The sequence below is a fragment of the Mercenaria mercenaria genome, chromosome 1 (assembly GCF_021730395.1).
Source record: "Mercenaria mercenaria strain notata chromosome 1, MADL_Memer_1, whole genome shotgun sequence".
Lineage (NCBI taxonomy): Eukaryota > Metazoa > Mollusca > Bivalvia > Venerida > Veneridae > Mercenaria > Mercenaria mercenaria.
In genome coordinates this window covers 1,246,604-1,307,627 of record NC_069361.1, presented here as the reverse complement: position 1 = coordinate 1,307,627, position 61,024 = coordinate 1,246,604, and the positions used below count along the sequence as shown (strand labels likewise).

Genomic DNA, 61,024 nt, shown 5'->3' with positions numbered 1-61,024 from the left:
TCTCGTATACGACCCGTCTGATTAGCATTTCCCCGTGCGTCACGTGCCCTCGTTCTCTCCAATATACGTTCCCACTTCTTCTAGTTAAGGTCTTAGGATATAGTGACCCCCAAGATACTTTGCATCAGGAACTGTTTCCAGGACTTGGCCATGGAGTATATACTTTGATCTGAAAGGGGTTTTTGACCTTGTTATGTTCAAAACTGTGCATTTTGAGGGATTAAACTCCATGTACCCCTTACTTTCCCATAACTGTAACCTATTCAAGTCTTGCTGGAGGATGTTTTCTTGGGCAGAAACTGAAACTGAAACTGAATAATTTGATTAAACGCCTATTTTTATACAATGATATATTCAATGCCGTTGTACATAATAATAATAATAATAATAATAGTTATTATAACAATATTAATAATGACAATAATAATAATAACAGCCTTATTGTAATAAACAGTCATGACCGCACCCTTCCCCTTGAGGTCATTTTACCCCCATTGCCAATACCAGTGCTTAAAGCATCTGGTACGCACAGACGAGCTGCATATAGAGGTTTAAACCCCCCGGTTAATGGTGCCATCATATACTATTTAAGAAAGAAATACTACACACTACCCTACCTATAGAGCCTTACCAACAAGTGCGTTTATTAAACAAACCTTGGAGATATAAATGTTGGAATATAAAACCTTTTAAAAAAATTTAAGAACTATCACCTGCTGTTTTTGCATGATAAACAGCTATCAAAAATTTTAAACAATGCCGCAAAATCTCTGAAATACAGTGTCTTAAGATTTCTTTTGAATTTGTCAAAAGTGATTTACTTTTGCGTAGTTCTAACGGCAGTCCATTCCAAAGTTTTGGAAAACTTCTATCATTGAATGTTTTGCACTTGTTGTATGGAACAACATAACGACAATCAGAATTTTCAGACGATCTCAAACCTTGTCTACTAGGAATATACTCTGTAAGCAATTCTGTTAAGTACAGAGGTGCTCTGCCAGTGTGACAGCTATACATGAAAGAAAGTATCTTGAACTCAATTCTTGCTTTCACCGGCAACCAATGTAAGTGGTACAATGCTTGTTTAGAACTGTCAAATTTCCTCCTGTTAAGTTTTGCGCACATGTTTTGAATACGTTGCATCTTACGTACCTCACAGTTAGCTACACCATATAGTATGACATTGTAATAATCCAGATGTGAAATAACTAGAGACAAAACTAAAATTTTAGTGGCTGCTTTTGTTCGGATGTTCTTAATTCGTAGGTAATTCAACCTGGCTGTACGACAATTGCGATTTACATGATCTTTAAAGTTCAAGGTTTCGTCAAGAAATGCACCGAGATATCTAATTGTACTTTCACGTTTGACACCATCACCAGCAATGTTAATGGAATTTGTAAAACATTTGTTCAATTGAGGTCTGCTACCAAACATAATAAATTCAGTTTTTGGAAGTGTTCATTTTCAGTTTGTTTCTGTTCATCCAGTCATTGATTATAACTGCGCACCTTCAAGGTCTCCGATTGCTTGTGATTCTACGGAAACAGATGTAGGACGAAAGCTTTTATTTACTATATGATCATCATCAAAACCGTAGACTGATATGGATTTTGGAATGACATCAAAAAGAGTTCCAGCATAGGCGAGATACAGCAGAACTATTTACAGTTAAATAGACAGCAGTGTCATTGGCGAATAATCGGACCTGTGAAATCAGATTTTCAGGCAGATCATTTATATAGAGTAAGAACAGAAGAGGGCCTAGGACGGAGCCCTGTGGGACTCCGGACGTTACTGGAACTTCATCTGATGCTTCACCATTCTCAAGGACGGATTGGCGCCTGCCAATCAAGAAAGACATGATCCATAGCAACGTTGTGCCCTGAACAAGAGGTTACATGGCAGCAAAAAGGTATTTTATGTGATTCTTGCGCATGATGGTTTCATATTGATCGCCAGGGTATCGGAAACTCGACATATGATAAACTATCAGACTCACAGTTTAGTTGGTATTGCCAGCTCTGTGGGAGCAGTAGTTATTCCTCATCTTTAGTCGAATCTTTAGACTCCCTAAGTGACACCAACATTTATAACCATCTCACTTGCAACAGCTCTAAAATCCAATCAAACTATAGCGACAGTGTCCATAAGATCTATATACGGCACCCTAAATTATAAACATCTAACTCCCCAGGCAACATCCACTCCCTACTCCAAATCCCCAAAAAACAAAAACAAAAAACAAAAACTCAAAAGTGACGAACGTACCACTGTTTTAAACATCAACTGCAGATCAGTCAAAAACAAAATCCCTGACCTACATCAAGTAATTGAGCAAACCAAACCAGACATCATCTGCTGCACAGAAACTTGGCTTAAACCTGAAATCAATACCTCAAAAAATTTTCTACCCAGTTTAAATTATAATGTATATAGGGATGATCGGACCCATAGCCGTTGGGTGGGGGCGGAGTGCTGATAGCCATCTAAAAAACTTGCATAGTCAGGAACAACCAGATCTGAAAACTGATTGCAATCTATGTTGGGCAGGAATTACCATCCAAGGAGTACGTTCCATTTTTGTTGGATCATACTATAAGCCCCATGAGGATAATGCAGAATCCCTACATCAGCTCTGGTCATCCATGAACCTCATTCCTAAAAAACAGCACTGTATGGTTACTGGGTGATTTTAACATGCCTGACATCGATTGGGATAATGAAAGTGTAAAATCAGACTGCAAACATAAGGAGCTATATACCAACTTTCTAGAACACATGGTTAATATGAATTTAGAACAAGTGGTAAACATACCAACCAGAAATCAAAATGTGTCAGATCTATTTTTTTACAAATATGCCATCAACAATTCAAAATGTTAAAACGCTACCAAGTTTGGCAAATTCAGATCATGATATTGTTTTTCAAGAAATCCAGTTGAACAGAGGTCGTCCCTTCCAAACTAAAAGGAAAAATTTCTGCTATAAGAAAGCAAACTGGTCAAAACTAAAACAAGAACTGAGAAAGTTTAGTAAAGATTTCAAGTCTGACCATTATCCAGATCATGACTAGGCCTGGAATGTATTCAAAGTCAAATTAAATTGCCCGTGCTCAGAAAACATCCCAGTTAAATGCACTAAAGCCAGACAAGACCTCCGCTGGATTACCCCGCAAATTACAAGTATCACAAGACGACGAGACAAACTGTATTCCAAAATAAAAAAAACAGAAGTAAAAATGACTCCGGGTTACTCTCCAAATTTAAGTCTATTAAAGCTACCATCCAAAAACAAATTCGCAGTTCTTACTGGTTATACGTGGAACCTAACATTTTTAAGGAGACTCAGAGCCAGGCCGAAATGAGAAAGTTTATAGCTTTGTCAAACACAATAAAACTGAACACTGTGGAGTTTCACTCCTGAAGTCTGGTGGAATAATCTTCATAGATCCCATTGGCAAGTCAAATATACTAAACATTCAATTCAAATCTGTATTCTCCAGCGCCCAAACACTCAGCTTGAAACATACTTTTTCAAGTCTGCTAAAAAAAAAACAAAGAAAAATATCAAACAGGGAATGCCACGCACCAAAAACGCAGCCTCCCCAAAACGAACCCCCAGCACGCAGACGCGCGCACCACACACACATACACACACACATGCACACACACACACACACCCAAAGCCAACACATAAGGACAAAACGAACAACACACACGCACACAAAGCCAACACATAAGACGAAACGAACAAACAAAGGAACACAGTGGGGCACCGCCTTGGAACGGTCAGTGGCAAAAACACCACTGGGGAGCTTAAACCCATCAGAAAACCACACGCCCCTGTAAATATTACAGTTGAAGGTATTGATAAGTTGCTGTGTGGTCTTTCCCCTAATAAAGCAAGTGACCCTGACCAGATCTCACCCCGCATCCTAAAAGAACTGCACTCAGAAGTAGCACCCATCCTGTGTGAAATCTTCTGGTTCTCTCTTCATACAGGTATGGTCCCTCATGACTGGAAACAAGCTACAATTGCTCCAGTGTTTAAGAAAGGCCCTAAATCCAAACCCAGCAATTACAGGCCAAATTTACTCACCCGGATTGTTTCCAAACTCGATGAACTATCTTGATGAACATAGTATTCTTAGCCCCCTCCAACATGGTTTTAGGTCAAAGCGAAGCTGTGAGACCCAACTGGTCAGTTTTACACAAGAAGTTTTTGATAATCTTGAGAAAAGTCAACAGACAGATGTAATTGTAATGGATTTCTCAAAAGCCTTTGATAAAGTATACCATCACAAGTTCATCCACAAACTTTGTAAATTTGGTGTAAATTCAGAAACTCTAAATTGGATCAAGTCGTTTTTGCAAAACCGTTCGCATAGAGTGGCAGTAGATGGTCACCTATGTGATGAGCTTACTGTATTATCGGGTGTCCCACAGGGCTCTGGTATTGGTCCTTGCCTTTTCTTTGCATATATTAATGACTTTTTGGGGGTTCGTTTTGAGGAGGCTACGCTTTTGGTGCGTGGCATTCCACGTTTGATATTTTTCTTTGTTTTTTTTGCCTGAATACATCAAAAGTAAGGCCCAACTATTTTCAGACGACACCATAATCTACTTAACAATTAGCTCCGAAACAGACGTAACACAAATGATAAACTATCTCTACTGGAAAACTCTAGAACATCGAAGGGCCAATAACTCTCTCATATTCCTTTATAAAACTCAACACCAGCTTGTTTATGTTGACCATGATCACCCCATACCCACTAGAAATTGCAACTTCTTCATACCCCAGTCTCGAACTCAGTATCACCTGAACTCCTTTTTTCCTAGAACTATACGTTACTGGAACAGTCTAGCTAGTCATATTCAGTCCAGTCCCAGCCTCAATATCTTTACCCAGAGGCTAGTGACGGTCAATCCTTAGCTCATAACTTACTATTTTTATTTTAAACCTTTGCATCCTATTTTTACCCGACTGTAAAAAAGATTTGTATCTTTGCATCTTCGCCTATAAAAGTCCTAGAGAATAGACTCGGCATCTGTTTACCAAACGCTTAGAATGTAGGCTAGGCATCCAGTCCCAAACGGCTGAACACTGCCTTCAAAATGAGGTGTTTCCTTTAATTAAGCATACAATAAACACTATTATTGCAATCTTATAAAACTTAACTAAACTGAGGGGCCTCTGTGGCCGAGTGGTTAAGGTCGCTGACTTCAAATCATTTGCCCCTCACCGATGTGGGTTCGAGCCTCACTCTTCATGTGAGGAAGCCATCCAGTAGTTCCAGCTGGCTTACGGAAGGTCGGTGATTCTACCCAGATGTCCGCTCATGATGAAATAATGCACGAATGGGCACATGGGGTCTTCCTCCACCATCAAAGCTGGAAAGTCGCCATATGACCTATAATTGTGTTGGTGCGACGTTAAACCCAACAAAAAAAATAAATAATAACTAAACTGAAATTTCCATTCTTTGTAAGAGGGCCATTTCAGTAGTGCCCTTTCTCAATAGCATTGCGTTTTCCTTTACTCATCTGCGTTCCAGAATCCCTGTGTAACATTCTATCGAAATAGGTATATTTCTATTGCATGCTACATAAAAATAGCAGCATAAGAATTTTATGTCTGAAAAAGAGACATTAAGAAGCAAAAAGGAGTAAATGCAGAGTGTTGTATTTTTTGCAGTGTAGCTTTCTTATGTAAAGAACAAAACCCCTTTTTCTTTTTTCTATAGTAACGATTAGTCCTTTTTGGGAATATAAGTCTCTGAAAATCTAATATTAATTTAGTGGTATTTAACCTCTGCCGAAAAAAAAAATAACTCCATGATTTTGCGATAAAAATAAAACAAGTGTATCCAAATTATGCATGCGTCTGCTCATCCCGATTAATTACATGCTGTTTCCGGTAAGAAGATTTTTGTGTTTCTGTGTTAATTTTGCCATTTTCTTATTTTGTTGCTTTTTATTTTGTTGTTTTCAGATGCTGCTAATAGGTCTTAGCTTAATATACTCAAAATCCCTTACATCTACATCTATGCGGTACATCGTCTCAGTCACTCTTGATCAAAGGGAAGTATACTGGGTATACCAATTACCGGGATATACATATTACCGTGAATGTCCTGTTTTGATACTTAACATGAAAATTGCTTTACAATTTTTCTTTCATTATTCATGCTCAATGTGCTTAGATTTTTAGCAAAACTATTTTTGAAAATTGGAGTGTCTTTCTTTTTATTTCTCACTGATCCCAGAAATTAAGGAATTCAGCTAAGGGACTGGTCATTATGGTAAATCTTTGCAATTTTTCTCCGCAAATTTTCAATGACATTGCTTATTTCTGCCATATCTCTTTCATATTTAGTTTGGCCCATTGTAAAATAGAAATGCTGTCTTTGTCTTAGATCAATTTAACAACTTCTTTAGATTGAAAGTTGAAATTCACGGTAATAGGTATATGCAAGAAAATGCTAAAATTACCCACCTCTGTTCTTTGAATGACAGTAGTGGAACTTTTATCTGAGGTTCTGACGATTTTTTGGCCAAAAGTCTAAAGCTAAAATATAAATTAATTAAACAGAATAAAATTTATCTTTTAATACAATCATTTTGTTATAAATAGAGTCCATTGAATATAAGACTCACGGTAATTGGTATACCCAGTATAACAGTTTTCCCATAGACTTACATTGTAATGTTTTGGGTTATAGCCCTTTCCTAACTTTTAAACTTTTGATGCCACCTACCCAGGGTGAAAGAACTATTCAAGACCTAAAAGAAAACAGCCAGAAATATACATGTTGACCGTCATTTTTGTGCACTTTTTTCACCCGCAAGTCAGTAACCCCCAGTCCGGCAGTGAATTTTTGTTTATGTTACGCGCATATAGCCAATCTGCGCATTTGGTAAATCGCGCAGCGCAAATAACCAATTTGTTATCTGCGCAACGATTTGTAAATCGGGCAACCTTATATATTTCTTATATGCGCAGGGCAACTGTCTTGCGCGTTTGGTAAATGAGTCTGCGCTTTTAACATATGGATGATATCTCCCGATAAAATTGAATACCATTAGAGTGTTAAACTTTTACACAAAATTGTAAAACTGACGGTGATCAGGCACGCGTAAAGGTGTGAATTTGTAAAGAAAAAGAAAAACATTTTTTTAAGTAAATGAGCGTATTTATGCGGTAATTTCAATGAGATTCTCACGTCCCTGGTAGTTTATGGCCTATAAATTTCTGTTGACGACGGTATTAAGAGTCATTTGTCATAGGTGTTAAAAAACATTAAAATGATACAAAATATCCCAAATATTTAATAACACAAGTATTTTTTTTATTTATTTTTATACTTTTTTTAACTTTAAAACGCCGTAGCCTGTGCGGGATGTCGATCCTGCGCTAATAGAAAATCTGGAAATTACTCTGATAATATGCATATCTGCCATGCATATCTGCCATAAACCATGCTAACTTTTACATTGTTTAACAATTACAGACTGATATTGCAAATCTTGGTTTTAATAATGTGTCATAAATTATTTTCAAAATCATTAAATTCCCGGGAGTCGGTCACCTGGTTTCAATACCTGCAATATGATACAATATGCAATAAAACTCAAACATGCGTAAAGGTGTGATTTCCGTCATAAGAGTAGAAAAAAAAAATAGAAAGAAGCGTGATTTCCGTCATAACGAGAAAAACCCTATAGTTTTAGTCTGTAATCGTAAATCAAAGTAAAAGTTAATATGATTTATAAAAGATATTCAAGTTATCAGAGTAATTTCCAGATTTATTATTAGCGCAGACACACATCTTGCGCAGATAAAAAATGTAATATTTCGTTCTTGTTATGACAGAAATCACTCTTTTTCTATTCATTTTTCTACAGTATTCATTTAAAAGTTACATAAATAGTATGTTTTATGAATGAAATATATCTGAAATACAGTGTAATTTCAAATTCTGCTATGAGCGCAGGACCGACCTGCCACACAAGTTACAGGTGTAACATTATAGATCCATTTTGATTTGTAAAAAAACCCTATAGTTTTAGTCTGTAATCGTAAATCAAAGTAAAAGTTAATATGATTTATAAAAAATATTCAAGTTATCAGAGTAATTTCCAGATTTATTATTAGCGCAGACACACATCTTGCGCAGATAAAAAATGTAATATTTCGTTCTCGTTATGACAGAAATCACTCTTTTTCTATTCATTTTTCTACAGTATTCATTTGAAAGTTACATAAATAGTATGTTTTATGAATGAAATATATCTGAAATACAGTGTAATTTCAAACTTTGCTATTAGCGCAGGACCGACCTGCCACGCAAGTTACAGGTGTAACATTATAGATCCATTTTGATTTGTAAAAAAAACCTATAGTTTTAGTCTGTAATCAAATGCCTACTCTTTATTCAATCGATTTTGTACTATAAAAAAATAATAATAATAATAATAATAATATAGATAAGATCTGTAAGAATTTTCTTTTAATTCTGTGACTTTTTTATTTCATCTTTTATCTTAGACATGTTGAGAGATATGCTCCCGTTGGTAGAAAGAATATTATTGGGAAATTTCAAGATATTTCAATATAATAAAAACGATATTTTGCTAAGTGTGTGCTCGGGTGAAGTAGAAAATTTTAAAAATAGCCTAAAACACACCAGGGGACGACGTGTGCAAGCTGGAGGAAATCACACCTTCACGCATGTTTGGGTTTTATTGCATCTTGTATAAGATTGGAAGTATTGAAACCTGGTGACCGACTGCCGTGAATTTACTGATGTAGAAACAAATTTATGACACCTAATTTAAGTACCGAGATATTCAGCATTTGACATCTATATTTATTAATAAATTGACCAACTGCATGATTTATCAAACACGAAATGCAAATTTCTGATATATAAAGTTACATTTGTTATTTGCGCTGCGCATTTGGTAAATCGGGCAGGTTAGATTTATCCTACGCAACGATTGGTAAATCGTTGCGCATATAACCAACGTACAAAAATTTGTTATATGGGTGGTTTTCAAAATAATGAAGCAAAAGTGTGACATAGGGGTTGAAAATTCAAACTTATTTCTTATGGTGGTCACCTATTTTTTATTATAGCAAATACTTCAAATTTGAAGGAAATAACTTTGGGGAAGTGTTGAGAAATGCCAATCAGAAAATATGACAGCCTTTAATTCGAAAGTTCAGTGAATTTCCAGTAAGGTGTGTGATAAATGTTGCATGGTGTTATGACAAGGAAATATGTAAAACAGAAATTTTTTCAACATAAATTATAAGTAATGGGTGTATGTGTATGGTTTGAAACTTATTTAATCATATGTTTGTGGACATTGGTTTTTAAAATCACCCTTTCTGCAAAAATTTGACATGAAAATAAAACTTTACCTAGAAAAGTTGTTGCTGAATGCAAAATAACTATCATATAATTATAAAACCAACTTTTTTCTGACATGTTGCATGTTTATAAACCACATGCCAAATTTCAAGAATGTCCAGTAATTCTAATTTCTAGAATTGTCTACTCAAAATTGAGTTATTTTAAAGATGCACAGGGGACACATACTGAAGATCAGTGTAATATTCATCCATTATTAGTTTTCTATTCATAAAAAGACTACTGGTAATAAACTTCAGACAAACACTATCAAAAAATAGTTTATTCCACAAAATAACTACAAAATTGAAAATTTTCACTACAAAAACATGAAAATTCAACAAAATGTAATGCTTTAAATGAAAAATAAGTGACTTTATACATAACTAACAAATTGAAATCATTTAATTTACATGAACTGCTTATTCATATTAGAAAAATGACAAAATACCATGCATGATAAAATGGAATAGTAAAATTCATACATACTTTATAATGTTACTAAAAAGGGTGCACAGGGGACAAATTGTATCAAAATATTTATTCATAGAATATGTTCATGGTAAGTAAAATTCTTTTAACTACATAATATTTACTAGTGAACATTTACATATTTAGGTAAACTTAAGAGCTTAAGAAGCAATAAAATTGATATTTCCACTTTTAAACTTGAAAATTGGCAACTTCGGAAAAAATGCAAACAATGAATTTTTAATTGTCCAGGGTTTCTTATAATGCTAAATTATCAAGTAATGCCTAAATTTTGCATACACACTGCTAAGAATATAGAAATGCCACCACAAATTACAGTAATGCTATGATAATTGATATATGTCAAAAAAAGGGTGCACAGGGGACATCACTTTTGGCCTTGTGAATGTTTAACAGTCAGTAATATGTGAAGTTGAAGGCTGCTTTTGTATCTGTTCTAACTCCCTTTCAAGGAAAATAAAGTAAAATCCCATTTTATTTAAAGAATAAAAGAAATCTGACACATAACAACTGAAAAGGTGCACAGGGGACATTTTTAGGAGTATAGACATTCATCAAGTTTCTGAGAAAGTCGATTTATTAAAGAAAAAAATCATACTGTGCTTTCACAGCTGAAAGGATAAACATCTTAGAAAAACATTAAGACTTTAGAAAAGTAATAGGGTTATGAAACTGTAGTGTTCAACATTTAAATTTAGTATTTTTTTTCACTATTTTTCGTGAAAAGGGTTCCATCACAAGATGTGAAATATTGGTAACAATAAGATGTAGTTAATGAAAAGAAGTATTTTATTTAAATGTGCAGAGTTTAAGTTACATTAAAAAGCCAAAGCTGTAACAATAAATCATGGTTTTAAAAAGTAAACCTCAGTTGAAAACTATACTTCATGTAAAATGTCACACTTTTTTGGGTGCACAGGGGACAAAATTAGCTATATAATTTAATATAACTTTAAAACTGCTTGAGCCATCAAGATAAAATTGCACACATTTATTGAGTACATTGATTTGGATATATTTTGCTCCAAAACACATTCTAAAACTGAACTGAATTAAAGTAAGGTGAGAGAGAAGAAAAAGCTTCATTATTTTGAAAACCACCCATATGCTCTGCGCGTTTGGTAAATAGCGCAGATTGGTTATTTGCGCTCAACATTTACATTTCATGAAAATACCAAATCACTAAAACAAGCAAAATTTTCAAACAAAATACACTTCAAATATTTTTTCCTCCATTAATCATGGCTTAGAACTTCAATTTAAGAATTAAAACAGTTTTCAAACATATTCAACAGATATTTGATTATTTCACCAATGAGGGACCACTTTACATCTTAAATATAGTCTCGAAATACCATATACTTTTTCAACCAATCAAATGCCCTGTTAGTTATTTCCGTTTGACCTCTTGACTGTTACGCGATGGGTGGTTACATTGACCATATCGACATTACGGATAAATCCCGTTTTCCGGTATTTCCGTAAATAGGGTCAGGGGGGCTGGCGAGATTAACCGATATAAAGACCGTGTACAATATTAGCAATTATTTTTGCCAGAAGATAAGGATTTAGGAAAGTTCTTTATTTCTCATAATGGAAATTTTTATACTATTCTACGACCTCGGCAACATCTTTTTTGCAAAAATATTCTGTTTACCTTGAAAAATGCACATCAAACAAGAAAATCGCGGTTAATTAGCATGTTTGTTTAATAATATACGAGCCGCTGTATTGATCAGTAATAATTTACTGGAAATAAAGAAATAACAATCTGTTTTAATTGCAATTTATTTGAGCATCCTTAAAAGAAAATGATTTTAATGATCAAACACCTACAACCCGGAACCGCGAAATTTTGTATGTTGCCTAATTATTAAACTGACACATTATCCAGTGCTCTGGATATGTATGATACTTAATTAAATTTACAAATACAAAAATTTAAACTTGCAAACAAAACCAACTTTACCATAAATCATCAGAGGTTCCGTTCCGTACGTGTTTTTAGACCCACCCAATAAAACGCTCTTCAAGAGGAGGTTAAAAAAGCACGGCCCAAAATGTAAACACATAACAGTTGACAAAATTGTCCAATTTTCGCTGATATTTTTAAGCTGGGAAAAATGTTTGAAGCTCTACGTTGGTGTATATTACGCACCCCTTTGAGAAAATGAAAAAATCGTAAAAAAACTGCGTAATATATTCGAGTTTTTACGGTAATTTTTAATGCATTTGACTCTCATATTGTGTGCCTGCATTGACATTGCATCCTTTTCTTTTTTCAGGTATCTGAGAAAATAAAAACTTGAGAGAAATGGATGACATATTGAGAGACAAGAGGTTTGCCCATGTGGCTAAAGACCCGAGATTTCGCAAAATGCCAGTTGGTGAGCGGAAAGTGAAGATAGATAAAAGGTTTAAAGGAATGTTTAAAGATAAAAGGTTTAAGTTAAAATATTCTGTGGATAAAAGGGGCAAACCAGTCAATCTGACTACCAACGAGAATCTGAAGAAATATTATGAGTTATCTGACAAGGATAGTTCAGACAGTGATGGAAATGAAGATGATAAAGTTGAAAGACATTCAACTGATTCAAGTGAAACTGAAAAAGTGGTTAAACATGAAAACAATCTGAAAGGTACAATCAAGAAAAAGAAAAAGAATTTCAACAAAGCTGATAGTAGATCTCAGAAAAAAACATCCTTGAATAAACCCTTACAAGATAAATTGGGTTTTAATGAAACAGATGACACTTCTGAATCAGACAGTAACAGTGAAACAGATACCAATAGAAAAGGAAAGAAAAACAAAGTGTCATATTCTACAGATTCAAGATTTCAATCAAAGTTACTCAACACAAACATTAAAACAGTCAAAGCCAGAAAAGAAGGGAAGGATTTGATTTTGAATTCTGATAAACCAAATATTGACAATGAATCAGATGAAGAAAAGTTTGAAGTGGATAATGATTCAGATGAAAATGCTTCTGATGCAGAAGACTCAGATTATGAAGAGAAAAAACCATTTGGTATGCACACTTCTATGTATTGATGAGATGACTTTATAAATTCATATGGGTGGGCCGGTGGTCTAGTGGTAACACGCTTGACTGTCAATCCAGAGGTCCGGGGTTGAAATCCCGGTCCAGGCACTGGAAATTTCTGAGATGCTCTTGAGTGTCTCCCACCTAACTTAGAAGCCTGTACTGGTTCTTCCCAGGAAATACAGCTTTGCATGTATCGATGCTATACACCGGGCACGTTAAAGAACCAGACTGTCTATTCGCAAAGAGCTAGGCTAAGTTAGCTGGGCAGGCCTGTATCTAAAAAGTTCTCTCTATCTGTTCTGGGGGCTTTATCTCACTCTGTCCTTCTGGTCAGATCGCTCTGTGTCTGTACTAGTAGAGGATGAATTTCGCGCCCTGTGTGGCTGCGTTTGCTATATGTAAAGCATATTTGAACATGTTTATCATGAAAAGGGCGCTATATAAATCTGGTATAATAATAATTAAATGATATTTGGAAATCTTATGCTTTGTGTTCAACTGATTGCGTTTTGTTTTTCTGTAGATGTATACTTAGATCTCAAATGGTAAAATTTATGTTATTTCATAGGGTATGAAAATTTGCCATTTTACAACCTAAAAATGGCACTTTCTTATGACGCATTAGGGAGAAAAACCATTGTTTTGTGCACTATACATTTCATAAGTTATTAGGCTCTAAGTTTCATTGTTTACTTTCTGGTACATTTGATTAAGACAATTAAATGCAAATTTATAAATAAGTTGTAAAATCTAATCAGTTGATAGAATTTTAGTTTCATAATTTTATGAATTTAATGTATCAAATGTACTATTTATTACATTTTGGTCAACTCATTTTTACTCAGTAGTGACAAGGACTTGAAAAAGATGTGTGTTCAATAAGGTGGAGGCAATCACAATTTTAATTTACTTGTAGGCAATGACAGTGGTGTGGACTTTGCAAGAGGGGAAGGAAATATCTACAGCAGTTCTAGTGATGATGATGATGATGATGATGATGAGAGTGGTTCCAACAGTGATGACAGTGATGGTCAAGATGTGTCAAGTAAGTGAAAATTTGATTTAAAATCATGACTGCAGCATCCACTTCTGGTATACAAATGTAGCAAACTTTATTCCAAGCAACTTTGATAATTGTTTCAGTGCTTAAGTCTAAGTTATTTGATTTCTAAATGACACTAGATATAAAGATGGTAATATTCATATTTTCCTTTGTGTATGTAAACTGCTTGTGTATGTTTGATAAAATGTGTTTAAGCAAACATTCACAAATATGTGGTAGAAAGTGAAAAAGCAAATAATCTACAATAATATTCATACAGTCAGGTTATATCTTATTGTATGTATACAAAAAAATCTAGTGTTGATGACCTGTCTGAAAATTGTGGTTGTAATAATTGTTGTATGAAAGTGAATCATCACTGATTCTATCATTTACAGTCAATGAATTACAAACTGCCTATATACATTATATTGAAGAGTATATGATTTGAATGATTGTTTCTCACTAGGTTGTGTTGGGGCAAGTCAGACTTAGCATTAACTTATCCATGTTTTTCTTAAATCACCTGGTTATCATGCATTTGATATAGTCAGGATTTCGTGTTCAATACTGCAGAAGCGACCATTCAATAACAAATATACGTTATTGTTTTTAATTAGGGAAACCATTGTGTGCAATTGAAATTTTAGATTGCAACCATCTTAACAATATGACTTGCCTGACAGATTTTTGACTTTCAGGGGCTAGTGGGCAACTCCTTATTTCTAACACTGAAATTGTGAGAAAAAACTTTCTGTCTTGATCTACAGAAAACTGGCATGTACATACTATCATGCATATGCTCACAAATAATTATTTCAGAATTTGATCATAAATGGGGTGAAGTAGATGACAATGTTATATCACTGGAAGAGGCGACATTACGACTGGCTGTGTGTAACATGGACTGGGACAGAATGAAAGCCAAGGATATCTACGTCCTCCTTAACTCATTCAAACCTTCTGATGGAATAATCAAGTCTGTCAAAGTATGTTCATGTATTTTCATGAATAATTCTATGTTTGATTGTTTTATTACATTATCATACATGTTGGTCACTCAAAGAGGTGATTTTGGCAATTTATGATAACAAATTTGATAGTAGAGTTTACAGACTTCAGGAAAAGTCTTTTGTTTTTTGCCATCATTGAAAACAAATGTTATAATATAGTTTTATTTTACTTCAGATAAATGACTGTCATTGAACAGATCTAGTAAGTGAAAAGCAAAAATAAACGTAATGTCATTTTTTGTTCTTAAATTTTTCTTTGTCATGGATTACTTATGACAGCTGTATTAGGTGAAGAAATATTGGCACTTTGGACATTGCATTTATTCAAAATTTGTCTGTGATAGATGAGGGTGACATTTAGTGTATCAGTAAATGACAAATTCTCTGAGTTTTTTTTTACCTAATCCTGCTGTAGTATTTTTTATCAGTGTCTGTATGCATGTATGATTTTGAGAGTTGCTGGTGATGCATTGTACATTGATTGGTTGTTTGACAGAATGAAAATCTTGCTTACTGATAATATCAGTATCATAGTCTAGTTTAAAGTGCCTTCTCTATAAATTCTTTTTATAGTTTCAAATCCATATGTACTGATACTTGATTTGTACTACCAGCTGTCAAACTGCCCATGAAACCGATGAACTTTGTATTATATATTAGGATATCCATATAAACCAAAATCTGCCACTAATAAAGTAAAAGCAGGGCGTAAATATCACTTTTACTGGATTTTACAACATCCCAGAAACAGTTGACTTTCTGCAAGTATTTGCTCTACCTCAAAATAAACTTCAAGTTTGGAAAATGCAGTCCATTCTTGTGTATGTTTCATTTTCAACAAAGTATCTCATAACAATATTATAAGAACCTTTATGGGTTGAACAGAAGGTGCAGATGGAAATATCTGGCTCGAGGGTAACTGTTTAGGCAGTATTGAGACTTTGCCGAGATATTGCAAAACAATTACACTAGAGCCAGATATTTCTATACACACCTTAAACCAGTGATGACTCTTTTTTTTGCATGCTGTATTCTTTAATTGAAATTGAAAAAATGAAGTAAAACAAATGTTTTTCTTTTGGGCACCTTTTTATTATAGTAGTTGTGAATTTATGCATTCATTCATAAATTGCAGCACGTGAGTCATCTTACACCTGGTGTTCTGTTTCACTCAGCTAGGTCAGAGTTATGGTCCTTCATTTAAAGGGAAAGGCAATGTTGTTTTGATGTTAATTCCATCTGCTGGGATTTTTTTAATCATTTGAAGAACTGAAAGAATTTTCATAATCGACTCATTTTTAGCTCATCTGATTTTTTGAAAAAAAATGATGAGTTATTGTCATCACTTGAGCGGTTGTCGGCGTCTGCGTCGGCGTTGCCTGGTTAAGTTTTATGTTTAGGTCAGCTTTTCTCCTAAACTATCAAAGCTATTGCTTTGAAACTTGGAATACTTGTTCACCATCATAAGCTGACCCTGTATAGCAAGAAACATAACTCCATCTTGCTTTTTGCAAGATTTATGGCCCCTTTTGTACTTAGAAAATATCAGATTTCTTGGTTAAGTTTTATGTTTAGGTCAACTTTTCTCCTAAACTATCAAAGCTATTGCTTTGAAACTTGGAATACTTGTTCACCATCATAAGCAGACCCTGTACATCAAGAAACATAACTCCATCTTGCTTTTTGCAAGATATATTGCCCCTTTTGGACTTAGAAAATCAGTTTTCTTGGTTAAGTTTTATGTTTAGGTCAGCTTTTATCCTAAACTATCAAAGCTATTGCTTTAAAACGTGCAACACTTGTTCACCATCATAAGTTGACCCTGTACAGCAAGAACCATAACTCCATCCTGCTTTTTGCAAGATTTATGGCCCCTTTTGGACTTAGAAAATATCAGATTTCTTGGTTAAGTTTTATGTTTAGGTCAACTTTTTCTCTTAAACTATCTAAGCTATTGCTTTGAAACTTGCAACACTTGTTCACCATCATAAGCTGACCCTGTACAGCAAGCAACATAACTCCATCCTGCTTTTTGCAATAATTATTGCCCCTTTTGGACTTAGAAAATCATTTTCTTGGTTGAGTATTATGTTTAAGTCAACTTTTCTCATAAACTATCAAAGCTATTGCTTTAAAACTTGCAATAGTTTTTCACCATCATAAGTGGACACTGTACATCAAGAAACATAACTTTATTCTGCTTTTTCTAATACACAAAAAAAATCAGATGAGCGTCAGCACCCGCAAGGCGGTGCTCTTGTTAAGAAAGTTGTGAGCACTTCAATATTTGATAAAAAAAAAAATGACTGCCATTTTGTTTCCATGGCGACAAAAAACAAGATGGCGGATTTATTATATTTCAAGACATATATTTGAACTGAATTTACTTATTTCTGTAAAATAATTTCTCTATTTTTTCCAGCTGCAATGAAAGAAATTACCATGTTTTACAGCTTACAGTCAAGAAACATATAAAATTTATCTATTTAAAAGGTTATTTGCTAAATTAAATATTCAGCAGTGTGTAAATGACGTCATAAACACACAAAATGGCTGCCTCCATGATCAGCAATTTTCTTAAATTTCAAACTGCCATGTCTTTTTCAATAGTAGCCCGATTTTAAAAGTTTTTTCAGTGTTATGAAAGGCTTGAGGATGGCTTTCATATGAAATTAACTTATTGTCAGGTTTTTCTTACCCTTTAATGAAAAAATACTAGTAAAGTTCTTAAAAGTTGGTGTTGCAAACATCTTAAAAAATATTTCACCTAGAGTCATGAAACTATGTACACTGACAGGAGTGGAGGCATCTGTGTCCTATGGACACACATCTAATTTAAACTAAAGACATACTATGCAAATCTTTCACTAGTATATACTAATATACTGTTATTGTATTTTTGATCTCACACAGCTTGACCAGAGTTACTGCCCTTGACTTAGTCAAAAGTACAAAAATATGCATAAAAAGGGTCTAAAAGTGTGTGTCACATGTATCTCAAAGTATTTTACCGAGAATTATGAAAAATTATAGAAATATTATTCAGCATGTAAAGTTGTGCATCTGGAGTTTTATTTGAGGTTTCACTCAGCCAGACCAGTGTTGTGGCCCTTGATTTAGTCAAAAATATGAATAAAAGGGCATGAAAGTTTCTGTCACATGTATCTTAAAATGTATTTGACCTAGGGTCATGGAACAATATAAAAATATTATTAAGTATGTGAAATTGTACACCTTGGGTTTTGTTTGAGATTTCTATCAGTCAGACTGGAGCTATAGTCCTTGATTTAGTCACAAATATGCATAAAGGCATACAGGGCATACAAGTTTGTTTCACATGTGTCTTAAAAAGTATTTCACTTATAGTCATAAAAAATTGTTATATTGTCATAATTGATTGTTATATATGTGAAGTTGTACACCTGGTGTTCTGTTTGCAATTTCACTTGGCCAGACCAGAGTTATGGTCCATGACTTGGTGAAAAATACAGATGAAGTGCTTAAAAGTTTGTGTTGCATATATCATAGAAAATATTTGACCTAGAGTCAGGAAACCATGTACAAATATTATTGAGCATGTGAATTTGTGCACCTGAAGTTTTTTAGGGAGTTTGCTCTGAAAGACTAGAGTTATGGTCCTTGACTTTGTTAAAATATAAATTATGCATTAATGGCATAACAGTTTGTATCCAAAGTATCTCAAAAAGTATTTAACGTAGAGTCATAAAACATTAGAGGATTGTTTTATAGCATAGACAGTTGCACACCATGTGTTCTGTTGTGTTTTCACTCAACCAAACCAGACTTACGGTTCTTGACTTAGTGAAAAATACACATAATGTGCATAAAAGTTTGTGTTGCATGTATCTTAAAAAATATTCACTTAGAATCATAGAACTATGAACTATGTACCGTGACAGGATATTGGGGCACCAGTGTCCTGCGGCCAGATATCTAGTTGTTTTACACTGTATATTTATGTATTTTCAGGTTTACCCGTCAGAGTTTGGTAAGGAGCGTATGGCAGAAGAACTGAAACATGGACCTAGAGAACTAAAAGAGCTCAAATTAGACAGTGATGAGGAAGAAGAAGATTTAGTTAATGAAGAAGGTTTGTAAAATTTGTGAGTCACTCATTTGATCAGTCACACATTGCCCTTGGTCTGTCTGTCCAGCATCCATCCGTAGTTTCTGCTCCTTATCTTCACCACTGCTGGTATTGTTTACATAAAACTAGCATCATTTGTTAACCTCATCAAGACAACACATAGAGCACACAGCGGTCACTAGGTCGAAGATCAGCACGTAGAGCACACAGCGGTCACTAGGTCGAAGATCAGCACGTAGAGCACACAGCGGTCACTAGGTCGAAGATCAGCACGTAGAGCACACAGCGGTCACTAGGTCGAAGATCAGCATATAGAGCACACAGAGGTCACTAGGTCGAAGATCAGGTCACACCTAAGGTTAAATATCAGAAAGCTTATCTTCATTTCTGCTCTGCATTATCATAATCACTTTTAGATAAAACTAAAAATAAATGTTTACCTCACTCAGAATGTACAGTCAGGTCTTGAAGTCCAACGGAAAGGTCAGTCTAAGTCAAAAATCAGATAGTTTATAATGTGTGTCAACTCCTTACCATTTCTATTTTCATGAAACTAGCATCAGTTGTTTTGTCTCATCAAGTAGTTTAATGACATATCCACTCCCGACATATCCACTCTATATCTTCTAAACCAATTGAATGAATTTTTAATCCCCCGCCGTGGCGGAGGGATTATAGGAATGGTCTGCGTCAGTCCTTCCGTCCGTCCGTCTGTCCATCCTTCCGTCCGTAACAAAATCGTGTCCGGTCCATATCTCCTAAACCCCTTGAAGGATTTTCATGAAACTTGGGTCAAATGATCACCTCATCAAGACGATGTGCAGAACCCATGAGTCAACCTTGTCGGTTCAAGGTCAAGGTCACAACTCAAGGTCAAATGTTTGAGCCTGCCATTTTGTGTCCTCTCTATATCTCCTAAACCCCTTGAAGGAATTTTATAAAACTTGGGTCAAATGATCACCTCATCAAGATGATGTGCAGAACCCATGAGTCAACCTTGTCGGTTCAAGGCCAAGGTCACAACTGAAGGTCAAAGGTTTGAGCCTTCCATTTCGTGTCCGCTCTATATCTCCTAAACCCCTTGAAGGAATTTTATAAAACTTAGGTCAAATGATTACCTCATCAGAACGATGTGCAGAAATTATGAGTCAACCATGCCAGCTCAAGGTCAAGGTCACAACTAAGGGTCGAAGGTTTGAGCCTTCCATTTGGTGTCCACTCTGTATCTCCTTAACCCCTTGAAGGATTTTCATCAAACTTGGGTCAAATGATCACCTCATCAAGAACTCATGAGTCAGCCATGTCAACTCAAGGTCAAGGTCACAACGGAAGGTCAAAGGTTTCAGCTCTGTATCTCCTAAACCCCTTGAAGGATTTTCATGAAACTTTGGTCAAATGATCACCTTATCAAGACGTTGTGCAGAATTCATGAATCAGCCTTGTCAGTTCAAGGTCAAGGTCACAGCTAAAATCAAAGGTTTACCCTTTCACTATCCATAGCAGTGGCGGGGGATTTAGCTGTCTTTCAGACTGCCTTGTTAAAATTAACATCAACTGTTAACATTATCCATACAGTACAGAACGCAAGTCATTAGTTACAAAGGCAAGGTCACACTTGAAGTTCAACAATTATGACCACAACTGCTTCAAATTGGCATTTGGGGATATGTATCGCTTTTAGTGATAGCCTCCATTTTAATAGGAGAATTGTTAGTCAGCTTATGAGAGATATGATATTGTAATAAAATATTCTCCTTATGGGGGACCAAACATTTCTACATTCTTGCAGTTTTAGGGACCTTCGGGGCCAAGTGGTTGAAGGTGCTGGCTCAGAACCCCTCAGTGATGTGGGTTCAAAACCTCGCCAGGGGTCAAATTTAACAATAGTTTGTACTAGCTGAAATTAGCTAGTGCCCTTTTTGATCACTAGCTAAAATGAAAAGCTACCTGCTAAAGTTAATAATATTTAATTACTCTATTAATATTTCACTGGCCAAAACGTACTGATTGATCTCTGTTAATAGCCAGTCACAAACAAAAATATTTTCTATTAACTTAAAATAGCTTGTGCCATTTTTGTTTAGCAATTAAATATCATAAACATAAATGATAACATTCCTTTCATAAAGAAAAATGTATACCTTCAAAACAATTAATCTAGAGCTCCGAAGACATTTGCTTGTTATATTATTGACTAGCTGAAATTAGCTAGTACATTTCAAACCCACTAGCTATTTTAAAATTCCACTAGCATTTAGCTTGTATGCTTGTCTAAATTTGAACCCTGCTCGCTTTGGGTGTAGAATTCCTCATGTCAGGAAGCCACCATGCTGGCTTGTAGAAGGGTGGTTGTTCAACCCCAGTTCCCACCGATGTATGAAACAATGCTAGAAGGGGTCATCCTCCACCATCTAATTACAGAAAGTTGCCATATGATTTGAATTGTACTAGTGTGATGTTTAATTGAAAAAATAAAACAAAAAAAAATGTTGAGGTTAAGGTCAACTGATGAGATATATAATATTGTATTGGAATATTCTCATTGCTGGTATAACATTTGCTGCATTGTTCCCATTTTCATAGTACAGGTAATAAAATCAAGATTTCATCTCTTACGTAGATCTACTGCACATGCTCAATAATGACCATCACACAGTTTGTAAGACTTACAACTAACTCATAATGTCATTAATAAGCAGTATTTTATAAATTGTGTAAATCATGTATTATCAAAACAGTCAAAGCAAATGATAGGTACAGTCAAACTTATAATAAAAGATCTATATGTAAGTCCCAAAGGATACAATTTTGTGCATGTTTTTTTCATGACATAAACCTGAAAACATGTTGCCTTCAAAATAGACCATGATTCTATGCACAGATGATTGGTTCTAGGTATTTTGAAATGTGAGGACCCAGTACTCGGCAACTGCAATGTTTTTATAATATGTTTTAGGTGATTTTTTAAACTTCTAAACATGTTTTAATGTAGATTTGTACCTTTTAGATGATCCATTAATACAAGTTGGACTCTACTGTAACTCACACAGTACTTAGAAATATATGGATATAAATAGACTTTTAGTCAGATGACACACAAAGGTGTAACACCTAGCAACCATATCATTGCAGAAAATCTGTAAGTTAGATGTGAGTTTGTTGTGAATATTCAACACCTGTCAGAAATATAAAGGAGCCTTCCCTTGTAACTGTTGTTATTTATTCAGCAGAACATGTTCTCCATCTTGTAAAGCATACTCTATAATTACAATGTATGGTTTTATTTGAAGGTACAACATATCACAGAGAGAAGTTACGTGAGTACCAGTTGAACAGACTGAAGTATTACTATGCTGTGGTAGAGTGTGACACTGTGGAGACAGCTGATCATATATACAAGGAGTGTGACGGTATGGAGTATGAGTCAAGTGCTACAAAACTCGATCTCAGGTTAGAACATGTTATTGTTAATTGAAATGTGAAACAAGTTCAACTAAATTAGATCTTACTGGAGACACTTGATTTGCTGGTTGCTACAAGAACATACTGTAACAAGTACAATTACGAAATGTATTTGGTATAGAAACCATGGATCATGAGAACTACAACTTCATCAGGAAAATAAACAGCATTTAACACTTCAGACAAATTCCCAAATCATTACCGTAAATAATGGGAAATTTTATGGCCTAAATTGTTGTAGTGTTGACAAAATGAATTTATAAGTTCCGAGTTTTAAAGATAACATAGATGGTAATCATGCATCCACATTTGAAAGGAGCCTTAATATTGTTTTTGCCTTCACTGTCAAACTATGTCTGTCCACATTATTTGTCTGCACTTCTCAAAACACCTGGCTGGATTACAGTGAAACTTCCAAGGAGTGATTGGTATGAAGTCCAGTTGTACATATCATCGGCATATAAATCTCAGATAATATCAATGATAGGTTTATGAAAGAAGTTCAGTCAAACTAGATCCTTCTAGATAAAGTTTATCATGTGGAGAGTGCTACAAAACATACTGTTCATGAGAACAAGCACCTTTTTCATGTACACTTGTTTAAAAGAACAACAAAAAATCCCATAAGTAGTGAATAGCGGGAAATTTCATGGTGTTAATTAAGTGTTGTGATTTTTCACAAAAATGAATTCATATATTTCAAATTTTAAAGATAACCTAAGTTGACAGTAATCATTTTTGTGCCTGCCAAACTACTCTCCCCCCACCCCACCCCGGCAAATGTCCTATAGACATGTGTCAAGTTGTTTGTTTGTTGGCATTTTATTTGAAGGATCTATGATGCACCCCTAAAATTTTCAGAATAGTCCTCCAGTGAATAACCTTTGACTTTATAAGACTTTATAAGACAGAGTAGATGTCATAAAGGCATGCTAAAGTGGTTCTAATATATTGTTTTCAAGCTGATATACCCTACTAAAGTCTAGTTTTATTCTAACAGATTTGTACCAGAAGAGGAGACGTTTGATGAAGGTGATGTGAGCAGTGTATGTACAGAGGTTCCAGCCAATTATAAACCACAATTCTTTTTTAATGCTGCACTTTCACAGTCTAAGGTTTGTTCAGTATTTTATAATACACATACATGTAGTTTTTATAACAGTTAACTTAAGTATCCCAAGGCAAAGCTGCCAAAAGACTTGAGTCTACAGAGGGAGCAGCATGGCCAAGTGATTAAAGTAGCTAACTCAAATCACTCGCCCCACACGGAGAGTGTTTTAAACCTTGCTTTGAGTCTGTAAGTCTTCATGTGAGGAAGCCATCCAAAAGTACATAGGGATGGAGCATGTTCTGTGACTTGCTCATACAATCCTAAAATGACTCACAACCTTTCAAGGGATTTTTCCTGTCTATAAAGACCGCCATTAGGAGAGCCAAAATGTGGTCTTTATTGGGGGGTGGTTTTTATTCACAGGTTAAAATACACTGTAAATGTTAAGATGGGAAACAAAACATGTGGTCTTTAGAGCCAGGTGGTCTCTGTTCAGAGGTTGTCTTTAACACAGGTTTGACTGTAGATACAAATGACTGCTTCAGATTGTAATCCACAATTATCGTTAAACAGGTTGATCTGACATGGGATGAAACAGATCGTGAACGTGTGCAGTTGACATCTCAACAATTCTCAAACAAAGCAGAAGAAGTAGAAGAGGAAGACCTAAAAGCTTATTTGGCGTCCAGCTCAGATGAAGAAGGTATATAATTATGTCTCCTGTATGTGGCGAGATTTATTGATATTGTGTTGTGTCCATCCATCTGCACAAAAATTTGTCTGATCATTCACCAATCCATATTTTCATAGAATGTGTGCTTACCAGTAAATAAAAATTGGGGTTGGAGGTGTGTGTATATCGTATAACCCCTGTCCTTGGGTGCATGCATTTTTGTGGGTGTTGTGCTGGTGTGTGTTTCATAACTTGTAGATATTTTGAGATTTTAAAATAACCTGGCACAAATAACCACCATAACAGGATGATGTGTTGCAAGCAAAATTCAGACCCATAACTTTAAGGTTGAGGTTATACTTAGATGTCAAAGAGTTAAGGTAAATTTTTCTGTCCACTTTATAACTTTATTATGCATGCATGGATAACCGTATAACTGGGAAAAAAATTTCTAACAAGAGGATGTGTCTTGTTCATGTTCAGTCTATAATTTTTGTATGAATGGATGAATATTCAAGTACAAACATTCACCATAATTGTTCTGCGTGCATAACTTAGACCCCTAGTGAAAAGGCCAAGGTCACCTATAGTGGTTAAAGTGTTTGCATTTATTACTTTTGTGGGAATTGATGTTTTACATGTGTGACCTAAACCCCTAGCCCTCGGTCAGGGTGGAACTAAGAGGTTATTGATTTCTTTTCATTTTTTTAAGCTCGACTATTCAAAGAATAGGGGAGCTATCCTACTCGCCCCGGCGTGAGCGTGAGCATCACACAAATATTAAAGTTTGCGTACCACCCCAAATATTTTCAAAGTCCATTGAGATATTGCTGTCATATTTTGCATACTTGTTTACCATCATGACCCAAGTCTGTAACAGGAGCAGACAACTCTATCAAGCATTTTGACTGAATTATGGCCCCTTTTTGACTTAGAATATGCTTATTGTAATGTTAAAGTTTTACTCATAGCTTATTAGCTCATCTGATTTTTTGAAAAAAAATGATGAGTTATTGTCATCACTTGAGCGGTTGTCGGCGTCGGCGTCTGCGTCGGCGTTGCCTGGTTAAGTTTTATGTTTAGGTCAGCTTTTCTCCTAAACTATCAAAGCTGTTGCTTTGAAACTTGGAATACTTGTTCACCATCATAAGCTGACCCTGTATAGCAAGAAACATAACTCCATCTTGCTTTTTGCAAGATTTATGGCCCCTTTTGAACTTAGAAAATATCAGATTTCTTGGTTAAGTTTTATGTTTAGGTCAACTTTTCTCCTAAACTATCAAAGCTTTTGCTTTGAAAGTTGGAATACTTGTTCACCATCATAAGCAGACCCTGTACATCAAGAAACATAACTCCATCTTGCTTTTTGCAAGAATTATTGCCCCTTTTGGACTTAGAAAATCAGTTTTCTTGGTTAAGTTTTATGTTTAGGTCAGCTTTTATCCTAAACTATCAAAGCTATTCCTTTAAAACTTGCAACACTTGTTCACCATCATAAGCTGACCCTGTACAGCAAGAAACATAACTCCATCCTGCTTTTTGCAAGATTTATGGCCCCTTTTGGACTTAGAAAATATCAGATTTCTTTGTTAAGTTTTATGTTAAGGTCAACTTTTTCTCTTAAACTATCAAAGCTATTGCTTTAAAACTTGCAACTCTTGTTCACCATCATAAGCTGACCCTGTACAGCAAGCAACATAACTCCATCCTGCTTTTTGCAATAATTATTGCCCCTTTTGGACTTAGAAAAATCATTTTATTGGTTGAATATTATGTTTAAGTCAACTTTTCTCATAAACTATCAAAGCTATTGCTTTAAAACTTGCAACAGTTTTTCACCATCATAAGTGGACACTGTACATCAAGAAACATAACTCTATCCTGCTTTTTGCAAGAGTGATGGCCCTTTTTAGACTTAGAAAATCATGGGTAGGACAATATTTCTATTATACAAAAAAAATCAGATGAGCGTCAGCACCCGCAAGGCGGTGCTCTTGTATTATACTATCAAGCACTGAGAATAGTCGAGCACGCTGTCAACTGACAGCTCTTGTTTAGGTCACCTGAGCACTTTTGTGCTCGTGGTGAGCTATTGTGATCACGCTGTGCCCGTCAAGTTGTCCGTCCGTCGTCAACAATTGTGTTTAATCGACATCTCTCCCAAAACCACTGAATGGATTTTGATGAAACTTGGCCATGATGTTCCTTGGGTGGTCCTCTACCAAAGGTATTCAAACTGTTCTGCTTGGTTGCACATAGGGGATGCAAGAACTAAAAATAGAAAAAACTTCAAATGACATCTCCTAAACTGATGGTCCGATTTTGAAATAATATCACACAAATGCCATATTTCATCCTCTACCAAGATTTTCACATACTGAATCGTCAAAAAAACATTGCCGCCAGGGGGCGTGGTCACTTTTCCATATATGTATATAGTCGAAACTTTAAAAATCTTATGTAAACTGCTGGCCCGATTTTAAAATAATTTCACACAAATGGTTCTTGTGCGACCCTCTACCAAAATTATTCAGATTATTCCGATTCGTTAAAACACATGGCCGCCAGGGGCGTGGTCACTTTTTGTACCCCCCGACAACAAAGTTGTAAGGGGGGTATACTGGTTTCAGGTTGTCTGTCTGTCCGTCTGACCGTCTGTCTGTAGACGCAATCTTGTGCGCATTATCTCTCCTTATCCCCTTGACAGAATTTGATGAAACTTCACACAAGTGATCAGTAACAATAGTAGTTGTGCATGGGGCATGTAAGGTTCTTTTAGAATTTTTTTTTGCAGAGTTATGGGACTTTGTTTTTTGTTACTATACTATATACATAGACACAATCTTGTGCGCACCATCTCTCCTCATCCCCTTGACACAATTTAATGAAACTTCACACAAGTAATCAGTACCAACAGTAGTTGTGCATGGGGCATGTTAGGTTCTTTTAGAAAAAAAAATTGCGGAGTTATGGAACTTTGTTTTTTTGTTACTATACTATATACATAGACACAATCTTGTGCGCACCATCTCTCCTCATCCCCTTGACACAATTTAATGAAACTTCACAGAAGTGATCAGTAACAACAGTAGTTGTGCATGGGGTATGTTAGGTTCTTTCAGAAAAATGTTTTGCAGAGTTATGGGACTTTGTTGTTTTGTTACTATACTATATACATAGACACAATCTTGTGCGCACCATCTCTCCTCATCCCCTTGACAAAATTTAATGAAACTTCACACAAGTGATCAGTAACAACAGTAGTTGTGCATGGGACATGTTAGGTTCTTTCAGCGACAAAAATTGCAGAGTTATGGGACTTTGTTTCTTGTTAACATACTATGTACATACAGTCTGCATATGCAATCTTGTGCGTGCCTAATCTACCAAACCCTTGCACACAATTTAATGAAACTTCACACAAGTGATCAGTACCAACCCTAGTTGTGCATGGTGCATGTTATATTCTTTTAGATAAATATTCTGCATAGTTATGGGACTTTGTTTTTTGTTACTATACTGTATACATAGAGTCTATATACATACAGTCCACATAATTATGCAATCTTGTGTGCGTCAAATTGCAATGTACTGTGTCAGTGCATGCGGGGGGTACATTCATCACCTTTAGTGATAGCTCTAGTTCCTATATGTATATAGTGGAAATTAAAAAAATCTTCTTATGTAAAACTGCTGGCCTGATTTTAAAATAATTTCACACAAATGGTTCTTGTGTGACCCTCTACCAAGATTGTTCAAATTATTTTGATTCGTCAAAAAACATGGCTGCCACTGGGGGCGTGGTCACTTTTCCCTATATGTATATAGTGGAAAATTGAAAATTCTTGTGTGAAACTGCTGGCCCGATTTTAAAATAATTTTACACAAATGGGCCATGTGTGACCCTTTACCAAGATTGTTCAAATTATACCAATTTGTCAAAAAACATGGCCGCCAGGGGGCGTGTCACTTTTCCCTATATGTATATAGTTGAAATTTAAAACATCTTGTTTGAAACTGCTGACCCGATTTTAAAATAATTTTACACAAATGGTCCTTTTGTGACCCTCTACCAAGATTGTTCAAATTATTCCAGTTCATCAAAAAACATGGCTGCCAGGGGGCGTGGTCACTTTCCCCTATATCCTTAGGACGGCCAGCACATACTTATGCAATCTCACCAGGCATATATATGTTTTTGACAACACAGAAAATGACGTCACTCGACCTTCAGCTATTTCCGGAAGTAAAGAAAATGAAAGTAGAAATGCTAAACTTGAAAACGGAAGCTGTATTTTGATTCGTAGATAGTCAGGGGTCACGTGCAGGGGTCACCCCGTCTAAATGTATGCGCGTAGACTAGGATATGTATATAGTAGAAACTTAGAAAATCGTTTTTGTATAAAACTGTTAGCCCAATTTTAAAATAATTTCACACAAATGGTCTTTGTGTGACCCTCTACAAATATTATTCAAATAATTTTGATTCGTTAAAAAACCTGGCCACCAGAGGGCATGGTTACTTTTCATCAACAATTTCTTTAAACAACATCTCCTCCAAAACCACTGAATGGATTTTGATAAAACTTTACACAAATGATCTCTGGGTAGCCCTCTTTCAAAGTTGTTCAAATGGTTTGGATTTATTCAACATACAGGTCTTTTTGGTTAGAAATAGGTTTTCTGCTATCAGACTTTAAAAATCATTTTCTCTAGAGCTTTGATATTTGGCATATGATACAAGGGAAATGACTCTCTACCATAATTGTCCAAATTATTGCCCTAAGGTCAAAAATGGCCATGCCTCTGTGTGTGACATGTACTTACTTTAGGCTTATATATAAGAAACTTTGAAAATCTTCTTCTCTGAATCAATAATAGCTAGAGACTTGATATTTGGCATATGATATCAAGGTGTACTATCTACCATAACTATGTCTCCCCCAGGAGACATATTGTTTTTGCCCTGTCCGTCCATCTGTCCTTCCGTCCGTCTGTCCGTATGTCACACTACATTTCCAACAATAACTGGAGAACCATTTGACCTAGAACCTTCAAACTTAATAGGGTTTAGGGCTGCTGGAGTAGACGACCCCTATTGTTTTTGGGGTCACTCCATTAAAGGGCAAGGTCACAGGGGCCTGAACATTGAAAACCATTTCCGGTCAGTAACTTGAGAACCACTTGACCCAGAATGTTGAAACTTAATAGGATGATTGGTCATGCAGAGTAGATGACCCCTAACGATTTTGGGGTCACTCTCTGAAAGGTCAAGGTCACAGGGGCCTGAACATTGAAAACCATTTCCGGTCAGTAACTTGAGAACCACTTAACCCAGAATGATGAAACTTCATAGGATGATTGGTCATGCAGAGTAGATGACCCATAACGATTTTAGGGTCACTCTGTTAAAGGTCAAGGCCACAGTGGCCTGAACATGGAAAACCATTTCCAGTCAATAACTTGAGAACCTCTCGGCCCAGAATGTTGAAACTTCATAGGATGATTGTTCATGCAGAGTAAATGACCCCTATCGTTTTTGGGGTCACTCCGTTAAAGGTCAAGGTCACGGGCCTGAAAATTGATAACCAGTTCCGATCAATAACTTGAGAACCACTTGACCCAGAATGTTGACACTTCATAGGATGATTGAACATGCAGAGTAGATGACCCCTATTGATTTTGGGGTCAGTCTATTAAAGGTCAAGGTCACAGTGGCCTGTTCATGTAAAATCATTTTTATGCCCCCCTTTGAAAAAGGAGGGGTATATTGTTTTGCAGATGTCGGTCGGTAGGTCGGTCGGTCGGTCTGTCGGTCGGTCGGAATGTAGACCTATCCGTTTCCGGATGATAACTCAAGAACGCTTGGGCCTAGGATCATGAAAGTTGATAGGGAGGTTGGTCATCACCAGCAGATGACCCCTATTGATTTTGAGGTCAGTATGTCAAAGGTCAAGGTCACAGTGACCAGGAACAGTAAAATGGTTTCCAGGCAATAACATAAGAACGCTTGGGCCTAGTGTCAGGAAAATTGGTAGTTAGGTTGGCCATGACCAGCAGATAACCCCTATTGATTTTGAGGTCATTAGGTCAAAGGTCAAGGTCACATTGGCCAGGAACAGTTAAATGGTTTCTGATCTTCTTGTCCAAAACATAGGGCCTAGGGCTTTGATATTTGGTATGTAGCAAAATCTAGTGGTCCTCTACCAAGATTGTTCAGATTATTTCCCTGGGGTCAAATATGGCCCCACCACTAGGGTCACATGGTTAATATAGACTTATATAGGAAAAAACTTTGAAAAACCTCTTGTCCAAAACCACAGGGCCTAGGGCTTTGATATTTTGTATATGACATCATCTAGTGATCCTCTACTAAGATTATTCAAATTATTCCCCTAGGGTCAAATATAGCTCCGCCCTGGGGGTCACATGGTTTACATATACTTATATAGGGAAAAACCTTGAAAATCTTCTTGTCCAAACCACAAAGTCTATGGCTTTGGTATTTTGTAATGTAGCATCATTTAGTGGTTCTCTACCAGGTTTGTTCAAGTTATCCCTCTCGGGTCAAATATGGCCCTGCCTCAGAGGTCAAATGGTTCATATAGACTTATATAGGGAAAAACTTAGAATCTTCATGTCTATAACTTACATCATTCAAATTTGGACCACATGTATAGTTTTGAGTGGCAAGATGAACCTTGACCGGAGTTGACCTTGATCTTGACCTAGTGACCTACTTTCACATTTCTGTACCTACAGCCTTCAAATTTGGACCACATGTATAGGTTTGTGTACTGAAAAAAACTTTGACCTTGTTATTGACCTAGTGACCTACTTTCACATTTTTGAAGGTACAGGCTTCAGATTTGGACCACATGCATAGTTTTTTGTTCCAAAATAAAATTTGACCTTGATTTTGACCTAGTGACCTACTTACACATTTCTCAAGCTACAGCCTTCAAATTTGAACCACAGGCGTACTTTTGTGTACTGAAATGAACTTTGATCTTGAGATTGACCTAGTGACCTACTTTCTCATTTCTGAAGATACAGGCTTTAAATTTGGACAACTTGCATAGTTTTGTGTTCCGAAATAAAATTTGACCTTGATTTTGACCTAGTGACCTACTTTCACATTTCTCAAGCTACAGCCTTCAAATTTGAACCACATGCATAGTTTTGTGTACCGAAATGAACTTTGATCTTGAGAGTGACCTACCTTCACATTTTTGAAGGTACAGGCTTCAAATTTGGATTGCATGCATATTTTTGTGTTCTGAATTGAAATTGATTTTTATCTATTACCTACTTTCACATTTCTCAAGCTACAGCCTCCAGATTTGAAGCACATGCATAGTTCTGTTTACCGAAATGAACCTTACCTTGAAATTGATCTAGTGACCTGCTTTCACATTTCTCAAGCCACCGCTTTCAAATTTGGACCACATACACATTGTTTTGTACCTAAATGAAATTTGACCTTGATTTTGACCTTGAGCTAGTCTTGAAATTTGGAACATTCAAAAATGGCTCAGTGGATGGCGCCAAGATCAATCTGTAATCTCTTGTTAGGTTAATAGGTTAAAGGTCAAGGTCAGATTAAACCAGAATGGTAGAACTTTTGTTTACAGTGAGCATATAATTTCTGTTCCTTGTGCAATTACTGAATGCATCAAGGGGGGCATTTCGTGTTCGACGAGCTCTTGTTTGGAAATAACTTGAGAACCACTTGACCTACAATGTTGAAACTTAATAGGATGATTGGACATGCAGAGTAGATGACCCCTATTTATTTTGAGGTCACTTGATCAAAGGTCAAGATCACAGGAGCCTGAACAGTGACTTGAGAACCACTAGGCCAAGAGTGTTGAAATTTAGCAGAATGACTGGACATGCCAAGTAGATGATCCCTATTGCAGCTAACCATCAGTCTCTCTTTGACTTTTGCTCCTGACCCCTACTGACTTCTTGCCTATAGGACTTTGCATTGGGGGAGACATGCGCTTTTTTACAAAAGCATTTTCTAGTTTTTCAAATTATGCCCAAAAATGTGTGTGACATGTTTATAATATAGGCTAACATAGAGGAAACCTAACTTTATACTTGTACCATTACGGTACACCAACACACCTGAAGCCTTGTACACAGGTGAGCGCTTTAGGGTCAGTGACCCTCTTGTTTGTTCAGTCTGTAACTTGTGTATCTTTGTATACATATATAGATATTTTTTTAAAAAATGGCAAAAACATTCATGTGCATAACTAAGATATCTAGCTCAAAGGTCGAGATCCTACTTACAGGTCGAAGATTTTATCTTTTTTTATGGTCAGTTATTTATAATTGCTTTGAAGGATATTTAATCAACTTTGTACAAACTTTCACTGTAATATGGGAATGTAACATTGTAATCATTTTAAGCATGAAATAAATTTTTAGCCTATAACTACAGTATTCATGTTCTGTTGTCAAAGTGCCATTACTCGCCAGACTCATACTTTTTCTGTCCTTATATCTCACTACGGTGTCCTTTTGTAGATAAGTTATAGTTGCTTAGAATATCCTATTTACTTTTAAAACTTCCCCCAAAAAGTAACTTGTATCACGTGTATTGTACTGTATATTTATCTTTCTCCAAACACGTCTTTGTGTAATTCCCTGATTTAGTATACTTGCTTACAATCATGACCCAAGTCTGTAAAAAGGAGGAGGCAACTCTATCAAGCATTTTGACTGAATTATTGCCCCTTTTTGACTTAGAATAAATGTTAAAGTTTGCGTACCACCCCAAATATTTTCAAAGTCCATTCAGATATTGCTTTGATATTTTGCATACTTGTTTACCATCATGACCCCAGTCTGTAAAAAGGAGGAGGCAACTCTTTCGAGCATTTTGACTGAATTAAGGCCCCTTTTCAAACTGAGAATATGCTTATTGTAATGTTAAAGTTTTACTCATTGCTTATACAGTAAAACACCGCTCGCTCGAGGTCGCAAGGGGATGAGCAAAATGCTCGAGTTATCCATGGTTTCGAGCGACCCGAACATTGACCAACATAAGTAGAAAATAGAATTTTGTTTTACCAATTGTCATCGGGATCATTTGCAGAGTAAACGGTGATGCGTAATAACAACATACTTGTGACATTAAAAAAAAACGTATTATGAACATTATCTATGATAGACGTTTCAATAAGTAATTTGTAAATGGCACATATGAAGAAGCAACTAGGACTTTTTATTTTCATTTATCAGCAAATGCATATCAAACTTATCGTCTCAATTTTATGAAAAGTCTATATCATTTCCTTCATTTGCATGTAAACAACTGCTGATTAAAATACTAATATTTCATAACGATCAATTATTGATTACTTAAAACTTCTTTTCTGCGGAATCGAGAAGATCAATAATTGATCGATATTTGATCAGTAGAACTTTTCTTCAACCTTTTATCAATAATTAATGTCATTAATCAGATCAAATAAACCGTCAAACAAACCTTTAGGATAGTCGTGGAATAGCCCACACAATTATCAAGGCGTGTGAAAATTTTTAATTAACAAATATATTCTGACCACCGAAGGTGTGAAAAATGTTGACACCTCTGCTCGAGTTTGCCAGAAGAAGCAAATAGTAAATTAATACACAGGGGACCAGGTGTCATGCTCGAGCGATCGAGTTATCGATGCTCGACCCAGCCATGGTAATTTCACATAGAAAATAGAAGGAAATCGGCCGGGACCACATGAATTGCTCGAGCGAGCCCGGGTACTCGAGTCATCGATGCTCGAGCGATAGGTGTTTCACTGTATTATACTAAATTATACTATCAAGCACTGAGAATAGTCGAGCGTGCTGTCCACTGACAGCTCTTGTTTTTAGCTCACCTATCATAAAGTGACAAGGTGAGCTTTTGTGATCGCGCGGTGTCCGTCGTCTGTCACTGCGTGCGTGCGTGCGTCCGTCCTTCCGTAAAACTTTTGCTTGTGACCACTCTAGAGGTCACATTTTTCATGGGATCTTTATGAAAGTTGGTCAGAATGTTCATCTTGATGATATCTAGGTCAAGTTCGAAACTGGGTCACGTGCCTTCAAAAACTAGGTCAGTAGATCAAAAAATAGAAAAACCTTGTGACCTCTCTAGAGGCCATATGTTTCATGAGATCTTCATGAAAATTGGTCAGAATGTTCACCTTGATGATATCTAGGTCAAGTTCGAAACTGGGTCACGTGCCTTCAAAAACTAGGTCAGTAGGTCTAAAAATAGAAAAAACTTGTGACCTCTCTAGAGGCCATATATTACACAAGATGTTCATGAAAATTGGTCAGAACGTTCACCTTGATGATATCTAGATCAAGTTCGAAACAGGGTCACGTGCGGTCAAAAACTAGGTCAGTAGGTCTAAAAATAGAAAAACCTTGTGACCTCTCTAGAGGCCATATATTTCATGAGATCTTCATGAAAGTTGGTCAGAATGTTCACCTTGATGATATCTAGGTCAAGTTCGAATGTGGGTTATGTGAGATCTTCATGAAAGTTGGTCAGAATGTTTATCTTGATGATATCTAGGTCATGTTCGAAAGTTGGTTATGTGCCATCAAAAACTAGGTCAGTAGGTCAAATAATAGAAAAACCTTGTGACCCCTCTAGAGGCCATATTTTTCATGGGATCTGTATGAAAGTTGGTCTGAATGTTCACCTTGATGATATCTAGATCAAGTTCGAAAGTGGGTCACATGCCATTAAAAACTAGGTCAGTAGGTCAAATAATAGAAAAACCTAGTGACCTCTTTGAAGGCCATATTTTTCATGGGATCTGTATGAAAATTGGTCTGAATGTTCAACTTGATGATATCTAGGTCAAGTTTGAAACAGGGTCATGTGCGGTCAAAAACTAGGTCAGTAGGTCTAAAAATAGAAAAACCTTGTGACCTCTCTAGAGGCCATACTTGTGAATGGATCTCCATAAAAATTGGTCGGAATGTTCACCTTGATGATATCCAGGTCAGTTTTGAAACTGGGTCACATGCCTTAAAAAACTAGGTCAGTAGGTCAGATAATAAAAAAACCTTGTGACCTCTCTAGAGGCCATAATTTCATGGGATCTGTATGAAAGTTGGTCTAAATGTTCATCTTGATGATATCTAGGTCAAGTTTAAAGCTTGGTCAACTGCGGTCAGAAACTAGGTCAGTAGGTCTAAAATTATTAAAATCTTTTGACCTCTCTAGAGGCCATATTTTTCAACGGATCTTCATGAAAATTGATCTGAATGTTCACCTTTATGATATCTAGGTCAGTTTCGAAACTGGGTCACATGCGGTCCAAAACTAGGCCAGTAGGTATAAAAATAGAAAAACCTTGTGACCTCTCTAGAGGCCATATTTTTCATGAGATCTTCATGAAAATTAGTGAGAATGTTCACCTTGATGATATCTATATAAAATTTAAAACAGGGTCATGTACCTTTGAAAACTAGGTCAATAGGTCAGATAATCGAAAAACCTTGTGACCTCTCTAGAGACCATATTTTTCAATGGATCTTCATGAAAATTGGGCAGAATTTTTATCTTGATAATATCTAGGTCAAGTTCAAAACTGGGTCACATGAGCTCAAAAACTAGTTCACTATGTCAAATAATAGAAAAAAACGACGTCATACTCAAAACTGGGTCATGTGGGAAGAGGTGAGCGATTCAGGACCATCATGGTCCTCTTGTTTCACTGACCGCCTTGTACTGGCTATACTTTGGTATAGTGTAGCATGGTTCCTTAACCAAACACTGTGTGGTTGTATTTTGGTTCTGGTAATATTTATCATTTTTAGCTCACTTGAACAAAAGGTTCTGGTTGAGCTATTACTGTAGGTAGATGGTCCAGTGTCTTCAGTTAGTTCTTTAGCACTGTAGAGGTCTCAATTTTAGCCCAATCTTGATGAAAATATCTTACAAATTAGATACTGGGTCATCTATGGTCATAAACTAGGTCGTTAGGTCAAATAATAGAAAAAAAATTGTTCACACTGTGGAGGCCATATTTTCTACCTGATTTTTAGCTCGACTATACGAAGTATATGGAGAGCTATTCTACTCAACCCGGCGTCGGCGTCCTTCGACGTCCCCACCTTGGTTAAAGTTTTCTTTACACTTTCTATTTTTTCTCCTTATCTCTGTAATTACTTGATGGATTTGTTTCAAACTTAAAATAGGTATTCCCCATCATCACCCACATTATATGGTACAGGGGCCATAACTCTCACACCAATATTTCATGAATTATTCCCCCTTTTTACTTAGAATTTCAGGTTAAAGTTTTGATGCACTTTCACTCTATCTTAATTATTACTATATGGATTTGATTCAAACTGAAAGTAGTTGTTCCACATCATCTCCTGCATCATATGACACAAGGTCCATAACTCTGGTACCAATATTAAAGAATTATCCCCCACTTTTATTTAAAATTTCAGGTTAAAGTATTGATGCACTTTCACTCTATCTCAGTTATTACTAAATGGATTTGATTCAAACTTCAAATAGTTGTTCAACATCATCACTCACATCATATGACACAAGAGCTATAACTCTTGCACCAACATTTGATGAATTATCTCCCCTTTTTACTTAGAATTTCAGGTTAAAGTTTTGATGCTCTTTCACTCTATCTCAATTATTACTGAATGGATTTGATTCAAACCATGTTATCACCCACATCATATGACACTAAGTGCATAACTCTGGCACCAATTTTCATTAATTATGCCACCTTTTACATAGAATTTAAGGTTAATTTTGATGCATTTTCACTATATCTTTAAGTAATAACTAAATGGATTTGATTCAAGCTTGAAGTAGTTGTTCCACATCATCACCCACATCATATGATACAAGGTGTGTAACTCTTGCACCATATTTTATAAATTATGCCCCCTTTTTGCTTAGAATTATACTTATTTAGTCTTTGATACACTTAATCTTTATCTCTCTTATAACTTAATATTTTTGACACAGACTCAAGCTATTGTGCAATATCTTCATCGAAATAGTCGAGCGCACTGTCTCCTGTGACAGCTCTTGTTATTAAACTTAGTCATGTTTGAAACCTGGTAATCTGGGTTCAGAAACTTTGTCACTAGATCAAATTATAGAAACATTCTTTAAGACTATGTTCTGTACTTGATCTTTATGAAACATGGTCATTTAATCTTTGTAGGACCAGACTATAGTGCAATATTTGGAAACAATGAAGAAGATGAAGACAGTGGAGGTGAATCAGATGACGATAAAAAATTGGATAAATACAAACAGCTTCTTACTGACCTAGATTCTCAAGAGAGCAAGAAAAAACATGATATTGAGATGGAGATTAGCTGGGAACCAGGTATGAAAGTTTACCTCTAAAGAAATTTAAACTGAATAGCATTTCATTTTGCAGTATCAGAATTAAGATGATACAAAACACTGCAAACCTAAACCTAATATAAAATTACTATCCTGATGAAGATCCAAATTGGACAGAAACTGGTAGGTATTAAACCCTTCATTTAAACTTTTCCTGGTATTTTGACATGTTGTTTCTCATAATTTTTCCTTTTTAGTGTAGTTTCAACATACAGATATTTAATTATTTTATTTACTCCTCGGTAAATTTTACATCTTTATAATTATCATAGACGGGATGGATGTTCTTCCTTATGTTTTGCATTTTGTCTTCCTGTTGTATGTGTAGATACTTCTGCAGTGAGCCAAAGAGCTGTACATCATAAGCAAAATTCCACATAAATTGAAATTATTTTCTTCCTTATTTTCAGTTCTTTGTAAGAATGTTTTACTTATATTGAAGGATTGAGAGAAGCTACTGAAAAAATTGTGAAGAAAAAGAAGCAGTCAAAAGATAGCACAGTTTGGGAAGATTATCTACAAAAGAAGAAAGAGAAAAAGAAGAAAAAGATTGAAGAAAGGAAAAAGAAAAAGAAACCACAAGAGCAAATGTCAGATGATGAACAGAAGAAGGAGGTAATTAAAATTTATCAAGTCCTGATTTTGGCTAAGGTCATAATTTAAGGACTTTCTAGCTTTGCTGTTCAAGTCTTGTTTTTGGCTAAGGTCATAATTTAAGGACTTTCTAGCTTTGCTGTTCAAGGCTTGTTTTTGGCTAAGGTCATAATTTAAGGACTTTCTAGCTTTGCTGTTCAAGTCCCGTTTTTGGCTAAGGTCATAATTTAAGGACTTTCTAGCTTTGCTGTTCAAGTCCCGTTTTTGGCTAAGGTCATAATATAAGGACTTTCTAGCTTTGCTGTTCAAGTCCCATTTTTGGCTAAGGTCATAATATAAGGACTTTCTAGCTTTGCTGTTCAAGTCCCGTTTTTGGTTAAGGTCATATTATAAGGACTTTCTAGCTTTGCTGTTCAAGTCCCGTTTTTGGCTAAGGTCATAATATAAGGACTTTCTAGCTTTACTGGTTGAGGAAGATACCAGATAACCCTAGTTAGTTCAGATTTTGTGTGAGGTGTATGTTTTTAAAGCTTTTGTATATAAGCTAGTATTATATGGAAGGGTTTCAAGTAGTTGAGCATGCTGCCATTAGACAGCTCTTGTTACAATTACCTAGTTAGCTCAGTAGGGAGAGCACAAGAATTGAGGTTTCAAGTTGGATCCTGACTTTCAACCTTGACCCTTTCTGTTCTTAAAGTAAGATTAACCTTGACCATGCTGCTTATTATGCATATAGTAATTATCCAGTAGTGACAGTTCTAAGATACATTGCAAGTTCTAGTCAACACCAAAAAAAATCACATTTGCCTGTTCAAACCTGAATTTGATTGATTCAAATTTGTTTGATGTTAAAAAAGGAATTAAATTAATGAAATGAACTTATTTGGTGATACATGATATACTGGTATGTCAAGAAACATTTGAAACTCCATTAATTTTTCAGAATGTGAAAGAATGTAATTATGTGTTTGCTAGGAGCCTGCAGATAGGCAAAATTGCAGCTTTGTTTCTTGCTCTTTGTTGGAGAGACAGTATATAGCAATTTATCCTACCACTATGCATTTATCAGGCCGATATCTGCCTGCCGTGTAAACTTGAGGTTTATTCAGTCAATACATGTTTATACCGTCAATGCAACTGACGGACTACTTTTTCAAGTACAGTCGAAACTTGGTATCTCGAATTTCAAGGGACCATGCTTTTTATTTCGAGATAACCGAAATTCGAGTTATGAGAAGGGACGTATATGGACGAAATGAGTACACATTACGAAAAGATTTAATGAAAAATCAGAACTGTTTCCTTGATGCCGTGTATACGCTGTCGGCAATTTACGCGTACACGATTCCGTACAGTTCGTGTTTATCAAAGTTTTCAGTTTTTCGAAGAATAAAAATGATACCAACCTCAAATGCTTTTGAGTCAAGTTTCTTTTTTGTACTACGTTTCTTTCCTAGAGGACTGACAGCATTTTGATCTGACATTTTGAACAAATGATGCTTTCCCCCAAGAAGTTAATATTTATACTGTCTCATCGCGATTACCTCTTAATCCTTATTAAAGATCCCAACTGGTCAAACCAGTTAATTCATTAGTTTAAATTAAAAGCAATTTTCACAACGTCTCAAAAGTAAATGTCTGCTGATTAAAGAAATCTAATGTTTACATCAAACAATTGTCATTATGGCACGTGCAAACAAGGATGACTTCATCTCACTTTGATAATCACTGCACCTTTGAAATGTCGGCATCACAGCTTTCTGGTTAGGCAATAAACATAGACATTTGTTAAAAACCAACCACATTTACAATGACATGTGCGAAATTTTATCGCATATTTTTCTCACTTCGACTTACCGAGTTTACAATGCACTTAAATTTATTGACGGGACTGAAAATCCCTTTCGACACATCCGAAGTCCCGGTAAGTCAAATTTTGACGTAACCGGAGTTGAATTACATATATAAAGAAGGAAATTTGACGGGACTTGAAAATTTCTTCGACTTAAGCGGAATTTCGTGGTAAGCGAGTTTGAGATACCGAGTTTCGACTGTATATGTACTATAGGCAGTGTAAACTGGGCCAAGAGTACAAAGCTAAAACATTTTATCATTTTACGAGGACAGCCACTGTAAAAATAAAAATAAAAATTGGTTGTCTACCAAAGTAAACCTTGATACAGAATGGTATGGTGACGGTTTTTAAAGTCTTGGTGAATCAACCTTGACTTTGTGTATTTTGGTGTTCACTCATTTTAGTTAAAAATTTACACAAATAACCAGATTTGAGCAGTCGTTTATTGAAATTATTGGATCTAAATCATTCATGGTGGAAGGAGTTTCATTTATCTCACATCCTCTTGTACGGAAACGGAGTAAATATAAGATATAGACTGCGGGCATTTGAATTCATCTCAAGCGTGGTTTTCAGCTGTATTTTATCCGAGTCAAAACCATTCTGCTTGTTTTGTACACGAATGCCCTGTTAGCACCGATGATTTATAATACACAGAACTTCAGAAGGCAAAGTATGAGGTACGAAATAATGTTTTATTGTAAGAAATCATGTGTAACTGGATCAAGCAGTCAAGGGCATAGGAATTTACAAGTGAGTGAACATCTGGATTATTTTTGTAATAGAAAAACATTTTTTAAGAAAATGTATATTATGCACAGATTTTATTGGCTGCAGGATAAATAGAATATTAGGTTACTGTCTTTCTTAACTTAAGTTTATCCACCTCGTCACCGAAAGGTTTATCACCCTCGGCAAGCCTCAGGTGGATAAACCTTTCTCCAACTCGGTGGATAAACTTAAGTTAAGAAAGACAGTAACCTAATATTCTCTATGTAAAGCTGCCTTTTTCCATACACAGTCGTAGTAGCAGGAGGGCTGTTTCTCTGTCCCAAAGGGCTTTTTTCTAGGTTAAAGAATTTAGGTATTACGTTTTGAAGGTCAGTATTAGCCCTGTGTAGGAGTTAGTGAAGGGGAGGCTGAGTTTTTGGAACATGTATGTTCCTATTTGATCTTTGTCTTTGATATTTTCTACAGCTGTTAGTTATATATGAGGACTGCTTGTACATCTGACTTACATAGAAAACTCTAACTAGTCATCTTTAATGTATAGTGTATTGTTTACAAACTGATCTTCCTATTATTCTACATTAACTAAGCATGCATGCATTGAAGAACACATCAGTTTTGTTTTAGGTACTATTTTAAAGATAGAGGAAAGTTGTGTTTAAGTGTTGGTCCCCTGGCTGTATTATCTTATTTTTACATCTTACATAACAACATGATTTTGTATATTTTCAGGAACCAGTTGATGGTGATGTGCAGGCATTCAGTGATGATGAAGTACCAGTAGATGCTGACATGGCTGCATTTATGGCAGAGGAATCCTCTAACAAGAAAAAGAAAAGTACAGTTTTTAATGTTTCCAGTCACAGTTGCTGATGTTATATTAAGTTAATACCTGTACTAGGGTTAGGGTTAGACTTTTGTATTTTATGTATGGTAACTGTTTATATATCATATCTGGTTGCATGTGCCTACAATACTGGCATGACATCAAAGTAGTATGGCTACTCACTGTATTCATTTAACATCTATAACAGTAAAAACATTTTTATCTCATCTGATTTTTTGAAGAAAAAAAATGATTGGTTATTGTCATCACTTGATAGGTGTCTGCGTCTGTGTTGCCTGGTTAAGTTTTATGTTTAGGTCAGCTTTTCTCTTAAACTATCAAAGCTATTGCTTTAAAACTTGCAACACTTGTTCGCCATCAAAAGCTGACTCTGTAGAGCAAGAAACATAACTCTATCCTGCTTTTTGCAAGAATTATGACCCCTTTTGGACTTAGAAAATATTAGATTTCTTGGTTAAGTTTTATGTTTAGGTCAACTTTTCTTTTAAACTATTAAAGCTATTGCTTTGAAACTTGCAACACTTGTTCACCATCAAAAGCTGACTCTGCACAGCAAGAAACATAACTCCATCCTGCTTTTTGCAAGAATTATGGCCCCTTTTGGACTAAGAAAATATCAGATTTCTTGGTTAAGTTTTGGGACATAGCTCTCTTTAAACTACAACTTATACTGAATATTGCTTTACCCATGGGTTGCCATTCCTGGCATTGCAATGGGAATATTCAATGAAACTTAAAATACACATTACAAGCTTATGGTTTACAACTGTGCAATCAACTTGCATTAAAACTTTCTTAGAACTTGATAAACATTCTACCTGATAGCTAACAAACTTAACTTACTCTGAAACTGATTAGAATATTCATTAACTTTTATTAATCCCCCGCCGTGGCGGAGGGATTATAGGAATGGTCTGCGTCCGTCCTTCCGTCCGTCTGTCCGTCCTTCCGTCCGTCCTTCCGTCCGTAACAAAATCGTGTCCGGTCCATATCTCCTAAACCCCTTGAAGGATTTTCATGAAACTTGGGTCAAATGATCACCTCATCAAGACGATGTGCAGAACCCATGAGTCAGCATTGTCGGTTCAAGGTCAAGGTCACAACTCAAGGTCAAAGGTTTGAGCCTGCCATTTTGTGTCCTCTCTATATCTCCTAAACCCCTTGAAGGAATTTTATAAAACTTGGGTCAAATGATCACCTGATCAAGACGATGTGCAGAACCCATGAGTCAGCCATGCCGGCTCAAGGTCAAGGTCACAACTCCAGGTCAAAGGTTTGAGCCTTCCATTTTGTGTCCGCTCTATATCTCTTAAACCCCTTGAAGAAATTTTATAAAACTTGGGTCAAATGATCACCTCATCAAGACGATGTGCAGAACCCATGAGTCAGTCATGCCGGCTCAAGGTCAAGGTCACAACTTAGGGTCAAAGGTTTGAGCCTTCCATTTTGTGTCCGCTCTATATCTCCTAAACCCCTTGAAGGATTTTCATCAAACTTGGGTCAAACGATCACCTCATCAAGGCGATGTGCAGAACTTATGAGTCAGCCATGTTGGCTCAAGGTCAAGGTCACAACTGAAGGTCAAATGTTTGAGCCTTCCATTTCGTGTCCGCTCTATATCTCCTAAACCCCTTGAAGGAATTTTATAAAACTTGGGTCAAATGATTACCTCATCAGAACGATGTGCAGAAATTATGAGTCAACCATGCCAGCTCAAGGTCAAGGTCACAACTAAGGGTCGAAGGTTTGAGCCTTCCATTTGGTGTCCACTCTGTATCTCCTTAACCCCTTGAAGGATTTTCATCAAACTTGGTTCAAATGATCACCTCATCAAGAACTCATGAGTCAGCCATGTCAACTCAAGGTCAAGGTCACAGCTGAAGGTCAAAGGTTTCAGCTCTGTATCTCCTAAACCCCTTGAAGGATTTTCATGAAATTTTGGTCAAATGATCACCTCATCAAGACGTTGTGCAGAATTCATGAGTCAGCGATGTCAGTTCAAGGTCAAGGTCACAGCTAAAATCAAAGGTTTACCCTTTCACTATCCATAGCAGTGGCTGGGGATTTAGCTGTCTTTCAGACTGCCTTGTTCATTTCAAGTTAATGTCTATTGATTAGGTACCTTTAATATACATGAACCGTCTTCTGAAAGATGTGATTTCAGCAAGCATATAGGAAACAGGTTCTGATTCAATAAAAGGCTTAGACCTTTATCAGAGTTATACATATATAATGCATTATTTTTTATTAAAAGTTACAATGACCACTAAGGTGGTATAATGACTAGAACAAATTGAGAGTTATGATTTGGTAAACAGCAAGATAGAACTACTGACTTTCTGCTGCACAGTTAGACGGTTTCCTTTTGTATGAAAGAGATTGGCTCCTGGTAAATCATCAACCAGGAAAGATGATCAGCAAGTGATTCAGCTGTCTTTACTATTTGGTCACTTAGACTTACTCAGCAGTGAGATATCTAGTCTGGTAATACATGATTTGACATTGTGGTATGCTTATTTCAGATAAAAAGAAGAAGAAAAAGAAAGTAGAAACAGAAGAAAATACTGAAACTGCCAAAGAGAAGGTTTGTCTTAGTTTTGCATTCGTGAAAATTTTCAATTTTTACCTCATACTATTCAAAGAATTTAAGATGGCTTTTGTACTTGTGCTGATGTTGCTTTCAAGGCAAATTTCACTATTTCTTCAGAATGACTGTCCCTATTGTCACCAAACTTAAGATAGGGTAAGGGGGTGAACATTTTTAGCTCATCTGTTTGGAGTAATCAGGAAATGTTCTACTCAAACAGGCATCACTGCCATCATCACATATTGTTTACAGTTTTAAATGCAAGGTCATATTTCAAAAACCATTGCACATATCAAACTGAGTCATAAAACCTGCAGAAATGACCATCTTGAATAACTCCCGGTCAAATTTTATTCAAATTATGGCCCTTATATCCCAGAAAATCTTGTTAAAATTTTGTGTGCAACTATTGAGCTGTACCTCATTAACAACTGTAGGGGTTGGATTAAAACTTCACACATTACTTCCTAGTTGTCAAAACCTACTGAAACAAGTGAATAATTAAGTATTACCATGCAGTAGAGTCCCCTTCTGGAAGGTGATAAATTATCTGAAATATGTCTGAAAATCTACAGTTGTTGATAGCTTTAAACATCTATTAATATTTACAAAACTATAAATAACATTTCTTTTTAGCTCACCTGGGCAGGAAGTGCTCATGGTGAGCTGTTGTTATTACGCTGTGTCCGTGGTCAGCAATATTGCTCCAGAACCACTGAATGGATTTTGATGGAGCTTGGCCTGGGTGTTTCTTGGGTGGTCCTCTACCAAAGTTATTCAAACAGTTCCGCTTTGTTGCACATGGGGGCTGCCAGAGCTAGAAATAGAAAAATCTTCAAATGACATCTCCCCCTAAACCGCTGGTCCAATTTTGAAATAATTTCACACAAATGGTCCTTATGTAACCTTCTACCAAGATTGTTCATATTATTCTGATTCATTAAAAAACATGGCTACCAGGGGGCGTGGTCACTTTCCCTTATATGTATATAGTGGAAAATTTAAAAATCTTGTGTGAAACTGCTCGCCACATTTTAAAATAACTTTACACAAATGGTCCTTGTGTGACCCTCTATCAAGTCCGTCTTCATCAGTTTCTTTAAACGACATCTACAAAACCACTGAATGGATTTTGATGAAACAACACAAATGATCTCTGGGTGGCCCTCTTTCAAAGTTGTTAAAGTGGGTCTGGTTCACTCTGGTTAAAATTAGTTTTTCAGCTCTCAAACTTTAAAAATCTCTTCTCTAAAACGATAACAGCTAGAGCCTTGATATTTGGCTTGTGATATCGGGGTTGTCTGTCTACCGTTATTGTTCAAATTATTGCCCTAGGGTGAGAATTGGCGACACCACTAAGTGTGGGATGTATTTACTTTATGCTTATATTTAAGAAACTTTTGAAAATCTACTCTGTATCCATAATGGCTAGAGCCTTGATATTTGGCATGTTATGTCAAGGTTTGACTCTCTTCCATAGTTGTTCAAATTATTGCCCTAGGGTCAAAAATGGCCATGCTCCTTGGTGTGACATTCATATACTATATGCTTATATCTAAGAAACTTTGAAAATCTTGTCTGAAGCCATAATATCTAAAGCTTTGATAATTGGCATGTGATATAAGGGTTTTTTACTCTCTACCATAATAATAATTATTGCCTTAGGGTAAAAAATGTCCACACCCCAGTGAGTGACATGTACTTACTATAGGCTTATATATAAGGAACTTTGAAAATCTCCTCTGAATTCATAATAGCTATAGCTTTGATATTTGGCATTTGACATCAGGGTTTGACTTTCTACCATAATTGTTGAAAGGGCCCTAGGTTCAGAAATGGCCATGCCTCTTTGAGTGTGACATATATATATTATAGACATAAATAAAATCTTCTCTGAAGCCATAAAGCTAGAGCCTTGACATTTGAATATGATATAAGACTCTACTTTAATTGTTCAAGTTATTGCCCTAGGTCCAGAAATGGCCACACTCCTTAGTGTATCATTACATTATACAAACACACTTGACGCCTTTTAAGTGAGCGCTTTAGGGTCAGTGACCCTCTTGTTTAAATTGGTGGGAAATTATAAGAGCATTTAATGAAATGTTTCATTATATGAATGTAAAGTAATTGTGAGGAATACACCAATAGTTGTATATTTATACAAATTATTTAAATATTCTTGCATGGATGTAATAATTACAGACTAGACAAGAAAAATGACCAAAAATATTTGACTTATAATGTAGTTGACCTTTTTTTAAGGGTCTGTGTGTTGTGCATGACATATTGTCTCATTATGTGGGAAAATTTTACCATTTAATATTAGTTTATTTGTTTGTTTTGGGTTTAACGCCGTTTTTCAACAGTATTTCAGTCATGTAACGGCAGCATTTAACCTAACAAATGTTCCTGGATTCTGTACCAGTACAAACCTGTTCTCCGCAAGTAACTGCCAACTTCCCCACATGAATTATCAGAAGTGGAGGATAAATGATTTCAGACACAATGTCTTTTATCAAATCGTCACAGAGAACATACGCCCCGCACGGGGAGATCCTTAGACCAACGCTCTCCCTGCTGAGCTAAGTGGGCGGGGACTTAATATTAGTATCCTTTGAATGCTGCTTTGACCTTTAAGCTAGGGATCTGGAAGTTGCATATGACATATTTTCTTGCTTTGGGGATTATTTATGCCAAGTAAGTAACACTAAAATCTAACAGGAAAAACAGTCTGGACAAGAAAAAAAACCTGTTGACATTTGATTTTTGAGTATGACCTTGACCTTTGAGTAAGGGATCTGGATGTTGTGCAGTCAGTGGTTCTACCTGGATGCCTTTGTATGCCTGAAACAATGCACCTAAGGTCTTTCTTCACTAAAAAAAAGCTGGAAAATTTGCCAAAAGGAATAGAATTGTGTCTGTGTGCTCAAAGCAAAGTTACACATTATTGGCAAATGTTTTTTTCATACAGGCTGAATTATCACTGCTGTTGATGGATGAGGGTGATAACAAGAAACATTTCAATCTCCGAGATCTCGTGCAGGAAGATGGGAAGAAGAAAAAGAAGAAGAAATTGAAAGAGCAAAAAAATAAATTGGAGGAGGATGACTTTCAGGTAAACGAACATTTTGGGAATACCAAAGCTTTGTCCTCATTTGCCTATTTGTTTTTATTAGGTATTTAAGAGAAATTTTTCATCTTTCAGCTTGAAATATTGTCAACTTATTCCACCTTGTGACATTCTTCTGGAATGAACTTTTTAGCTCAGAATGTTGGTCAGAATGTTTATCTTGATGATTCCTAGGCCAAGTTCAAAACTGGGTCATATAGGGTAAAAAACTAGGTCACCCAGTCAAATCAAAGGAAAAGCTTGTTAACACTTGTTCATTTGTGCATGAAACTTGGACAGAATGTTTGTCTGCATGAAATATCCTATGAATTTTTATCTGAGTCATTTGGGGTCAAAATCTATGTCACCAGGTCAGATCAAAGAATAAGCTTGTTAACATTCTGTGAGCCATATTAATGACCCTATCTTCATGAAACTTGGTCAGAATGTTTATCTTGATGATTCCAAGACCAAGTTTAACAGATGAACGATATAGGGTCATTATGACCCCCTTGTTGTTCATCTATTTATAACAAAGTAATTACCCTAGACAGTTTTATTTGTGTGATCCTTAAAGTTGTTTTAGGGTTAGTGTTTAAGGCCTCAAAGTCAACAGAAAAGTAACCTGAGTGCAACGTGCTTACAGTAAGCTATTCTAATCACTGAGTCTAGCGTTGTACATCATCTGGCATCAACAATTTATTGAAAACAATTTAGGCTCAGTCTTAATAAAGTTTGGTCATAATGTAGTGAATCTCAGAAAAAGCTTTCAATATTCCTGGATTATTGAAAGTTTTTTTTCTAAGATTTAACAATTTGACCTTGTTTAAAACTAAACTAACCTATCCTAGAAATTATACAGATACAGATACACATTTATTCTTGCCAAGTCTCAAGATGATCAAGTAGAAATATTGGCCTCTTGCATGTGAACAAGAGTTTTCTATAATTTAAAGTAGTAAACTACTGTAAAATCATTAAATTTCTTTGGCATGAAATTTCGTGGTTTTGGTCAAAACGGCAATTTCGTGGGGATATGAATTTGTGGATTTCAACTTTTGAACATAAAATGAATGGGAATTTAACTTGTTCGTTGGGATTAAATTTTGTGGATTGAGTCAACCACGAAATCCATGAAAATTAGTCCCCCATGAATATTAATGATTTCGCAGTACATGATGTTCATGAAACATGATCAGAATATTTTTTTTTAAAAGTCTTAAGTAAAGTTTTAATCTGGATCATATACAGTAAAAATTAGGTCACTATTGTCCAGTGTCTGTCTTAATGGAATTCAGATTAATTTCAAACTGAGGCCAATAACAGTTAACTAGGTCAGTTCAGTGACAAATCATGTTGACATACTACAGGCAGTATTAATCTGACATGAAGTTTTGTTATAATGTTTCTAAATGAAGCTCAAAACTGTAAAATTGGTTAAAATTGTTTTTATAAACTGCAGGCTACATTTATTTAACTGATTTTCATGAAATTTTGTTAAACTATTTTTATTACAAAGTCTGTTTTTTCTCTTCACAGATGAATGTAAGAGATCCAAGATTTTCTGCCATGTATGAATCACACTTATTCAACATTGACCCTTCAGCCCCAGAATATCGTAAAACACAAGGGACAGAGGCCATTATAACAGAGAAGATAAAAAGGAGTGGAAAAAGAGATAAAAACAAAGTGAGCTTGTCCAGTCAGGAGAATGAGCAAGTGAAGAAACCAAAATTAATGGACAAACAAACTATAAAGGACGATAATCTAGCTTCCTTAATTAAATCTGTGAAAAGTAAAACGAAACATTTCCATAGCAACAAGGCAAAAAGATAGTGGATATAGCTTGCTTAATTGTATATATTTTTTATGAGAGAGGGTTTTTTGTCTGTGAAGACATAAATGGGTTAGAGTGGACAATTTCTCACTGATTATGACAGTGGTATCAAATATGACACAGACAAGAAAAAACATTGTTGATGACCAGTTATCTATACTGCATCTCTTCAAATATAGTTGTACAGAAGTAAATAAGTTTTCAGTTTTTATTATGTCTCCCCCAGGAGACATATTGTTTTTGCCCTGTCCGTCCGTACGTCGGTACGTCACACTTCATTTCCGAGCAATAACTGGAGAACCATTTGACCTAGAACCTTCAAACTTCATAGGGTTGTAGGGCTGCTGGAGTAGACGACCCCTACTGTTTTTGGGGTCACTCCGTCAAAGGTCAAGGTCACAGGGACCCGAACATTGAAAACCATTTCCGATCAATAACTAGAGAACCACTTGACCCAGAATGTTGAAACTTCATAGGATGATTGTACATGCAAAGTAGATGACCCCTATCGATTTCGGGGTCACTCCATTAAAGGTCAAGGTCACAGGGGCCCGAACATTGAAAACCATTTCCGGTCAGTAACTTGAGAACCACATGACCCAGAATGTTGAAACTTCATAGGATGATGGGTCATGAAGAGTAGATGACCCCTATTGATTTTGGGGTCACTCTGTCAAAGGTCAAGGTCACAGGGGCCTGAACATGGAAAACCATTTCCGATCAATAACTAGAGAACCGCTTGACCCAGAACGTTGAAACTTCATAGGATGATTGTACATGCAGAGTAGATGACCCCTATTGATTTTGGGGTCACTCCATTAAAGGTCAAGGTCACAGGGGCCTGAACATTGAAAACCATTTCCGGTCAGTAACTTTAGAACCACTTGACCCAGAATGTTGAAACTTAATAGGATGATTGGTCATGCAGAGTAGATGACCCCTAACGATTTTGGGGTCACTCTGTGAAAGGTCAAGGTCACAGGGGCCTGAACATTGAAAACCATTTCCGGTCAGTAACTTGAGAACCACTTGACCCAGAATGATGAAATTTCATAGGATGATTGGTCATACAGAGTAGATGACCCCTAATGATTTTGGGTCACTCTGTTAATGGTCAAGGCCACAGGGGCCTGAACATGGAAAACCATTTCCAATCAATAACTTGAGAACCTCTCGACCCAGAATGTTGAAACTTCATATGATGATTGTTCATGCAGAGTAAATGACCCCTAATGATTTTGGGGTCACTCTGTTAAGGCCATACCAAATTGATATGTCGTTCGTCGGAACTACCGCATCAATAACTTCATTCCCGAGAAAAAAAAAAAAATCACCCGCCCGCACGTACATAAAAATCTCCGAAAAAAAAATTTTTTTCCCGATTACGCGGTCCGGAATAATAACGGCAAAGCAGGTTTTATCGCTGTTTTAATGCGTCAAAGTGATATTGATCGGATTTCATGCATCCGTAATACATGTTACTGATGACCAAAACTCAAAAAGTCAGGAATTATGGTGTTGTTCATCATTTGTTTTAAATCTGGAGTGTCTGTGCTAGTGCCACACATGGCCTTCGATGTGTCGGTAGGTAATGAAGTAGGCACGTTCTACTTTTGTTCAATACAGTGAAAGGAACGAAGCACGACTTGTAAGACGTGCACGGGGATGGAGTTAAAAATATTTGGAAATATTGTTCAGATATAGTTTTCAAACCATTTGTTATCAGTTGTTTAGTTCAGTATGTTATATCTAGAGCCCAAAGCTGAGGCCGACTACTATCTTAAAAAAATGTTTGTTCACAGATCCTGACGGACCTATCACATTGTCTAGGCCAAATCTTTTTGAACGTAACTTCTTTAGTACAGCAGTCAGATATTCTATTGAAACGCATTTAGTCAATTTAAAAATTGTTTAGCTTTCCAAATAAGTAGTGTAGATATAAAATCTGTCCTTTTGTAACCCCAATTTTGCCTGTTTGTCTATTACTTGGCTGTGAATTGATAGAACGAAAAAAAAAACTGGAAAAAACAGACCTCCCCAACTCTAAATTTCTAGTTCAGTCAAAGCAAAACAAACAACACTTTAAGGGTGGCCATATAACACTTTAAGGGTGGCCATATTTGGATCATTCTTTGTCAGTCTTGTTATCATTTTTGCCTGAAATGAATCTCCACCACAAAAAAACATAAGCTAGCCTGATCTGTTAAGAAATTATTCCAAAGGGATTCGAGCAATGCCGAAGCATCTGTATGACCAACTCTGTTTGGTCTCACTGGTCAAGTGGTTTGTTACTTCCCTTCACCTCTATGGGTTGGAGTTCCACTAGGGGCACAAAGTTGTTCATGTGCCGAAGCCATCTAACTGTGCTTCAGAAGAAATGTTATTCCACACATGTGCCTGTTTTGTCTTAAATATTCCTCATGCTGTGCCGTTAAATAGGCAGGCCTTCAGATTAATGTAGAAAAATCAAAATTAAAAATAAGACACTCATCCCTTAGAAATTATAACTAAAAAAACCAAAGTGATTCAGTGAGGTTTTGCAAGAATTTATTTGCAAAATCATTCATGTAGTCTTTAAAACATAATAGAAAAGCTATATACTGTGTTACCCACACTGTAAATGTTTGATTTCTGTGTTATTTCTAAAGAAATGTTAACTTCATGTATAATCATAACCGCCTCCTCAAGGGTCCAAGCTGGGAAAAAAAATAAAAAAAGCCCGCTCGCTCCATGTAAAATCTACCCGCCTCTGAAAAAATCAAAATTGAGAAGAAAAAAATAAAATAAAAATTTCGCTCGCCCGCTCCAATTTTTTTTGAAAATTTTCCGAAGAACTATTAATCAATTTGGTATGGCCTAAAGGTCAAGGTCACAGGGGCCTGAACATTGATAACCAGTTCCGATCAATAACTTGAGAACCTCTCGACCCAGAATGTTGAAACTTCAAAGGATGATTGAACATGCAGAGTAGATGACCCCTATTGTTTTTGGGGTCACTCCGTTAAAGGTCAAGGTCACAGGGGCCTGAACATTGATAACCAGTTCCGATCAATAACTTGAGAACCACTTGACCCAGAATGTTGAAACTTCATAGGATGATTGAACATGCAGAGTAGATGACCCCTATTGATTTTGGGGTCAGTCTATTAAAGGTCAAGGCCACAGTGGCCTGTTCATGTAAAATCATTTTTTGAAAATAAGTTGAGAACCACTTGACCTACAATGTTGAAACTTAATAGGATAATTGGACTTGGAGAGTAGATGACCCCTATTTATTTTGAGGTCACTTGATCAAAGGTCAAGGTCACAGAAGCCTGAACAGTGACTTGAGAACCACTAGGCCAAGAGTGTTGAAATTTAGCGGGATGATTTGACATGCCAAGCAGATGATCCCTATTGCAGCCAACCATCAGTGTCTCTTTGACTTTGCTCCTGACCCCTATTGACTTCTTGCCTATAGGACTTTGCATTGGGGGAGACATGCGCTTTTTTACAAAAGCATTTTCTAGTTTAACCATTTATGAATTCGCGACGGGAGGGTCAGAAATTCAAATTCGCGAAGGTTCTAATCTTATTTTAGCCAAATTCCAATTCCGGAAGTCGTGATTACATTCATTCCTATTCTTTCGTACCGTAACGATTTTATGCACGCCAAAGACTTACACCTGGTCAGTAACAGTTATTTCGTATTAGTGATTGTTTACTTTATTCACACAAATTGCTTTTGTTTGACTGATATTGAATGAAAAGAATCCTTTATTCAATTTACGGCGATTATTCTTATTACATTTAATAGCTGATGAAATGGTCAGAGTTTTGTTACAGTCTTTTACATCAGTAATTGTAACACATAAGTATATAATACAATGGTGTGATAAATTGTCCGCTAATCCCTGTTGTTATCTAAACAAAATGTGTAAAAAGAAATCGGGTTTTTCGAGAAGAAAAATGATGATATGGATCATCCCCTCGGGCTTGTTTGATACATACCAAGTGTACCAAGGAGATGCTCTCCCTAACCTGTTAAAATCAATCATGTTATATACATCCCTGCCATCTGCATGTAAATCCAACCTCTAGACCTTAGCGTTAGTTCTGTCTTTAGGCAGTATATTCTGCATTAAATGTTGTTTCGAGGATTTTTATTATACTTATTCATATATTGAAAAAAAAAAAAAATGAAATTAATTTAATAAACATCGTGTACAGGTGGCTAGTATTCATTGCTGAACTTGGCCGTATTGCGGACATTTTTTTTCGGATATGTTTGTATGTTATGGAAGGAGTTATGAATTCGCAATGCACCCAATTCGTGGAAAGTAGTGAAAATTAAAACACCGCGATTAATACCAGATTTACAGTATAATTCCAGGTGATTTATTTGTAACAATAGCTGCTAAACTTGTGAAAAAAATCATGCTGATTGCTCAAACGGTCAAACGTATTGTTTCAATATATTCCATTTGCCAAAATGGTAAATTTGCTTCTGACTAAGGTTTGTAAACAACGGGTTCATAAATTCAGCTTTAGGGTTTAAGAACAAGATGATTTCAATTGTAACACTTGTACAGATGTTCTATGTTGCTACCAATATGTGTTATGACATGTTTAAGGATGGATAAAAAACTTACTATGGACTTTCATGCAATTTTTATATGAGACCCAACAGGTCTGACCATCCATCTGTCAATTTCCGGTTGATAACTAAAAATGCTTCGGCCTGCATGCATCAAACATTATAGGATGATGACCTTGAGATTAAAAATGTTTTTCGATCAATAACTGAATAAAGCGTTGGTCTACCAAAGTCAAACTTCATAGGATGAATGCCTGTGGTCTTTAGATGACCCATGGTGTTTTGGGGGTCAGTAGCTCAAAGGTCAAGGTCACAGTGACCTTGAAATTGAAATCATTTCCCACTTACAACTGAAGAACTCCGTCATTAGATAACCCCTATTGTTTTTAGAGTGAGTTGGTCAAAGGACAATGGTCATAATGAGGCTATCATGGGAGGCATGTGTGCTTTACAGACACATCTTGTTATACGGCTGTTTTGGAAAAATGGACATATTATGTGATATTTGTGTGTCTCTGTCTGTCAAAATTTGTGTCCAGAGCATAACTTAAAAAGCATTCAAGATATTGACTTTAAACTTGATTTATTAGAAGGTTGCAATGAGAAGATGTACAGAGCTCAAAACCAGGGTTTGTAGGTCAAATGCTAAGGTCTCCAATTATTAAGCTGAACTTTCTGATATGTCCGTCATATTTATGCCCTCCTTGGAAGAAGTGGGGGTATATTGCATATGTCAGGTGTGTCAGTCAGTCCATCTGTTGGTAGAATGAACGGTTTCCCTCCAATAACTTGAGAACCACTTGACCAAGAACATTCAGACATGGTAGCATTATTGGACTAGTGAAGAAGATTATTCCTGTTTTTTCATGGGTCAAAGGTCAAGGTCACAAGGACCTGAAACTTTAAAAAGGTCTCCACCAAATAACTTGAGAACCAGTGCTGGACCCAGAACATGCAAACTTGATAGTATGATTTGGCTTCTAAAGTTGATGTTTTTTTGGGGACAATAAGTCAAAGTTCAAGGTCTCAAGGGCCTGAACCTTGAAAATGTTTTCCGCCCAATTAGTTGAGAACCACTTGCCCGAGAACATTCAGACGCAGTAGCTTGATTGGGATTATGAAATAGATGACAGTTTTAAGATTTGGGGTCAAAGGTCAAGGTCACAGACTTGTTATATATGTAGGTGGTGATGAGATGATGTGCAGGTTGGTATGTCAAAGGTTAATATCACAAACTGAGCTCAAATGTCAAATCTTGTATCATACTTTCTCTCTGGAACATCACTCAAAACCTGTTTAAGGTATTGACTTGAAATAAAGTTAGGTGTCCCAACAAAACATTAACCAAACGGTACATTCGCAAAAATTTTTAGCTCGCCAGAGAAAGTGCTACGGTGAGCTATTGTGATTGCCCTTTGTCTTCCATCTTTTAACACTCTAGATTGGGTCAGAATGTTGCCAGTGAAATCTCATTCATTACTGGTTTATCTGGGATCGAAAACTATGTCACTAGGGCAATTAATAGGCAAACTTTGTTAACTCTGTAGAGGCCACATTTTTTAACTCTTTAAAACTTTTGCCCAGGTGCCCGCTCATGATGAAATAATACACAGAGGGGCACCTGGGGTCTTCCTCCACCATCAAAGCTGGAAAGTCGCCATATGACCTATAATTATGTTGGTGTGACGTTAAACCCAACAAAATAAATAAATAACTTGAAACTTTGTCAAAATATTTTTGCCTGAAATCTAGGTGAAGTATGAAATTGGATTATTTGAAGCCAGAAACATGGACACTAGAAACTTGGGATCTTCTAGGGGCTGCTAAAGCTAGAAATGGAAAAACCTTTTAACGACTTGCTTTCATGAACCACTTGATGGATCTTCATCAGACTTGTTCTGTTGCATCATTGTAAAGTCCTCCCTCAGTTTTGTTTCAGTGGTGGCACTTAGACTCTTTTAGGATTCACCAGAGCTAAAAACAGAAATAACTTTAAGTGACTTCTTTTCATGATTCGGTTGGTTCTTCATCAAACTTGGTCTGTAGCATAATTGTTAGGTCCTCTCTAAATTTTGAACAAATTGAAGGACATTGCACCTTCTAGGGACACAAGAGCTCAAACCAGAAAAATATGACTTCCTGTTGTGAACCCCTTGATGGATCTTCATCTAACTTGTGCCGTAGCATTGTTTTAAGATCCTCCCTGAAATAGGCTTAAATAGGGGTGGGACTATGCACCTTTTAGGGGTCACTAGATCTAAAAATAGAAATACCTTTAAACATCTTCATGATTCAGTTGATGGATCTTCATCAAATTTAGGGTCTACTAGGGGCCACGAAAGCTAAAAAACAGAAGTACCTTTTAAACACTTAATGTCATGAACCACTTGTTGCATCTTAATAAAACTTGGTCTTTAGCATCATTGTAAGGTCTTCCTCAATTTTGTTCAAAATGAGGGCATGCTAGAGGTATGCAAGGAAAATTGTTTAAATGACTTACTTTCAAGAACCACTTGATTGATCTTCATCATTCTTGGTCAGTTGCATCATTGTAAAGTCCTCTCTAAGTGTTTCAAATGGGGTTGCTTGAACCTCTTTAGAGGCATCAGAAATACCTTTAAACGATTTCTTCTCATGAACAGCTTGGTGGATCGTCATCAAAACTGATCTGTACCATTTCCGTAAGGTCCTCTCTAAATTTAATTCATATAGGGGCACATTCCCCATGTAGGGGTCACTGAAGTTATAAACAGAAAAACCTTTAAACAACTTCTTCCGTGTACAGGTCAGGAGTCTGGTAGACTGTAATTTTGACATACCTCAACAAGTGGTTAAAAATGAGACATATACATGTATCTTCAAAAACTGGTAAAACGATTAAAACGTAAAACTGTACACGTAATTACCCTGACTGACGTAGGCGTCCGCTGATGACCCTATTGCAGCCAAAAAACCCTCTAGGGGATGGTGGTCTGTAGGCTATTCTACTCTTGGATGGTCCATGGGAAGAAGGAATACTTTTGTACAATGCTCTGGTACTGGAGCCGTTCGCTCGTACTTGAGTTTTGAAGTCAACCAAGCCAGTCTGGATCTTGTAAACACAGGCAATCGGCGTGTGACTTTGACCCCTTATGAATGATGGACCCCCCACCCTGTTCTCTACAACCCAGATCCCAAACATAATAACAGAAAAACACATTTCCAAAAAAAAAAAAAAAAAAAAATGCTACATATAAAAAAAATAAAGGTATGGTACTTTACGGCCAAACATTAAGGAAAAAATGGAATGGCCTCAGTAACGATCTCACTGCGTACACAATTTTCGGTCGATTTTTGAAAATCTGGTCTTAATCAACGCATAAAGCATAAATCTTAACGGTAAACATGCACTTTGGTCTCAAGGCTGCATCATTTTGATGCAGCGAGACGCTATTCTTTGACAAAATCTTCTCGTACACGATGTGACCTAACCCGTATATTTCTCGGGCCAACAGACAAGTCAATGGCAGCCACCTATTCCCTTCGTTATTTCCAAGCACAATCGTGGCCAGCCTTTAGAAACATAAATAATTAGCCTCTTACCTATAATTACTTCGTCCAGTTTCCGTCAATAACGATGCATCCAGTCAATTTCCCAACGCTGTATTTCTCTCAAAACATCAGCTGCCATGTTTATACCAGCTCACGTGGAGAACACACCTCCAGAATCGACCAATCGCAAAAAGGCTACGTAGTAAAAACCAGTTCCGGGTCGCCGTATAAACATGGCAGCTGATGTTTTGAAAGAAATTTCCCAACGCTAGATGCATCGTTATTAACGGAAACTGGACGAAGTAATTATAGGTAAGCGACTAATTATTTATGTTTCTAAAGGCTGGCCACGATTGTGCTTGGAAATAACGAAGGGAATAGGTAGCTGCCATTGACTTGTCTATTGGCCCGAGAAATATACGGGTTAGGTCACATCGTGTACGAGATGATTTTGTCAAAGAATAGCGTCTCGCTGCATCAAAATGATGCGGCCTTGAGACCAAAGTGCATGTTTACCGTTAAGATTTATGCTTTATGCGTTGATTAAGACCAGATTTTCAAAAATCGACCGAAAATTGTGTACGCAGTGAGATCGTTACTGAGGCCATTCCATTTTTTCCTAAATGTTTGGCCGTAAAGTACCATACCTTTATTTTTTTATATATAGCATTTTTTTTTTTTTTTTTGGAAATGTGTTTTTCTGTTATTATGTTTGGGATCTGGGTTGTAGAGAACAGGGTGGGGGGTCCATCATTCATAAGGGGTCAAAGTCACACGCCGATTGCCTGTGCTTGTAAAGCAAGGCGAGACGATGCTGTCTGTATCTCTCGGCAAGTGGAGACCACTAGAGTTCATAGAAAATTCTTGTTACACAGCTTGATGTTCTGTTATGGAAGCTGCATCATTGTAAGACCCTCTCACTTTTGTTCAAAAGGAGGCACTTTTTAAAAAAGAATCACAACTTCCGTCGTGTTGATATGAATTTTCAAAAGAACATGATGTCCAAATTGTCAGCTTTTTAATCGTCAAATGATGTCATTCGTAAATACTGAATGAAATAATATTTACATTGACAATGTTGCTACCACTGACGTTTTGAAATGCGCATATAACCAGTATAAATTATGCTGTTTTTGTTGGGTTTTGTGTGTGTGTGTGTATGTTTTCAACTGTGACAATGACAGGTTAATTCTAGAAAGAGATTTTTTTTAAATGATGGGTAACTTGTAGCTGTTTGTTATTTAGGCGGGAAACTTAGATAGGTCTTCTGCAGCAGAAATACTTGCAAGATACAGTGGACGTTGACAACTATTGAGTAAGAAATCGGCATAATTCCGATTAGAATTGCTGAAATGGACGTTCTAAGACTTGTAATGAGCAAAAATGTATAAAAATGGTTTTGCTGCTAGACCAATTGTGTACTGGATATAAATGAAATCGCTTAAAAATATGAGCAGGTATGTACAAACAATGTTACAACGAATTCGCCTAATATATGGAAATCCGACAGTCTTCTTTTGAGTTTTGAGCAATGATATATACAAAATGGATTCACTAGTAGCTACTACAAAAATGACAAATTAGGATATCTTTAAAAAATGCTCTATTATACTTAAAGAATCTATGTTGAGCAAAGATATCCATCAAATGGATTCGTAGACACTTCACCACTAACAAGATCTTTAGTTTTAACAGGAATGTATATAGAAAAGATCTTTAATATATAAAATGGATTCGTTTATACTTCAAAAGTGACTAGGTTTTTATTTTGAACAAGGTTTTATATAATGAAAACTGATTCTGACCTCATCAACGTACTAACGAGAAGTCTGGCAAGTTTCTCCAGCTCGTAAAATGGCCTAAGAGAAACAACTCAGTTTATCTACAATTAAATATACCGTTTTACATTCAGTCCCTTGCATATTATAATTATCGCTTCGTAAAAGACTACATGTGTGCAATCATAACCTCAGATGACTATTCTGTTACAATTCTCTTTTAAGGTGATCATTACTTCTATCATGTTTAACGTCCGCCTTATTGTTGTGGGTTCGAGCCTCATTTGGGGCGTTGAATTCTTCATGTGAGGAAGCCATCCAGCTGGCTTGCGGAAGGACGGTGGTTCTACCCAGGTGCCCGCTCGTGATGAAATAATGCACGGAGGAGTAACTGGGGTCTTCCTCCACCATGAAAGCTGGATAGTCGCCATTTGACCTATAATTGTGTCATCGGTGCGACGTTCAACCCAACAAAACGAAATAAATAAATCTATCTTGTTTACGATTTGTGTATATTTTATGAACTGACGTGGCTGTATTTGTAGCAAAGATCAAACCTTCCAACAACTATAAACAGAAAATGTTGTCTCGTCTGTTATAATTTCACATGCTATCTATATGTGTTTTTTTTACGTTTCTAATCATACTTTATTCTTTCCAACTTGCTGAAGGTACCTTAATTGAAATGAACCAAAGCTTGATTTTGCAGTTCGTATAACCTGATGATTTAGATGCTGACAGAGTGATCCATGACTCCATTCAATGCTATTCTTGTAAAACTCCTGCAACATTCTCACATCAGTCAGAAAAACGGATAACAAACTGGTTTTTAATCCCTTCAACTATACAGTTTCAAGACAATTAAAATACAAATAAAGTCGTAGACTTTTAAAACATGTATGAAGAATAGTCGACATCAACTGAAAGTGATCTTTCAAGTACATACAAATCAATGATATTTTTCTAAAAGTACTTGTTGCTGGCTGACTCTCTTTTTATCAGTTTACTTTAGGTCCTAAAGAACGTTGTGATGAGCTGGACATACCTTAATTAATTTCATTGAAAATCTCAAGCATCTGATTGGCTGATTCTAGACAGAAACTTGAAATTGAACAATGACAAAGCGAAGTTCTGAGATTTACTAAAATTAAGTTATTTGCATTCACTATCAGAAAGGTACCAGTAGGGTTAGGGTTAACGTGATATTCATGCGCGGATCCAGAGGTGGGGGGCGGGGGTCCGGATCCCCTCTGGAAATTCCTTAAAAAATAGGAAAGAAAGAGAAGAGGGAAAGAAAATGTTTTTTCGCAAAGGCAACATTAGGACCGCATTCAAAGTGTATGTGGCTGTTGCTACATACGACCCAGACATAATTCATATTCATGTTAATTATCTCAAAGGAACAAAGAATTTTACCTTAAAGGAAACTTAATTTTATCATTTTTTCCAGATTTAACAGGTGAGCTCATAAAAATGGGAACATAATGTGTATGTTTGATATAGAATTGCAGTGGGAAAAAAGTGTTCTTAAATGCTCCTAAAATGCCCAGAATGCAGGAAATGAAGCGCTGATTTTCAAAATTTTCCAGGGAGCATGTCCCTGGACCCCCCACCCCCCAACTGGTCGGCTACTTTTTCTGTTTCAGTCTGTTCAAAAACAAAATATTGACAACCATGTACTGTAAGCGGCTAACATAAAAAAATCGAATAGTTAAGTATATAAAGACAGACGGCGCGCAGGGGGGGCGGTGACATGTTTGTCATAGTATGGGGTCGGTTGGACCCCCACTGAGAAAACCGGCTGGATCCGCGCATGATACTGTTCATAAATGAAATGTATAATATTCCACTAAGTAAATACGGAGTC

General features: G+C 36.2%; 1 protein-coding gene across 1 annotated transcript; it reads left to right on the top strand.

Moving 5' to 3' along the window:
• The first annotated feature begins 5,821 nt into the window (after positions 1–5,821).
• LOC123524835 (ESF1 homolog) lies at positions 5,822–53,040 on the top strand. Its single transcript, XM_053537737.1, has 14 exons — positions 5,822–5,922; positions 12,199–12,942; positions 13,877–14,005; positions 14,825–14,991; positions 19,006–19,126; positions 22,414–22,573; positions 23,586–23,700; positions 24,210–24,339; positions 37,524–37,691; positions 38,154–38,326; positions 41,622–41,727; positions 44,259–44,320; positions 47,298–47,441; positions 48,975–53,040. Exons 2-14 carry the CDS (start codon positions 12,228–12,230, stop codon positions 49,269–49,271), a joined length of 2,487 nt encoding a protein of 828 aa, XP_053393712.1. The 5' UTR covers positions 5,822–5,922; positions 12,199–12,227; the 3' UTR covers positions 49,272–53,040.
• The last annotated feature ends 7,984 nt before the right edge of the window (positions 53,041–61,024 follow it).

What these genes read in the sequence shown, in the direction of transcription:
- LOC123524835 (XM_053537737.1), top strand. Translation starts at nt 12,228, where the DNA reads ATGGATGACATATTGAGAGACAAGAGGTTTGCCCATGTGGCTAAAGAC. An exon ending in AGATTTAGTTAATGAAGAAG is followed by an intron (nt 19,127 to 22,413) that starts GTTTGTAAAATT and finishes TTTTATTTGAAG; the next exon opens with GTACAACATATCACAGAGAG. An exon ending in CTGAAACTGCCAAAGAGAAG is followed by an intron (nt 44,321 to 47,297) that starts GTTTGTCTTAGT and finishes TTTTTCATACAG; the next exon opens with GCTGAATTATCACTGCTGTT.